The 72,089-nt window shown below is 42.9% G+C and overlaps 1 long non-coding RNA gene and 1 other non-coding gene across 2 annotated transcripts; one reads left to right on the forward strand and one right to left on the reverse strand.

Moving 5' to 3' along the window:
• Positions 1-21,429: 21,429 nt before the first annotated feature.
• Positions 21,430-51,934, reverse strand: LOC126183639 (uncharacterized). Its single transcript, XR_007536784.1, has 4 exons — positions 51,854-51,934; positions 51,567-51,778; positions 51,187-51,432; positions 21,430-21,598 (listed from the first exon to the last, which is right to left on the reverse strand). It is a non-coding gene; the product is annotated as an uncharacterized LOC126183639 (long non-coding RNA).
• On the forward strand, positions 33,735-33,808 carry Trnat-ugu (transfer RNA threonine (anticodon UGU)). Its single transcript has one exon. It is a non-coding gene; the product is annotated as a tRNA-Thr (tRNA).
• Positions 51,935-72,089: the final 20,155 nt, after the last annotated feature.

A 72,089-nucleotide genomic window follows, 5' to 3' on the forward strand; every position in this document is an offset into this window, starting at 1 on the left:
TTCACCTTTTTGCCAGACAGTAAACTTTGGAGTAAGAATGTGTATAGAAATCGAATGAAACGACTATATACGTTCAGTTGTTGGTACAGGAAATTGCAGCCTACGGTTCATGGTAGGACAGTGGGAAACTGCAGTTTGTCTAAAAAGTAGACTGCATGCGCTACCCTTATAGAGCCAATACGTGAATACTGTTCAAGTGTATGGAACCCATACCAGGGCGGACTAACAGGAAGCATCTGGTGTATACAAAGACGGACGCACTTCCAATGGTCACAGGCTTGTTTAACTGGGAGAGTATATATAATTTTTCTCGGCTAGCAGACGCTCGTAGAAAAACGCTGGACATATCTCGAGAATCTGTTTAGAAAACGTCAGGAATCGCCTCTCAAGATAGAAACTGCGAATATTTTTCTGCCTTTTACGTACCTAGCTGGCAGGTAAAACCAGCAAAACGGCAGCTCACAATGTGGTGTACAACCAGTAATTTTTCCCACATTCCATCCGCAAATGGAACGGGAACAAAGCTTAATACACGTTAAAATTAAAGTCCCCCATCTACTTTAGCATAATTCGCGGAGTATAGACGCACTTTGTGCTGTAAACGTAAAATGGCTAGCATATACAAGAGATGGTCACGAAGTGTTAAATATCACCTCGAAAAAATAAAATTAAAAACAATTTTTGCTTGCTTGCAGGAATTTGTCTGTAGTCTTAGTACACACTGAAATTTCAGCGCCACGGACGGTAGCACACCGCTAAACGAGCCGAAACACAATGGCGCAGAATACTGGTGTAGTCAAGTAGCGAGTGGTTTGCATTTGAAGGAGAATAACGCTCCAAAAATCCACGCTGAGTTGGAAATGTACGGCAGTGACGCAGCATTATCATGACACTGTAGTTTGGTGGCACAGACGATTCCGATGTGGTCAGACAAGTGTCACTGACTACGAACGAAGTGGCAAACCATCTCTGTGAAAAACCGGGAGTGGCAAGAGCAATGGAAGCTTTGGTGCTCTAATTCCGGCGCATTAAGCGGGGCGATTCTGGAAAAAGTGAAAGTCGTGGATCAGTTTTCAATTTCAGCATCTTGCACGATATTTTGAACACCATAAAGTTTGTCGTCTGGCCACCTGCATTCACGAAGCCCGCCGAACGGGGCAGCAGCGGAAATGTTGCAGCTGTCAGGGCAACACACATCTACACTGCAAGCCATCTTACGATGTGTGGTGTAGGGTACTTTATGTACCACTGTCAACTTTCCACTTTTTCTGCTCCTGTTCCGGTCGCGAACGGTTTGCGGGAAGAAAGATTGCTGGAAAGCTTTCGTGTGGGCTACAATTTCAATTTCACTAATTTTACCTTCAAGGTCTTTTCGCGAGGCATACGTAGGAGGAAGCGATGTACTGAACTAAGAGTAAACCACACCTTGATGCACGACACCTCCCTTGCAGTATCTGCCACTGTAGTTGGCTGAGCGTCTCTGTGTCGCTTTCGTGCTTACTAAACGAACCTGTAAAGAAACGTGCTGCTCTTCTTTGGATCATCTCTATTTTCTCTATCAACCATATCTGGTACGAATGCCAGACAGACAAGCAATTTTCAAGTATTGGTCGAACGAGGGTTTTTTATGCTGCTTCATTTGTGGGTGGACTGTATTTCCTGAGAGTGGGTGGACTCCGTTTCCTGAGGATTCTTCCACTGAATCTCATATGAATTACTTGTGATTAGTTTTATGTGGTCATTCCACTTTAAATCGATATATACGCAAACCCGTAACTATTTTATGGAAGCGACTGCTTCCAATAACTGTTTTGCAATTTTGTAAGTACACAAAAATGGGTCTTCCTGACTAGTTATGCGCAATACGTTAGATTTCTTTATGGAGAGCGTTTTCCATTATCTGCACCAATCGTAGACACTTTGCACGCCTTCCTGCATTTCGCTACTACACTCCTGGAAATGGAAAAAAGAACACATTGACACCGGTGTGTCAGACCCACCATACTTGCTCCGGACACTGCAAGAGGGCTGTACAAGCAATGATCACACGCACGGCACAGCGGACACACCAGGAACCGCGGTGTTGGCCGTCGAATGGCGCTAGCTGCGCAGCATTTGTGCACCGCCGCCGTCAGTGTCAGCCAGTTTGCCGTGGCATACGGAGCTCCATCGCAGTCTTTAACACTGGTAGCATGCCGCGACAGCGAGGACGTGAACCGTATGTGCAGTTGACGGACTTTGAGCGAGGGCGTATAGTGGGCATGCGGGAGGCCGGGTGGACGTACCGTCTTCCGCTCACGCCCCAACATCGTGCAGCCCGCCTCCAGTGGTGTCGCGACAGGCGTGAATGGAGGGACGAATGGAGACGTGTCGTCTTCAGCGATGAGAGTCGCTTCTGCCTTGGTGCCAATGATGGTCGTATGCGTGTTTGGCACCGTGCAGGTGAGCGCCACAATCAGGACTGCATACGACCGAGGCACACAGGGCCAACACCCGGCATCATGGTGTGGGGAGCGATCTCCTACACTGGCCGTACACCACTGGTGATCGTCGACGGGAACACTGAATAGTGCACGGTACATCCAAACCGTCATCGAACCCATCGTTCTACCATTCCTAGACCGGCAAGGGAACTTGCTGTTCCAACAGGACAATGCACGTCCGCATGTATCCCGTGCCACCCAACGTGCTCTAGAAGGTGTAAGTCAACTACCCTGGCCAGCAAGATCTACGGACCTGTCCCCCATTGAGCATGTTTGGGACTGGATGAAGCGTCGTCTCACGCGGTCTGCACGTCCAGCACGAACGCTGGTCCAACTGAGGCGCCAGGTGGAAATGGCATGGCAAGCCGTTCCACAGGACTACATCCAGCATCTCTACGATCGTCTCCATGGGAGAATAGCAGCCTGCATTGCTGCGAAAGGTGGATATACACTGTACTAGTGCCGACATTGTGCATGCTCTGTTGCCTGTGTCTATGTGCCTGTGGTTCTGTCAGTGTGATCATGTGATGTATCTGACCTCAGGAATGTGTCAATAAAGTTTCCCTTCCTGGGACAATGAATTCATGGTGTTCTTATTTCAATTTCCAGGAGTGTATTTTCTTGTGTTGCAGCTTCTCTGTATACAGTAGCATCGTCTGCAAAAAGCTCTTCGAACTTCCGAGGTTATACACTGCTCACACCGACGTTCGATGCTGCTTAGTGGCGTTGCGGACACGTGATGCGGTAAGAAAAGTATATAAGCGTAGCATAGACAGACGGGGACTCACTCTGGCTTATTATTATTATTATTATTATTACGCACAGCCTGTGAACGAGTATCTCGAAAATGGCGAAGCTGGTCGAATGTTCGCGTGCTACTGTCGTGAGCATCTATGGAAAGAGGTAGAAGGACGCAAACTACCACTAGGCAGTAAATGGTTGGACGTCCACGACGCTTCACAGAACGTGGGGTTCCGATGCTTGTCTGCTCTGTAAAGTTGGGTAGGTAGTGATCTGTGGCATCCCTGCCGAAAGATCACAATGCTGGTGCACGCACAAGTGTTTCGGAGCACACCGATCATCGTACATTGTTGAACATCGAGCTGTGCAGCAGACCACTCCTACGTGATCACACGTTGACCCAACGACATCGTTAATTACGACTGCAGCTGCCACGGGACCATCGGGTTCGATCGTCAGTCAATGGAAACGTGTCGGCTCTTCGGGTGAATCACGAGCACTTTTATGCTATGGGAGACATTCTCCTGCACTTGCGTGGGACCTGTGGCAGTAATCGAAGACAGGCTGACAGCTGCAAACCATCTGCATCCCTCCATGCTTGATGTCTTCCCCGACGGCGGTCTCGTCTTTTAGCAGTACAATTGTCCGTGTCTCGACGCCAGAAGCGTACTACGATGGTTTGAGGAGCATTACAGTGAACTCACGTTGATGTCCCGGCGACCAAATTAACCTGATGTAAATAATATGGACCCCATCTGGGTCGCTATCGGGCGCCGTCACCGCGTACGCCCGTTATTTACACAGATTACATGACTGTGCGTAGATATCTAATTCCACGTACCTCCACAAGCCTACCACCGAACTGTCGGATCCCTAATACTCAGAATCAGTATGGTAATTCGATCCAAAGACGGATAGACAAGCTATTAACCAGGTGGTCATAATTTTTTGGCTTATCGGTGTATATTTCCTTAGGGAACGCCGTAAGTTCCTTTTACATCCGAAGATTTTCCTCCGTTGACACCATATTGTATTCTGTTTGCGAGAAACTCTTCATCCCAGTTACACTGCTGGTTTGATATTCCGTACGACCGTATTTTACTCATTAGGCGGCTGTGTGGAGTTGTATCGAACACCTTCGGGGTGACTAAGTCAGCCGCTTAATTATTTCGAATGAGTGTCGGGTGTATCACTTTGAACGCGAGACGAAGTTCCACACTAAGCAGTGGAAATGTGTGGATTCACAACCGCCGAATATAGCGAAGACCCAACCCTCATTGGACAAGCTGATGCTGACTTATTATGGAAATCCATGGTGTGGTGTTAACACAATATGCTCGCAAGAGGTAAGCAGTCACAGGAGCATTCTGTCGAAATCTCCAGACGAAGAGTTAAGGGAAGGCTGCCACGAGTAAGCGTCGCTGTGTGCTGTCCAAGTGGTGTGTTTTTATCCACAAGGCCTCAGCTTATTCTGCAAAGGACAGTAACACACGCTTTTGTCTATCAAATTTTGGCTCCCCACCTATCTACATTCTCCTGATATGGCAACCAGTGACTTTCTCCTATTTCCCCAGACGATGAAAGCATTGAGTTGCAGGCATTCCCAGAAAGACGACGAAGTGTGTTTCAAGTTGAACGTTTCCTGGAGAGCCAAAAATGCAGCTTTCTACAACCAAAATCTCAGTCAATTGTGTTTCCTCGAACGGTGGACATGTACAGATTGCCTAAAACCATCATCAAGTTTCACAGTTGCAGTCTGATTTTATTTTCTTTCTATTTAATAATTAAAATTCTACAACACGAACCACAAAACGCCACGTCGCGTTCATTCCCGTGTCTGTTGCAAGCGACGTACCGATGTCGGCTCATTCGTCTGCGTGAAAAGAAACTAGTGCAGCGATACTATGGAGAAAGAAGCGGCAGCGGCAGCAGGAATGCAGCTGGCGCGCAGATGGCCGCCCCCCGCGCAGCGGCAGCTGGCGCAGTTCTTTGTGTCTCGCCACCCTTCCCTCCAATCTCGGCCCCTGCCGCATTCCCCCGTTCTCCACGCCTTCCCTCAACACTCCTCAAACATCTGCACTGCAATAGTTGCGCGGCTGTCCCTAATTAATACCTTCTCCAAGTATGCTAATTCCTTAACCCTGCAATACTATTGTGGGTCACTATTTTCACTAATTTTCCTTTTAAATATATCTAAGAGATGTTACTCGAGATTCCAGCTAATCTATGGGTTAGGAAGAGAGAGTCAGTTTTACGTTTACACCTCCAGAATGAATTTTCACTTTGCAGCGGAGTGTGCGGTGATTTGAAACTTCACCGTACATTAAACTACGTATGTGCCGGAACGGTAATCGAACCCGGGATCTTTGCCTTTCGAGGGCAAGTGCTCTAGCAACTGAGCTAACCCAGATCGAGTCACAACCTGGGTTGTGAGAAGTTCCGTTTTTCTTTTTCTTTTTTTACCGAACTGTTCGTTAGCGAAGTATGAATGGTTCTGTACTTTTAGAATGTCATTGATATCACTAATTTGTTTATTGATATGTAAAATCATGTCAAACTGTTGATTTTCAGTATCTATTAGTGCTTTCAATAAAGGCAATACAAAATTTTTCTCATTTGTAGTAACTTTCTTTGATGACGAACATGGAGAAGTAAACTATCTACTAGATTTTTATGAAGAACCCGATGAGACAGAGTCTACTATGAATACAATTATCGTCAAAGCATTAGAAAAACTTCGTTTGGAGCTTATAATAATGTTGCATATTGTGCTGACAATGTTTTGGTCAAATATGGTCGCACCTGCTCGACGTTTCAGAGGTTACAAAATCTGAACCCAAATATTCCTAAAACTAACAGCAACTGCCATGTGGTGCATAATACAGCAAAACACTGCATGAAATTATCATCTTTCGACGTGGAAAGTTTCGTGCTAAAGGTTTTTGGTGAAGCTCCTATCAGTGCTAAGAGAGTGAATGTGCTTAAAGAATGGTTTACTTTTGTTAATCAAGATTATCAAGTCGTGTTTCGCCATACAACAGTTAGGCGGGCAACTTTACTGCCAACTGCATAAAGGCTTTTGCTTGATTGGAAAGCGATAAAAATGTATTTCCGCCAAGAGGGTAAGAATGAGTGTGACGGGCTTATTTGGTCTTTCGCCGCTAACGAAGTGGATTGTCAGAGCTACTTTTGTTTTGAACATCATGTATTAAATTTATTTCAGAAACATATTAAGGTTTTGGAATCGGAATACATAAATCCTGTAGAATTATACAATATTATGGTCATATTAAGCCCGCCCGGTTGGCCGTGCGGTCTAACGCACGGCTTTCCGGGCGGGAAGGAGCGCCTGGTCCCCGACACGAATCCGCCCGGCGGATTTGTGTCGAGGTCCGGTGAACCGGCCAGTCTATGGATGGTTTTGAGGCGGTTTTCCATATGCCTCGGCGAATGCGGGCTGGTTCCCCTTATTCCGCCTCAGTTACACTATGTCGGCGATTGCTGCGCAAAACAAGTTCTCCACGTACGCGTACACCACCATTACTCTATCACGCAAACATAGGGGTTACACTCGTCTGGTGTGAGACGTTCCCTGGGGGGTCTACCGGGGCCGAACCGCACAATAACCCTGGGTTCGGTGTGGGGCGGCGGAGGAGTGAAGTGGACTACGGTAGTCGTCGTAGGGTTGTGGACCACTGAGGCTGCGGCGGGGACGGAGTCTCCGTCGTTTCTAGGTCTCCGGTTAACATACAATACAATACAAATGGTCATATTAAAAGAGGGTACTGAATCACGTAAGAATGATTGTTTCTTCGGAAGAAAAGCTATCAAAGAAATGTTAAAACCAAATGAGGTTGAGCGAAATAAATTCAAGAGTGAAGCTCTCGTAGCCTACTAAAGAGCCGACGGGTATCTTAGAAAGTGGTTTGACAACGAAAACTCTACTTTTAAGATTTTCAGTTACATGACTGTCTTAAAGATACGCCTATATATGAAAAATACGTAAAAGCATCAAGAGGTGGAGGGTACTGATGAAGACATCAATAAAGATGGTTTTTACAAAGATATCCGTATACTAAATAAAGCTTTGGAACAATTACAATGTCAATCTTCTACCTCCATAACGTCGTTTTCGTAGAAAATATTTTTAAATGGAGAAGAAACTCACAATAAAAATAAATCATCAAAAGACAATTGCAGTTCCCTGGAGCATTACCTATGTAGTCTTCGGTCGCATGAATCAGTTATACTCTGACGCTAGAAACAAATTTAATGTGGTATAGTGAAAGCAGGATTATACATTCGTTGTAACTGGAAGATCTACTTTTCCCAAAAAATTAAAGGTAACAAAAATCCGTTGAATGCTGTAACAAGTAACAATAAATATGATTTATGATGTTCACGAAGTGTTTGTGTTCGCCCTCAGCGCAGCAAATCCTTTCGACATGCAATGTTCGATAATTCTGTCAGTTTAATCTAGCAACCGTACTCACGACCCGTCCTCGCAGATTTACTTCCGCCAGCACTCCAACTACCACCCTCCAAACTGGCGGAAGAAAAGCTGTGAGGACCAATAGTGAGTCGTGCTTGGGTAGCTCAGTTGGTAGAGCACTTGTCCTTTGAAGGCAAAGATGCCAGTTTGAGTCCTGGTCCTGCACACAGTCTTAATCTGCCAGGAAGGTCCAAACTTGTTTGTAGCGGATGTGTTTCTCACAAGCAGCATTCTGTGATACGAACCGCGTTTCCGTTTTTATGAAGGATTTTAAAGTGGTACACAACTGTGCTGGTATTCCAATAATAATATAGATCTAATGATTATAAATTATACAGGGCCAAGCAATGAGTAATAGATTTTTATTTCTTCAATCAATGGCGAGGAGATTCTCAGAATACTTTACTGTGAAGATGATTGTGATGCTGAACGAGGAGTCTAACATGGAGGCAGTGATGTATACGAAATGCAGTGATGACGATCACGTTAAAGACAATGTGAAAGTAGATGATATGAAACGAGGGTTGCCCAGAAAGTAACAGACGTTTTGAAATTTAAAAAATTAACAATTTGGATAAACCAAATTTTATTATATACGTTTTGAAGGTACACTCTTGAGCTATTTTTCTACACAATCGCCATTCAAATTGAGGCACAAGTTTTCAATATGTCTCTGTAGAAATCTGCCACCTACAATTGCAGCCGCTAGTTTATACCGGCATGTAGTTCAACGTCGTTATCAAAACGTGGTGTAGAGAGCCGTCTTCAATCTGGGGAAGGGATGGTAGCCGCTAGGTGACAAATATGGGCAGTATGGTGGATGATCGAAAACCTTCAATCCAAAACCTCGTAGCAGCTCTCGGGTACGATTAGCCGTGTGTGGACGTAGGACTTACGTTGTCGTGAAAAAAAAAAAAAAAACTTTTGCGCTATGTTTTCCCCGATATTTGTTTTGCAGCATCCACCATAACTTTTTCAGTGTTTGACAATACCTATCTGAGTTAATTGCTGTGCCACGTTCAAGGAAATCAACAAGAATCTCAAAACACAGTAGCCATGAACTTTCCTGCTGACAGCGTTTCCAGACACTTCCTTGGGAAAATTTGCCCCCTCCCCCCCATTCCATCAACTGCCATTTTGTTTCACAACTGACATGCTTTACCCTAAGTCTCGTCCTCCCCACTTACGATACGATCGGTAACTTCTTATCATTTTTCTCGGAATCTCCGAGGAAGACCAGCACTGCAGCCAGTCTGTTTTTTACGGTCTTCCTTTTGGATTTTGGGATCCCACCTAGCACAAAACGGTGGTAACCAAGCTTCTCCGCCACAATATCATGCACCAAAGTCCATGAAATTTGGAGAAAATACAGCGAAAGTCCCGAAATCGTGAAACGATGATTTTCACGAATTTTGTCGATTTTCCTCACCAGTTCGTCAATCACAAGGCTAGGCCAACCACTGCAGTTCTCATCGTGAACACTGGTACGGTCATTTTTAAAATCAATGCGCCGTTGCCTCACTCGGCTGTCATTCGTTATCTTTTCTGCAAACATCATCACAAAGGTCACGATAAGTTGCAACTGGTTCGCAATTTTCTGCGAATAAAAACGTAATCACAGAACACACCTCACAAGCGACTGGATTTTCTATTGCAGCGCACATTTTAACACCTCGTAGAAAGCGAAGTATACCAGTATCACTGACCACACGTTCCTGCCACGGGGTGCGTACTGAGTGTAGGAACTTTATGACATCTGGCACCAAGATGGCGGCTGTAGCCCTGGCTCACCGGCGCGATAGACCAAAACGTCTGTTACTTCCTCGATAGTTCTCTTAATTTGGGAAAATAACCTGAAGTTACAATCCTACAGATCATCCCACGAGAGAATACTGTTGGAGCAGGATGCTGTTGTGTTTGTCACAGGAAGAACAAAAAAACACAACGTTTAAGTTTGAAAAATGTAACAGATTATTTGCAGAATACATGAAGTGTGTCTACGCCCCGATTTTATGTAAATTATCATGTGGAAATTGATTTCACTATGCGTTGAATTGTGAACAATAGTTTCAAAGTAATAAAAATGAATTTTCACTTAGAACAGTGATTTTAATTATTTTTGGTAACTGGGCTATAGTTCCCCAGTCCACGATTGATGCACATAGGTACACTACTGCCAGTTTAAGAATGGATTTTTTCAAGATAAGAATTAAACTTTCACAATCACATTATTGTATGCTTTAAGTGTGGTGGGCCAGACGAGGCATGAACTTATCTCCCTTGTTGTTCAAGCTTTATACTGAGAAGAATGGAAATAACTGGTAGAAACCGACCTTGGGGAAGATCAGTTAGGGTTATGGAGCGATGTGTTTACAGCATTTGTAGATTTAGAGAACTTCTGCCAATGTTGAGTGGAATACAACCTGAAATTCTGAAGGTAAGAGGGGTAAAACACAGGGATAGAAAGGTTATCTATAACTTGTACAGAAACCAGACAGCAGTTATAAGAGTCTAAGGCCATGAAAGGAAAGCAATGGTTGAGAAGAGAGGGGGGGGGGTGCTAGACAGGTTTGTAGCCTATCCCCTATGTTATTCAATCGGTACACTGATCAAGCTGTGAAGAAAAGCAAGGAGAAATTTGGAAAGGGAATTGAAATTGAGCGAGAAGAAATAAAAAACTGAGGTTTGCCGATGACATAATTCCGTCAGAGACGGCAAAGGATTTGGCAGAGCAGTTGAACAGAATAGATGTCTTGAAAAGGAGTCATAAGACGAACATCAATAAAAGTAGGAAAAGGGGAACGAAATGTTGTTGAATAAAATCAGGTGATGCTAGCAGAATGAGATTAGAAAACGAAAACTAAAAAATATGTGACAATGGCTGACAAAGTTTACATAAAATGCAGACTGGCATGAGCGAGAAAAGCTTTTCCGGAACAAAGTGTAATCAAGTCTTTTCTGAAACTATTTGTGTCGAGTTAAGCCTCGTGTGGAAGTGAAACGTGGACGATAAACAGTCAAGATAAGAAGACATCAGAAACTTGTGAAACATGGAGTTAAAGACGAATGCAGAGGATCAGATCGATAGATCGTTTTACTCTTGAAGTGGAACTGAATGCAATCGGGGAGGAACGAAATTTATAGTACAACTTGAAAAAGAAGGCATCGGTTAATGGAACACATCGAGACCTACCGAGTCGTCAAGTTGGCAAAAGGAGGGTAATGTGGTACGTGAAAGAAGTGGAGGACTACTATATTGTAAGCACGTTCGTAGAAGTTGTGGTTATCCACTGCTGAAGATACTTGCACGGAACAGACGACCGCGGAAAAGTGCATCAAACCAGTATTCGGAATGAAGACGACGACTACCGCATTTATTGCTTACTAAAACTTGTCGCTAGGAGTTCCAAGCCTCAATCCATATGCAAGTGACCATTTTGAAAACTTATTAAATTACTGTCTAAGTGTAACCTGAATTCCACAACGTTAGCTATGTATACACACACTAAGGTGACAGAAGTCATGGGACAGCGATATGCACATACATAGAGGGCGGTAGTATCGCGTATACAAGGTATAAAACGGCAGTGCATTGGTGGAGCTGTCTTTTATACTTAAGTGATTCAGGAAAGGTTTCCGGCGTGATTATGGCGGCACGACGGGAATTAACAGACTTTGAATGCGGAATGGTAGTTGAGTTAAGCGCATGGGGCATTCCATTTCGAAAATCGTTAGGGAATTCAGTATCTCGAGATCCACAGTGTCAAGAGTGTGCCAAGAATACGAAATTTCAGGCATTACCTCTCACCATGGACAACGCAGTGGCCGACGGCCTTCACTTAACGATCGAGAGCAGGGGCGTTTGTGTACAGTTGCCAGAGTAAACAAACAAGCAACACTGAAATAACGACAGAAATCAATATGAGCTTACGAAGAACGTACCCCTCAGGACAGTGCGGCAAAATTTGGCGTTAATATGCCATTGCGGTAGACGACCGACGCGAGTGCCTTTGCTAATAGCACGACATCGCTTGCAGCGCCTCCTAGGATTAAAAATAATTAAATATCAAGATCTGGTCACACGATCGAAAACGCTCTGTTATTGGCTGATAGTCTGGTGACGTCACAGGCTAGGAGTACGACGAAACGATACGTGTATTGATGGAGCGTTAGCAGAAGTTATGAGGTCATTACTTACTTTTTCCGCAAACAGTTTAGCTATTTCGTGATGGAAAACGCAGTTACAACTTTTAAGTAAAAATAGGATGGAATTTTGTGAACGGTGATAACAAAAGCGTTGCGAAAGATGAAGCGTTATGCTCCACCCACTTACAGCGGCGATATGTGCAACGACGGCCATTCTTTCCCCTGTTCCCTGCAACATCATAAAACTCGCTCAAAACTAAAGAATTGCAGCACTTTTTGCAAATGGGTCCGTATATTATAGCTAGATTGTCGACTGTCAGTCACGAGCTGCGACCCAAAACACACAATTATTCTTGGCCAAACTTACTGCTGATTTCCTTTCTAGAAGACACTCAACGAAGACCATTTGATCACTATGCGTTCGGTGGCGCAACGGATGGCGTAATCATTAAAGAGTAAGGGGTCACATGTTCGAATCCTCTGTGTGTGTGTGTGTGTGTGTGTGTGTGTGTGTGTGTGTGTGTGTGTGTGTGTTGGGGGGGGGGGCGGCTTACGGGCACTCAACGATGAGGTTATCAGCACCTTTACACACATTAAAAAACACGATGGTGGAAAAAATATTAAAATGTGATCATACACGCTGAGAAAACGGGAAGGATAAAAGATGCTACACAGGAAACTAAAACACAAGTAAAATGACAAAGGAGCTAAAAGGAAGGCACAGGAATGTCACTTACGTAAAATATGGGCGAGCTAGTCACCCTGTGAACATATTCAAACCTCCCTAAAATCTTAGTAAACGTGTTGGACAATTCACAAAACTTTATATAACTCTAACCACATTCGTTTTATCATTACGTAAAACAGATTGTAGGTCCATCGGCAACTCAGCCGCGGCCCGTTGGTCGGAAAATAAAAGGCAGTCAAATAAAATGTGTCGCACAGTGATCTGTGCGCCACACACAGGAGAGTCCTCTCGCCAGAGTAAGAAAGTAAGAAGCCATGCGTCATACAGCTGTGGCCTATGCGAAGACGAATGAGGAGCACATCGACCCGTCGACGACACTGGAAGGAGGTACGCCATGACCGAGTTGTGGGCTTTACTACACGGAGTTTATAGTCGGTCACTTCAAATCACTCATCCTCCCATTGACGCAAGAATCTGGGCTTCAACAGTGAGGTCATAGCACGCAGGGAGATGGCACAATGAAGCACCTCCGGATCAAGACACGCCTCCTTGGCTGCTAGATCCGCCCTTTCATTCCCGGCAATTCCCATGTGCCCTGGTACCCAGCAGAAACACACCTCCTTCCCCAGTCGTTGTAGTTGGAGGGTATCCTGGATATTCTGTACTACTATATCTGCTGGGTACAAACGTTCCAGCGAGTGAAGGACACTCAGAGAATCGGGACAAGAAAGTTAACATTGAAAGAACGTTTCATCTGCTCCAGTGTCCGCAAGATCGCATGTAACTCTGCATCAACGACAGTAAAGGCCTGAGGCAGTCGGATCTTGAGGATACGACCCGGGAAAACAACAGAGCAACCAACAGAATCACCCTGTTTCGAACCATCCGTAAAAAAAAAAAAAAACTAGATAGTTGTGCTCAGAGAATATATCAGAAAACATCGCAGTAAAAACGGAAGCAGGAGTGCAATCTCTACTGTACTGCACCACATCTAAAATCGCTCTGGGCCTCTTAAAGTAACCAGGGCGGCAGACGGTCCAAACCGTGGATTTGGGGTTGTACTTGCTCCACACACTGTCTCCAGCGCACGCTGCACGCGGACACCAAACGGCATTGTGGCCCGTCGACAGTTGGAGAAGAAGCGTTCCAAAGGTGGATGAGCATCAGTACGGTGTGCGGGTGAAGTCTGAGCTGTGAGGATGTTACACGCCTGATGCTCCATGAAGAGCTGCCGCCGGACGGTAAGTGGCAGTTCCCCGGCCTCAGCACAGAGGCTGGCTATGGGACTGGCCCTATAAGCACCCGTGGCCAGCCGTACCTCTCATGGTGAACAGCATCAATGATCTTCAAATAAGATGGCCTCGCTGATTCATACACCATGTACCCATAGACCAGTCACAAACGCACGAAAGCCCTATAAAACTGGAGGAGACGCACGCTGTCTACTCCTCACGACCTGTGGCTAAAGCACTTTAAGATATTCAGTGCGTTCAGGGTTCCGGTTTTCAGGTGTCTCAAGTGTGGAAACCACGAAAATTTCAGAGTAAAAAACGAGGCACAGAAATCGAACCGTCTCTAAAATGTAAGATGGTGTACCCCACATGCAAGACAGGCAAATTAAAAATAAGGCGAGAACTATTACACAATTTCTCTAATGCATCTAGAGGGCGCCTTGGCTGTTATTTTCATATAGACAAGAAACATCAGTATAACATTGAGAGCATTTAATTGCGCTTGCAATGGTGTGTAACTACACGAGCATTTCACGGTGATGTGTCAGCCAAACTTGGCTGGTAAACATGTGCATGTTAGATTCAGCTCGCATGTCCCGTTAGGATCGCTAGGAATAATGAAGCCTGTGCTATTCTGGGAAGCAATGGAATGGATTTCTACAACATCTGTGAGGGTGAGTCGTTCGGCAGTTAGGTCTTCGCTGGACCGCAGGTAGAGAGGGATCGCGCCAACAACGGTGAACACGTGCGCATGGTCCAGAGGGTGACTTCCCTCTTATTTACATAGACATGTGACAGTATAATACTGTAAAAACTGTAACTGTAGACATGATTTTCACCTGCCGTCGGCAGTGGCACGATTGCAGTGGCACGATTGCAATGAGATTGCAATGGATCACGCTCCAGCGCTGGCTTGCGTGCGGCTGGCCCTACAAAGTGCATGTGCGCATTGGAACAGTTCACTGATACATTGCGTTTTTTACGTGCACTGAATGTTTGTGCACATTATTTTCTGGTCTTTAAGTGTTGTGAGCATGTTTCAGTAGTGTTACACATGCGTTATTTTTTGACAATTTACGGGTTGATTTCGTATCTGTTGCTTTATTTTGTGAACAGGTGTGCAGGCTGTGCAATGCACGATTTCGACAGTTGATGAGCAGTAAGCATGTTTGGAGAGCCTTTTACATGTATTGTTTTGACAATTTGGGAGTTGTTTGCGGCTCTGCACATCACTGTACTGCATTATTTCGGTGATTTACGAGTAGTTCGCTGGTCTCTAGACTATTTACTGGAAGCTCAAGCATGCTAGGGTGAGTGTTTTGTACCAGTGTAATAAATAAACTACGCGAAATAAATTGTTCCAAAATAAATACAGTACACTCCTTCCTCTCTCCAGCAGACCAGTGCAGGCTGAGTCCTTTTCCTGCCATTTTTCCCCTCCAGACCATCATCTTGGATTACGTCACTGGAGGGAAGATGGCGCCCTCTAGTGGCAGTACTGTGTACTAGGTCAGTTGGACTCCGGACGTCATGGTGAAGATACTGGATGGAGGTACTGCCTCAAATTGTTTAAATAAACACTGCATGCAAAATGAAGACTTACGTCCATCCTCTCCAGCACAGGCTGAGTCCTTTTCCTACCAATTCATAGGAAGAGGAGGCGACAGATGACTAAGGTTAGTGGAGGTAGCCCAAGTGACCTATTTTTCCCTCCAAAATTTGAACTTTCTGCCATGACATCATTATGACGTTGCCATATCTATCGCCGCCATATTGGATCCGCGATTTTGAATAGATTTGGCAACAATAGAGAGTGGGGTGGCGCCCCTGTTGTCCCACTAGTATCTATATCTCCCAGTAGCTACAGATGTGTTTCCCAATAGTTGTAGAAGTATCGCCTTAACGAGGTGTTAGGAAAGACCCTGGAGCGAATGATAAACCACCATCTGCTCACATTGTTAGAGACCAGGCAACTCCTTAGCCACTCTGTGTGAATTTCTCTCCTATGTAACTATCACTGTATCTACATATTCTTTGATATCAGTGAGGTGTACGATATTACTTGGAAACACTATTCTTTCACAATTGCATCAGTTGGGCTTACATGGCAACCTTCCCATCTTCATGCGATCATTCCAGTCTCAACGGTTTTGTGACACCCGAGTTCGTATGTCGCTGTCAGATCGTTTTGAGCTGGTGAATGGTATCCCTCAGGGCAGTGTTTTAAGTGTTACTCTCTTTGCCATAGGCGTAAGCAGTATTACGTCTATGGAGTCCTGTACAGTGCTCCTTATTTGTGGACGATTTTGCAGTTTCGTGTTCCTCCAACATTGTGTAATAGTTCTCGCCTTATTTTTAATTTGCCTGTCTTGCATGTGGGTACACCATCTTACATTTTAGAGACGGTTCGATTTCTGTGCCTCGTTTTTTTCTCTGAAATTTTCGTGGTTTCAGTAACTGTTAACAAAAATAGCCCAGAACAACATTGAATGTTTTCTCTCTCGCGATCCAAATGGGACAGCTTGTCCATTACTTATCAGTCCCTTCTAGGAATTGGTAAACTTTCACAGAAGTAGTTAACCCTCACTTTTGTTGTAGTTTTCATGACATCTCAGCTTGTCTGAATGGAAATTCCTGTCCTAACAGGACCTGTTCACAAAAATAGCCCACAATAACACCAATTGCTTTCTTCCTGATGGTCCTATCGAGGCACCCCATCCAAGTGTTATCCTTCCTGGAAATCGTTAAGTCCTGCTTTCAAGAAACATCTCTGAAACACAATCGTTCTCACCACTATGTAGACGCTCCTACATCCTGGCACAAAGGATGTCTTGTAAATGAATGGAGCATTATGATTGGCTCCTATTGAATTTACGCGCCGAATTACTGATGCTGCCAGTGTGAAAGCACTGACCACTTTCTTTTTTCTTGCTGCAGACGAGACTTTCAGTGGCAAAAAACTATTTTGTACAGATCACCATATTGCACCAAGAATTAAACCCTGCAAAGTGGCCTACAGATCGTCAATTACCGAAAGTCTCTTACTCAATTACACCGCTCTGCCACTGAGGGCTGGAGCTTGAATATTAGAGCGTGAAACCAATCTCCAACCGGCAATATATCACCGCATACTGTGTCGATGTAGTAAACATACAATTCGTATCCTGCACCATACAAAATCGCGCCTTTTACATCATTTGTATAGCTATCGAACACCAGACACTCGTATATATACTGTGAAGACGGACAGCAAAAGCACATGCACTGTAGATATACTCCTCGCTGCACAAGATATTTCCCGCGAGGTCGGGCAGTCATTCACCCCCGACACATGACCAGAGCGCCCTCAGTGGACTGAAGTCACTCTCATAACTGTTCTACAAATTCAGGGTCGGCTCCTCTTGGCACCAACGTGTTCCTGTTTCTGGTCCTGACCTGCTTGCTTTTCTACACCCATCTTCGGACTCTGGGATTACAAGAACATGTGTAATTTCACATGGTTAGCCAGAATATCATACCATTTTCACAATACATCTTGATATCAAGCACATAGCAATATCACTTGCATAGTAGTATCACTCACACAACATAATTCTGAAGATATACACTGGAAATTATTTCTCTAGAAACCCGAAACTTGGTAGCGAGGTGGAGTGTGCTGTAAACCACTGAGCAACTAGAAACTTATCCCACCTTTACATCAAAACTAAAAAAAAAACCTGATATTTCCACTCATGAATACTGATGTCAGTGATGTAACAGATTCCAAATCATTATTATAATCTACAAAGTCAACTAAGGTGTTTCTCATACCTAGAGGACCAGCAAACGTGTCTTCCACCTGCTAGATGCACACACCACAATCGATGTCCCCTCATCTAAATAAAAGTGCAAAATGTGCAGAAGCAGTCTACCGGACAGTTTGCATGGGAGGGAATAATGGTCCAACACAAACACATGTCCATACTGAATCTTCTCAAATTTCCACACGATCATGAAAGCTGTCCAGCACATACTAAGTATTAGTTTGCTATTCAACTGCCTAGAGGACACCATGGTTAAGTCAGCTACATTCCTACACCTCAACAGACCTCTCCATTCAGACAGATCCTACTGTTAGCTGGAAATGTGAATCATACCCACCACGGGTCACCAGCGCTGCGCGCCAAGCACGCATAGGCAGAATCATCACCCTAGAAAGCCAGCAACATATATACATGGTGTTTCGGGAGGAAAGGTCAATATTTTAAACAGTGATAGTATAAGTAATTCTGAACAAAAAAGTTATATGAACATAAGTCCGCAAATGTTTCATTAGGGAGGTATAGGTATTGAAAGGAACTTTAATCTGCAAAACTGATGTGCACAACGTGAATGTATATGCAATACAACAGGACCGTAACATTATCTTCTTAACAAGGCACAGGTTTACACTATGCAACCTACCATGTATTATTGTCATGTGATGTACATAGTACTATCACCATTGTTTGCATAGTTGTGCCATGTAAGCTGCATTGTGTAGTCTACTGACAATGAATTGGTAAGCTGTGTAGTGTATTGTGTTAGCTGTGTTCATTCAAGTGCTGCTAACAATGCCACACGTCTACAGTACGAGGACTACGCAGAAATGGTGTATGTATATGGTTTCTGCGAAGGTAGTGCTACCGCTGCAAGAGAAGAATACCACAGGCACTTTCCAACTCGACTACATGATCAGAGAGTGTTTACCAAAGTGTTCATCACTTTGCGTGCAACAGGCTTTCTTCCAAGTAGAAATTTCTCATCCGAGTGTGCATGTCAACAAACTTTGCAAGAACAGGAAGAAATTAGCTCAAGTGTTGAGCGAAGTCCCGGTACGAGCATATGAACAATGTCCCTGCGTATGAATTTACCACAGACACGTGTATGGGCAACATTACATGGAGAAAACCTGTAGCCATTTCACATAGAGCGTGTCCAAAATCTCCACATTGGCAACAATGCCCAATGACTACAGTTCTGTCACTGGGTAATTGAGACTAGTCATTTGCTTCCCTACATAATATTCACTGACGAAGCCTGGTTTTCATGACATGGAATAAACAACACACTCAATAATCATCATCGATGGTCACGGGAATATACACACGCTTCAGTGGATAGCAATTTTTAAGTCCATTTTGCCACAAACGTTTGGTGCGGCATGATCGGTAACTTTTGGTATGTCCATTTATTATCAATCAGCAACTGATTTGTTGGAAAATTCATTTGTGGAACTATTGGAAGACGTTGCTTTAGCCAAGTGAACTGGAATGTGCTTTCAGCATGACAGTGCCCGTCCACATGTTACCTTAAGTGTGAGGGAGCATCTCAACCGCACCTATCCTCATCGGTGGATTGGCTGTGGTGGTGCTGTTAACTGTCCCCGAAGATCACCTGACCTTACACCTTTAGATTTCTGTTTATGGGGTTGGATGAAATCAGAGGTGCACAAAGTGAAGGTAGAGAAACAAGATAAACTGCTTCATTGAATCCTGGGCACTGCTGAATTCATTAGCAACCAACCACTGGCAATTGAACAAGCATCACAACATGTTATCGCTAGAGCGCAAAACTGCATTGACATTCATGGTGGGATATTTGAACCTGTTCTGTTAACTGTACAACACCTGTACGGTAAGTGTTAAAGCCATTTGAGAAAGACGTAGTACGTCTTTTCAACTGAATACATGTAAAATGGATGTTGTAATGCATTATGTACTAAATGCAAAGGAAATAAACATTATGTATAAATGTCTAACATAACTGTACTTCTCTGTAACATTGTCTTCAAGAAAATCACCTAACAGTCCAGTTGTGTTGTGTATACGTTCACACTGTGCACATCAATTGTGTAGAATTAAAGTTTCTTTCAATACCCATATCTCCCTAACAAAGCATTTGCGGACCTATGTTCATACAACATTTTATGTTCAGAATTACTTATACTATCACTGTGTAAAATATTGACCTTTCCCCCAAAACATCCTGTAAATATTACTATCGCGCTCTCAACTGAAGGACATTCGACAATGAGCAAAATATCGGAAATACTCCCTGCTGATGGCTGTAGTTCTGGAAATAGAAATATCTGTACCATTCTTATGACTTGACATACTTTCCCCCCCCCTCGCTGTCACAATATTCCACGTCAAATCCATTCCTTCCTTATGACTGGACATAGTGTTCAGACATGTGCAAAGAAAATGACTAACACATACTTCATAAGCCTGATGCTCAAGGCGAACCTATCATGCATCCCCTACTACTAAGTATAATACTTCGCCAATAAATGATTGCCAGTGATACAAAATAATACTGACTGAGGATCAAGGATGGGTGGACATATCTCATAAGCCTTTCTTGTGAGTGGCACCACTGTGTCTTAGAAAGAGAGACGGTAACTGTCTTACAAACCGCTGTATGTTAAAAAACACGGTCATATTACTATCACAACCGGTCTTGGTTCTGCAGGTGCACACAAGTATTCATGTTAAAACCTATACTCGCTTTATAAGTCAACTTATGGCATTACCTTTGAATGAATTGGTTTTTTCCAGGCAAATACTGTGACACTGAATATAGACGGTGATCACTCGAGTGTATATTATCAGACCAGCAGTGCGGTTACACGTATACCACAATGCAACCTCGTGATAAAATCACGGAATTTTGAAAGTGATTCAGCTAAGGAACATGCTATGAAACCAGTATTTGCAACTCCCTCATGCCACTGCTAGATATTTCTCCAGTATTTGTAATGTATTCTGTCTCAATGACATGTCAGAGGTTCTGCAGTATATCCATTGGGTTACAGGTGAAGGTAGGTTGAGAAGGATCACGAACTGTAAATGGTGTGCTGATTGAGGTGGTAAGAAATGTACACATGGCTTTCAGATCTCTAGTATTACACTCTCTGGTAGAAATGCTGCCTGGGATTAGGAATCAAATCTTTCCATTCAACCACATACCTGCATTGGGTGCTATGGAGAAATCCTTTAATGATTACTGTCACTAGAGAATCTTATTTCTAGCACTGTCATATCTCGAAACGAGTCACCTTTTTCGAACGTATCAGCTTCAGTAAAATTTTAGACAGCCATTATACATCTTCCAAAGTGTCCCCCCCAACTCCCAAACTCTGCACACCCACCCTGCAGCTTTGCACATGTGATCGTTCCAATTCAAGTCAGAACTGAGTAGAAGTCAGAGACATCTATATCTACCACCTCCTGCAACCTTTGCAGAAACAGGCTAAACTGAGTTAGAGCTATAGGACTGTGTTCTCACCATTTGGTGGAAATGGGGGGGAGGGGGCATGTTGTCGTAACTCCACCAACAGTGTGCGATGTGCAAAGTCAGCGCCAAACGAAGCACACTCCTGCAAAGTTAGAGACTGACTGTCTGTGACCGACCCTCCATGCAACACAGTCACCAATATAGTCTGCAGCTGACCATAAGCTGAATTAACATCTATATAGGAATCATATGGCGTATTTATAAAGCATCAAACAAACACACATCTGTTGCAGTGGTATACTCTGATGTAAGAGATCCACCTTGTAGATGATGTTGGATATTAGGTGAGAGGCTTTTTCCTTTTTGTTTGTAGATAAAGAAATATAGTCCTCTTCATCGGTATTTATTAATTTGTATAAGAAAATTACACCCTCATTATCATCACCTTCATCATCTTTATATTCTTCGGGTAACATATACCACCGTGGTGGTGGTGGTGGTGGTGGTGGTGGTGGGTTCTGCGGTGACAGTGACACCGTACTATCTGGTAGAGCCCCTGAAACAAAAATAAATAAATAAATAAGATGAAATACAATCAACTTAGTTCTATGCATCACATACACACAGCATCAGTTATGAACTGAAATCCGCCACGAATTTTCTGTGTATTAGCAGACCCTGTCATAGAACCCAGGTCACACCCCGTACTGCAGAGATCACTGAACAATACCATATGTATACAGTATATTTATGAATCGAGTACCGTCGACATAAATGGAAAAACGAGAATGATGGATAATTTGACTTATATTAGATGACTAGCAACTCAAGTCTTATGTAAAATCAGTAAGCGAATCTAAGGGTTCCATTCAGCGCCTTGTTGACCAGTTCACTGCAGTGCAGCAGTTTAAGGCAGCAAAACCAAAGCGCAATTTATAAATTTCACATTTAAGACATCGTTCTCGCATGAAGAACAGTGCAAACATGCCGTCTTTTGGGTTTCAAACAGACCCCCTCATATGGATGACATATAATTAAGTATGCATGACATAGAGAAGCAACTTAAAGATTGAAAAACATAAACAAATCATCTGGTTCGGAAGGCATCCCATTCGATTTTTACTAAGAGTACTCTAAGGCATTGGTCCATTACCCTGTCTGCATTTATCATGAATCTCCCTCTCTCTCGTCCAACACAAAGGCCCAAATGACTGGGAAAAAAAGAGTGGATGACTCCAGTATATAAGGAAGGCGAAGTAACAGACAAGCAAAATTGCATACCAATATCCCTAACTTCAGCTTGTGGCAGAATCCTTGTAGATATTCTCAGTTCGAACATAATAAACTTTCTTGAGGCTAAGCTGTTTATGTTCATGAATCAGCATGGTTTTAGAAAACATCACTCGTGAGAAACTCGGCATGCCTTTATTTCACACAATATATCGAGAACTATGAATGAAGGGTAACAGGTAGATTACAGATTTCTAGATTTCAGGAAGGTATATGACACTATGTCCCATCGAAGCCTGTTAAAGCCACAAGCATATGCAATAGGATCACTGCTGTTCTCTTTATACATAAATGACTTGGCGGACAGTAGTCTGCTGACGATGCTGCGGCATACGATAAGACATCAAAGTTCAGTGACTGTAAGAGGACAAAAGACAACTTAGACAAAATTCCCAGTTGGTGTGATGAATGGCCACTAGCCTTAAATCCGGAAAAATGCAAGTTAATGCTGATGAATAGAAGGAACAAACCCGTAACATTCGGATGCAGTATTATTGGCATCCTGCTTACTTCACTGGTGTCTTTGATCTGTACCAGGTCAGAGTGAAGAAACGCAGGAAATTTAGAGAATGTCATTTGAAGCTAACTAGCAAATGATTCTACCGCCGCCAACATACATTGCGCATAAGGACCGTGAAGACATATGGAAGATTACAGACAGTCGTTCTACCATCACTCTATTATCGATTAAGTGTACATGGCGTCCACTGAACTTGAAGAATTCGAAACATGCTTTGCCATAGACATATACAAGTGCCGCTGAAAGTATCGTTTGCAGAAAAAAAACAGGACTTAACGATTTCCAGGAAGGTTAAGACCTAATGGATGGGGTGCCATGTCAGGACCATCATGGTGAATGCATTCGGCATTATTCTGTGTTATTTTCGTAAACAGGTTCTGTTAGGCCAAGAATTGTCCATGCAGACAAGCTGAGACATCACGAAAGCTCCTACAAAAGTGACCGGTAGCTATCTCATGGAAACTATACAAGTACCGAGAGGTCGACTTGGCTCGTATTTTACACAGCCATGTGACACCAGGATAAACTGAGAACCTTTTAGATGCACTTGTGATAGCGTGTAGGTAGGCAACCATGTCGCGGCGATGCGTCAGTCACGCTTGGCTGGTCAACATGTGCACGGCTAGACACAGCTCGCATGTCCCGTTAGAATCGCTAGAAACTATGCAGCCTGTGCTATTCTGGGACGGATTTGTGCAGTGAGGGTGAGTCGCTCGGCAATTAGGTCATCGATGGACTGCAGGTAGAGAGAGGAATTGTGTCAGCAATGTTAAACACTTGCGCATGGTCCAGGAGGTGACGTCCCTCTAATTTATACAGGCATGTGCCGACAGTGTAACACTCGAAAAACTAACTGTAGACGTGACTTTCACCTGCCGTAGGCAGCGGTGTCATAGCAATGGCTCGCGCTCTGGTGCTGACTTGCGTCTGGGTGGTCCTGCAAAGCACGTGTGTGCGTTGGAACAGTTCACTGATACATTGCGTTTTTTACGTGCACTGAGTGTTTGCACTCTACATTATTTTCGGGTGTTTAAGCATTGCTAGTGTGTTTCCATACCGTTACACATGCATTATTTTTTTACAATTTACGAGTTGTTTTCGTGTGTTACATTATTTTGTGAACAGGTATGCAGTGCACGATTTCGACAGCTGACGGACTAGCAAGTGTGTTTGGAGAGCGTTTTACATTCATTATTTTTACAATTTAAGAGTTATTTGCGTCTCTGCAAGTCAGTGTACTGCATTATTTCGGTGGTCTGTAGACTAATTACTGTGACCTTAAGCATGCAAGGGTGAGTGTTTTGTACCAGTGTATTACATAAACTACGTGAAATCTATCTCTAAATAAACTGTATGCAATATTTCGACAGTTTATAATTAGTGAGCGTGTCTGCACATCAGTGTACCGCATTATTTCGGTGATTTACAAGTAGTTTGCAGGTCTGCAAACTGTGTATTGTGACCCCAATCACGTCAGAGCGAGTGTTTTGTATCAGTGTAATACACTCCTGGAAATGGAAAAAAGAACACATTGACACCGGTGTGTCAGACCCACCATACTTGCTCCGGACACTGCGAGAGGGCTGTACAAGCAATGATCACACGCACGGCACAGCGGACACACCAGGAACCGCGGTGTTGGCCGTCGAATGGCGCTAGCTGCGCAGCATTTGTGCACCGCCGCCGTCAGTGTCAGCCAGTTTGCCGTGGCATACGGAGCTCCATCGCAGTCTTTAACACTGGTAGCATGCCGCGACAGCGTGGACGTGAACCGTATGTGCAGTTGACGGACTTCGAGCGAGGGCGTATAGTGGGCATGCGGGAGGCCGGGTGGACGTACCGCCGAATTGCTCAACACGTGGGGCGTGAGGTCTCCACAGTACATCGATGTTGTCGCCAGTGGTCGGCGGAAGGTGCGCGTGCCCGTCGACCTGGGACCGGACCGCAGCGACGCACGGATGCACGCCAAGACCGTAGGATCCTACGCAGTGCCGTAGGGGACCGCACCGCCACTTCCCAGCAAATTAGGGACACTGTTGCTCCTGGGGTATCGGCGAGGACCATTCGCAACCGTCTCCATGAAGCTGGGCTACGGTCCCGCACACCGTTAGGCCGTCTTCCGCTCACGCCCCAACATCGTGCAGCCCGCCTCCAGTGGTGTCGCGACAGGCGTGAATGGAGGGACGAATGGAGACGTGTCGTCTTCAGCGATGAGAGTCGCTTCTGCCTTGGTGCCAATGATGGTCGTATGCGTGTTTGGCGCCGTGCAGGTGAGCGCCACAATCAGGACTGCATACGACCGAGGCACACAGGGCCGACACCCGGCATCATGGTGTGGGGAGCGATCTCCTACACTGGGCGTACACCACTGGTGATCGTCGAGGGGACACTGAATAGTGCACGGTACATCCAAACCGTCATCGAACCCATCGTTCTACCATTCCTAGACCGGCAAGGGAACTTGCTGTTCCAACAGGACAATGCACGTCCGCATGTATCCCGTGCCACCCAACGTGCTCTAGAAGGTGTAAGTCAACTACCCTGGCCAGCAAGATCTCCGGATCTGTCCCCCATTGAGCATGTTTGGGACTGGATGAAGCGTCGTCTCACGCGGTCTGCACGTCCAGCACGAACGCTGGTCCAACTGAGGCGCCAGGTGGAAATGGCATGGCAAGCCGTTCCACAGGACTACATCCAGCATCTCCACGATCGTCTTCATGGGAGAATAGCAGCCTGCATTGCTGCGAAAGGTGGATATACACTGTACTAGTGCCGACATTGTGCATGCTCTGTTGCCTGTGTCTATGTGCCTGTGGTTCTGTCAGTGTGATCATGTGATGTATCTGACCGCAGGAATGTGTCAATAAAGTTTCCCCTTCCTGGGACAATGAATTCACGGTGTTCTTATTTCAATTTCCAGGAGTGTAAATGAATCACGCAAAATCCATCGCTAAATAAAATATTTCAAAATAAATAAAGTACACTACTTCCTCTCTCCAGCAGACCAGCACAGGCTGAGTCCCGCCATTTTTCCCCTCCAGACCACCATCTTGGATTACATCACTGGAGGGACGATGGCGCCCTATAGTGGCACCACTGTGCACTAGGTCAGTTGGACTTCTGACATAGTGAAGACAGTGGTTGGAGCTACTGCCTCAAATTGTTTATTTAAACAATGCATGCAAAATAAAGACTTATGTACATGCTATGTAGCACAGGCTGAGTCCTTTTCCCACCAATTCCTAGGAAGAGATGGCGGCGGATGTCTTAGGTTAGTGGAGGTAGCCCAAGTGACCTATTTTCCTGCCATTTTCTTAAGTTAGTGGAGGTAGCCATGGCGTGTTGCATTGTCTTGCTGGAATTTGAACTTGTCGTCATTTTCTGGGGGAGGGGACACGAAGGGGTTAGGTTAGTGGAGGTAGCCCAATTGACCTACCTTCCCTCCAAAATTTGAACTTCCCGACATGACATCATTGCGACATTGTCATATCTATCGCCGCCATCTTGCATCTGCCATTTTGAATAAATTTGGCAACAATGGAGAGTGGGGTGGCGTCCCTGTTGTCCCACTACTATAGATACTTTTATGGTTTTAGGAGAGGTATCAGAAACGTCTCCCCCCACGAGTTGGGGAAATCGCCTGTATACCATATTAGATTACAATATTTGAGGAGGATCCTTTGACACTGGCAGCAAATGTCGAAGCATGCAATACCAGATTTGATCGTGACCAGGTGCATCATCAGGCTGATTCGAGCTCCCACAGGGAGAGAGAGAGGCTTGTAGGTTTCAGAACAGTTGGATCTGAAGTCCAACTTTCCCCTCTCTACAGTTCGAATCCTGGCAGGGTCATATTTTTATAAGCTTTACACGAAATACGAACATAGTGTCAGCAAGAACTGATTGTAGCAGTTGTTTTGATTTTGGGAAGTATTATACAGGGTGAGTCACCTAACATTACCGCTGGATATATTTCGTAAACCATATCAAATACTGACGAATCGATTCCACAGACCGAACGTGAGGAGAGGGGCTAGTGTAACTGGTTAATACAAACCATAAAAAAAATGCGCGGAAGTATGTTTATCACAAACCTACGTTTTTTTTAAATGGAACCCCGTTAGTTTTGTTAGCACATCTGAACATATAAACAAATACGTAATCAGTGCCGTTTGTTGCATTGTAAAATGTTAATTACATCCGGAGATATTGTAACCTAAAGTTGACGCTTGAGTACTACTCCTCCGTTGTTCGATCGTGTGTATCGGAGAGCACCGAATTACGTAGGGATCCAAAGGGAACGGTGATGGACCTTAGGTACAGAAGAGACTGGAACAGCACATTACGCCCACATGCTAACACCTTTTTATTGGTCTTTTTCACTGACGCACATGTACATTACCATGAGGGGTGAGGTACACGTACACACGTGGTTTCCGCTTTCAATTACGGAGTGGAATAGGGTGTGTCCCGACATGTCAGGCCAACAGATGTTCAATGTGGTGGGCATCATTTGCTGCACACAATTGCAATCTCTGGTGTAATGAATGTCGTACACGCCGCAGTACATCTGGTGTAATGTCATCACGGTACACATTCTCCTTTAACGTACCCCACAGAAAGAAGTCCAGAGGTGTAAGATCAGGAGAACGGGCTGGCCAATTTATGCGTCATCCACGTCCTATGAAACGCCCGTCGAACATCCTGTCAAGGGTCAGCCTAGTGTTAATTGCGGAATGTGCAGGTGCACCATCATGCTGGTACCACATGTCGACGCGTTTCCAGTGGGACATTTTCGAGCAAAGTTGGCAGATCATTCTGTAGAAACGCGATGTATGTTGCAGCTGTTTGGGCCCCTGCAATGAAGTGAGGAACAATGAGGTGGTCGCCAATGATTCCGCATCATTCATTTACAGCCCACGATCGCTGTCGCTCTACCTGTCTGAGCCAGCGAGGATTGTCCACGGACCAGTAATGCATGTTCCGTAGATTCACTGCCCCGTGGTTTGTGAAACCCGCTTCATCGGTAAACGGGTAGAACTGCAACGCATTCTCTGTTAATGCCCATTGACAGAATTGCACTCGATGATTAGTGTCATCACCATCTAATTGCTGATGTAGCGACACATGAAACGGGTGAAAGCGGTGACGATGCAGTATGCGCATGACACTACTTTGACTCAGTCCACCGGCTCTCGCAATGTCCCGTGTCCTCATGTGTGGGTTCATGGCAACAGCAGCTAACACACCAACTGCACCCGCTTCTCCTGTGACGGGCCTGTTACGGACCCGTTTTCGTGCTACGACCATACCTGTTGCATACAGTTGGCGGTAGATGTTTTGCGATGTGCGGCACGTTGGATGCTCTCTGTCCGGGTACCGTTCTGCATACACTCTGCCGGCTTCAGCTGCATTTCGTCGACACTCGCCATAGATGAGTATCATCTCCGCCTTTACAGAGTTCGAATACACCATGGTCACAGTTCCTACAACACTACACTATCACAGACGTCTGGTAACACGGTGTACGACAGTTGGTCTGCGTGCGGAGACGAAAGCAGAATAACAATAGCAGCAAGCGCTACATGCGGACACTGCAACAGCTAGACCAAACCACAACAGTGCACTACAGCCATACTCGTAAACACGGCCGTCATCGTAAACGTGTCCCTGCAGATGCTGCTCGCCGACCGTGGCCCGTGTTTGTTACAACACGCAACTGAACGTCGGAGGTTCCAAGCGTCAAATTTAGGTTACAATATCTCCGGATGTAATTAACATTTTACAATGCAACAAACGGCACTGATTACGTTTTTGTTTATATGTTCAGATGTGGTAACAAAACTAACGGAGTTCCATGTAAAAAAACGTAGGTTTGTGTTAAAAAACATACTTCCGTGCGTTTTTGTATAGTTTGTATTAAACAATTACACTAGCCCCTCTCCTCACGTTCGGTCTGTGGAATCGGTTTGTCAGTATTTGATGTGGTTTACGAAATATATCCAGCGGTAACGTTAGGTGACTCACCCTGTATATAGCTTCACATTACTCTTAGTCTGAGAAATGGACAACAGAGGATAAATGCATTTGCTCTGTGAGCAAACAATTCACTTTTTTGGAAAGCATTGCTAGTAGTGAAGATGTCACTATACGCCCACAGTACAATGAGGTGTAGGACGACGAGGATATACAGAGAGAGGTGAAACGTGTACAACATGCAGGTGACACGAACAAAAGGACTGTGATGTTTGTGAGTGTGAACGAACGTTGGCGTCTGACGCAGACTTACTTCATCTTCATGTAAGATAATGAAACTGCAAAAGTTTAGACAACAAGGATCCTAGCTGAAAATTACAATGATAAAAAGCATTGTTTCTACGTGTGGTCACATTAACTAGAAAATATCTTTTTGAACATGATGTGTGAACAGCGATTGCAAATGTACGTGCATGTAAGCAGCAAGGAAAACACAATACTATTCTGTTTCTGATTGGTGTGGTGAAGTTTTGTGATTGTGATCTGATTTTCACACGAGGGACTGTCCAGTCGTTTTATAAATAAGTCAAAATATTATTTCAGGTTAGATTTGAACCAGCAATCTATGGACATAATCTTATAAAATTTGACATCTACCACTCTAATAACTGAGCTACCGAATAACTGAGTTGTGGCTGGATAAAACGCAAATTTTCACTAGAAGTTAAATTTCGTTGAAAGACGCCATCCTTCGTTGTAACAGAGGGACAGAATATCTTGCAGTTAATGTTAACGTTAACTTTACAGTACAACACATTGTTAATTAAGTTACTGAAATCGCCTGTCCACACTTTGCTGGTATAGTGCAACCACGTTTTATGCATCTTCTCATTCTCTGAACACTCAAAAACAACTTTTCAGTAATTTTTATACATGTATTTGTACAGTATGGTACTACACACCATTTGCACCCAAATTCCAAAAAAAGACATCAATGTGAATTAACTTTATAACAGTGGGAGCAGCAAGGTAGCCAGTGACGTCACAGGCATAACGTGATTCAAATTGAGCGTTTTAGTGGCCTTAAAATTATTAGAATTTCATTTCCTTCTTTACAAAAGAATACTGAAATTTAAAACTGCTCATTCTAAGTCTTCAAATGCAGCAAGGGCACCTGCCCCAACTATGCCACATTCTGAGAATATAATTCTTCAAACACAAGCAGATAATACCTCTTCTAATGAAGAAATTAACCGTCAAGAGATCACAGACGAACTCTACGAGATTTTGCTTCTGGATAATATTGCAAATGACGAACAATGAATAAAATCTAACTTACAGGGTGTATGCGCACACAGGGAAAAAAATTCCCTGATTTCCATGCTAAAAATACATTTTTACTGGGTGAAAAAACAGTATACCACTGGCGTAAACACGTGTTTTCTGTGTTAAATGACAATATACCTCCCCTTGGAGCAGTAAAACTTATCAATCCTTTGAATGGTAAAGGTTTTATACACCGGCATGGAACTTCCCAACATTTTAGGAACGAAACCCAACAAAAACAACGCATTTTGGCAAAATCTTTGGTGTGCAACAACATTTACAATGCTTACTTTAGTATTACGAATATATAAACATGAATTCCACCAAACGTGGCACGATAGCTTCCGAAACACTGAAATCGAGACTGCGCCGCGCTTTTGTCAGCCACTAATGGCTAATGCCATGTGATCTCGCCAGTCAATGACTTCAGATATTCACGGACACTTGATGCAGTCACCCAATAGCAACACCATTCCGCTCGAACACACAAATAGGATAAAATAATGATTCAAATTAATATGCGTAAGTAAAGCTACGAAAAAAGCTGAGCTTTCACATCTAATATTGGTCGTTAAAATTTTTTTGCCGTTGTTTTTCGAGGGTGTTGTTACACAGTATCCTAAACGCACAACGTAAATTGCAGCAGCTCAATATTTCTCACAAAACGATTATAAATTTCACTGCTGTGCAACCAACATTTCATGGGTTACCTGGCTGAATATACTTTCTGTAAGAAATCACTTCGCATTTTTTTTGAAAGGCTTATTATTCTTTTGTCATCGTTATTGCATAATTTGTGTTCTATGAAAGAACTAAAATAACTATGAAAAACTAACATTGAAGCTTGGTCTTTTTTAGCTTATGTTACCCTTTGAGAGATACCAAACACAAAAGTACAAGTAAAATTTTAAATATCATATAAATGGCTGGTCTTCTGGGCTAGAATTTTTCTAAGTGGCTAGTCCTCAAAGTGTTACGTTCTGAATAAGAATCTTACATTCCGCATTTAAATACTTCATCGTATATTCTCACACGTAACATAATTCATCTCGTGTACAAGGAATTTACTTTGAAAGTAGTGGTTCTCAAATTACCATTCGTAATACTTTCCTGCGACCTGTTCGAAATGTGAACAGTTGTGACGTCGCGCTCACACGAGGCCCACGAGAAAGACGTGTCAAAAGCAGTTTGTTGTTACGAAGTATTGCATAACCTTTCACACACTTTGTTGTCGGCAGACACTGGTGTGTGAGCTGTATTTTGTTGTTATAAATGGGGCAATTTCTTTGCAAATGAAGTTTTATTTTGGTGTTATTCTCTCGTTTATGTTTTATTGCAGCAGTATTATTCTGCACTAGCGGGCAAACTAAAGTTCTTCGTTAGAGTATCAGTTCTTACCAGTGAAAATTACAAAAATGTAACTGAAAAATTTCTCCCCGATGAAGAAATGCCCGGATTTTTCCTGGATTTCCCGTGACGTATACACCCTGAATTTTATATTTTTTTGCAAGATGCTTTGAATAAATCTATTTTTAATGCCATGCAGTGGCATTTTTTAAATATAATTTTAGAATATTGTGATTTGCACACGAAGTCATCTATTAATATTGTGCTAATGCAGGATGCTGAAAGTTTCACGCAGACCCAAGATAAATATAACATTGAATATTTTGATGAATTGATAATTACAGGGCTATTACAACAAATGATTGAAGCGATTTCATAAATTCACTGTAGCTCCATTCATTGACATATGGTGACGACACACTACAGATACGTAGAAAAACTCTTAAAGTTTTGTTCGACTGAAGCCGCACTTCAGGTTTCTGCCGCCAGATCGCTCGAGAGCGCAGTGAGACAAAATGGCGACAGGAGCCGAGAAAGCGTGTGTCGTGCTTGAAATGCACTCATATCAGTCAGTCATAACAGTGCAACGACACTTCAGGACGAAGTTCAACAAAGATCCACCAACTGCTAACTCCATTCGGCGATGGTATGCTCAGGTTAAAGCTTCTGGATGCCTCTGTAAGGGGAAATCAACGGATCTGCCTGCAGTGAGCGGAGGAACGGTTGAACGCTTGCGGGCAAGTTTCACGCGTAGCTCGCGGAAGTCGACGAATAAAGCAAGCAGGGAGCTAAACGTACCACAGGATGGTGCTCCACCGCACTTCCATCATGATGTTCGACATTTCTTAAACAGGAGATTGGAAAACCGATGGATCGGTCGTGATGGAGATCATGATCAGCAATTCATGCCATGGACTCCACGCCGACTTAACCCCATGCGATTTCTTTCTGTGGGGTTATGTGAAAGATTCTGCGTTTAAACCTCCTCTACCAAGAAACGTGCCAGAACTGAGAGCTCGCATCAACGATGCTTTCGAACTCATTGTTGGGGACATGCTGCGCCGAGTGTGGGAGGAACTTGATTATCGGCTTGATGTCTGCCGAATCACTAAAGGGGCACATATCGAACATTTGTGAATGCCCAAAAAAACTTTGAGTTTTTTTATGTGTGTGCAAAGCATTGTGAAAATATCTCAAATAATAAAGTTATTGTAGAGCTGTGAAATCGCTTCAATCATTTGTAATAACCCTGTATATGGTTTGAATTACACATACTGATTTGTATTAAATTTCATTAGATTACTATGAAAAATGGTCACATTTAAACCACAGAGGACCACTGATTTATTCTCAATGTTTAACAATATTTATGCTGTTAGGCTATGACTTGTTAGCAGAGTATTCGCTGTTTTGAGAACTTTGTGGCGCAACTGTAACATTTTACCTCATCTTGGGTTACAGCCATTTCTCAATCACAATTTCTCCTTGACGTGCTATTCCTGAATGGTATCGCAAAAATGAAATTGGAAATTGTTAGCAAGTCAACCCACGAAACGCATGGGTCCGGGTTTGAGTCCTAGTCTAACACACTATTCTATCGTACTACAACTGTCTCACTACAAAATTTATATTTCCACCAAAACTTAGATAACTGATAACTAACTGAAACCGTCAGCTGCCGACAGGTGGTGTTATATACCTCGGTGTGGACAGCTGAAAATGTGTGCCCGACCGGGACTCGAGCCCGGGATCTCCTGCTTACATGGCAGACGCTCTATCCATCTGAGCCACCGAGGACACAGATGAATAGCGCGACTGCACGGACTTATCCCTTGCACGCTTCCCGCGAGACTCATTCCCAACTGTCCACAATTCTACATATGTAATGTACCTTATAGACATTTGCCCATCCACTCATTACTCGCGCACGCTTTGGCGATTCCCGTAAGAGTTTGGGCAACCTGTGCGCATTCGCACAGACGAAGGTCAATGGCTGGGTAGCCTTTAACTATATATATATATATATATATATATATATATATATATATATATATATATATATAAAGACAGTAACGGTTCTCGAAAGAACAGATACAAGCGTGCGCGAGTAATGAGTGGATGGACAAATGTCTATCAGGTACATTACATATGTAGAATTGTGGACAGTTGGGAATGAGAGTCTCACGGGAAGCGTGCAAGGGATAAGTGACTGCAGTCGCGCTATTCATCTGTGTCCTCGGTGGCTCATATGGATAGAGCGTCTGCCATGTAAGCAGGAGATCCCGGGTTCGAGTCCCGGTCGGGGCACACATTTTCAGCTTTCCACATCGAGGTATATCAACGACACCTGTCGGCAGCTGAGGGTTTCAGTTAGTTATCATTTATTCCAGGGAAAAGCTGCACGGTCATCAACAGTATCTATTATTTCGAGAACAGTTACTGTCTTCATATATACTTAGATAACCTTTCCTTACTTCCCAATTCCACAGAAAGGAGGTGTGAAAATTACTGAACTATCAGTTTATTAAGTCACGGCTGCAAAATATTAACACGAGTCCTTTACAGAAGAAAGGAAAAACTCGTAGAAGCCGACCTCTAGGACGATCAGTCTGGATAGCGGAGAAATGTAGGAACACGCGAGGCAATACTGACCCTTCGACTTCTCACAGAAAAGGCAAACGTACGTTTATAGCAACTGTAGACTTCGAGAAAGCTTTTGACAATGTTGACTGGAATACTTTCTTTCAAATTTTAAAAGTTCCAGAGGTAAAATTCAGGGAGCAAAAGACTATTTACAATTTGTGCAGAGGGCAGTTATAAGTGTTGAGGGGCGTGAAAGGGAAGCAGTGGTTCAGAAGGCAGTGAGCGGAGTGAGCCAAGGTTGTAGCCTATCCCCAATGTTATTCAATCTGTGTACTGAGTGAGCAGGACAGGAAAAAAAGAAAAATATGGAGTACGAATTAAAGTCCATGGAGAAGAAATAAAACTTTGAGGTTTGCCGATGACATTGTAATTCCGTCAGAGAAAGCAAAGGACTACAAGGGCAGTTGAACAGAATGGACAGTATCTTGAAAGGAGGATATAAGATAAACATCGACAAAAGCAAAACAAGGCTAATGGAATGTAGTCGAATTAAATCAGGTGATGCTGAGGGAATTAGATTAGGAAATGAGACAAAGTAGTAAAGGAGTTTAGCTATTTGGGGAGCAAAATAACCGATGATGGTCGGAGTAGACAAGATATAAAATGCTGGCTGGCAATGACATGAGAAGAATTTCTGAAGAAGAGAAATTTGTTAACACTGAGTATTGATCTAAGTGTCAGGAAGTCCTTTCAGAAAGTATTTGTATGGACTGTAACCATGTGTGGAAGTGAAACATGGACGATAAACAATTTACACAAAAAAAAGAATAGAAGCTTTTGAAATGTGGTGCTATAGAAGAATGCTGAAGATCAGATTACGTTACTAATGAGGAGGTACTGAATAGATTTGGGGAGAAATTTGTGATACAACCTGACTAAAAGAAGGGATCAGTTGGTAGGACACGTTCTGTGGCATCAAATGATCACCAATTCAGTACTGGAGGGGGAGAGAGAGAGAGAGAGAGAGAGAGAGAGAGAGAGAGAGAGTGAGAGTGTGTGTGTGTGTGTGGGGGGGGGGGGGGGGTAAAAATTGTAGAGGGAGACCGAGAGATGAATACAGTACGCAGATCAAGAGGGATGTAGGTTGCCGTAGTTACTTGGAGATGAAGAGGCTTGCAAAGGATAGAGTAGGATGGACAGTTGCATCAAACCAGTCTTTGGACGATGACAACATTTCCATTTCTTATGATCTGTAAGTATAGTACTTTCACCACTATGATATGTTACAAAGCACAAATCTAAGTGATAATGGTTAGCAAGTTCACATTAATGCAAATTTATTTCAATCCTGGTGTGCTTATCTTTAAGAGATCTTTTTGGAGCAGATCAAAAATAGCTGTGCATGTTTCTGGCACAGTCCTGAGTGTTCGAGCTGATATAGCACAACTGAGCTTCAGCTGCTCTTAGCTCCTTCCAGTGGCTAAATACTGAAGTGTGGCAACAAGCCATTCTTTAGGCGAAATAGATTCCTTCCTCCTAGTATCTTACTTTTGAATAAGATTGGAAACTCGTGCAAGGAGGTCTCCTCGTTCATTCATAAACAGTTTTTATAACCTTGTGGCTCGTTGACAGCTAGTTGTGACAATAGAGACATATGATTAAATTTATTTTGCTCTAATAGGTATTTATTTGCCGACAAGCAAGGTGGTTTTCCTTTTTCCTCATCACATACAGCTACAACCAATACAAAATCTACTGCACACATGGCACTGTACCAACACTAGGTCTGAAGCTCGACAATGTATGAAGTACACCCAACCTGTTGGGTTTGCTGCTGGGTTGGATGTCAGGTGCTTGTCAGCCAACACATTCAACTGTCTATGGGTGTCATAAAACCTGTTGTTCTGTGAGGTAGGCATGCAGAGGCAGCACACAAGCACTGACAGGGCATGGATGCTGAAGGAAATCAGGCATGTCATTTGCCTTTAAGTTGTTTATAGGAAACATAGAAAACCTAAATCTGGATGACTGGAAAGGGATTTTAACTGCCAGTCTCCTGATTCAGACCACTACACCACCTCACTCAGCATAAACAGTATTTTTTCCATACATCTTCCAACATGCAGTAACTTGTCAAAAGATAAGTCGCAAATGCATTTAAGTCTTAAACAGTGCTGGATGCTATGTATAAAAATGCTACTCTTCAGTTTCTGATTCCAACCCACCAACTTTCTAAGAAGATAGAAATAGACTGGTGCTCATGTTAGTAAGCCAAGCTGCTTATGCAAATCTGTACACTTGGTTTCAGAGCGGCCGCAAATTGGCAGATGCAAGTAGGTGTACTGGGCAGGTTGTGGCACAAAGTAGAATACTGATAACGTTATCGTAATGATCTTGACCTTTGACCCCAATAACAACTTCGTTACTTGGGCTCTGACATTCTCTCCTGGAGCCAGTCCCCCCCCCCCCCCACCCCTCGCTCTCTCTCGAATACCCCACCCCACCCCTATAAAGTGCTTGGTGGCCATTGTACTTTTTCAGTCAATGGGCATAGAGCTCATGGGCTCCCCTATCCACGCTGTCAATTGTGCAGACAGTGCCACAACCAGTCATCCACCAGCAGCAGGAGCACCAGTAGCCAAAGCAAGCAGCCAGTAAGTATTAACAAATAATAGTATTCATCAAACTATTGATAGTATCATAATCTTGCTATTATAACTGTTTTAATGTTGCTTTTTCAGCAGCACTATGTTACAGGTGCATCATGTGTTCAATTGACAAGACACTTGAGAAGAATTTCACAAGTGTCTTTTTTGTAAAAATCTAGCAAAGAAATATGCTCAGTTTTCTACATCAAGACTGGAGGGGCATGATAAGTGAGGAGGAGCCCATGACCGTAGACAGGTGGAATGTTGTTCAGCAAATAATGGCAATGCAGCAGAATTGCAAGAAAATGCATTACATGACAAATACACCACACTGCACGTGTTGGACTTCTAAACCTGTCCTAAAATGCTGATCCAGTCTCCCACCATGCAAGAAGCAATGGTAATTCATCTATAATTATGTTTTTATGTTTGTACGACATTATACTTAGGGCTTTATTTTTTGTTCTTACTATTACATTGGTAGCAGAAGTGTTTACAGCAGTCTGTAAATAGTGTGTGAAGCAGTGATGTGGTGTTGAAAATAAAAATAAAAAAGAACAACAAATATCCGTGCATAGTGCTCTCTCACTACATTTGAGCCCTGGCAGTGACGATGGAAGATGTCAACTGCAAGTATTTGAAAAAGCATACCAGTATCACGTCACAATGCTAAGCATTCATTGCTTTTTATTACATTTTTTCCATGGCATCTGATGATGATGATGACGATGACGATGACAATGATGTAGTGCAGGTGAGTTCCATTTGCAGTGTTGCAGAAGCGATCAGAGCAACTTGCTGGTGTTACAATTTTCTAGAAATTGTAATGTCAACATTCTTGGCAGCTATACAGGGTGAAGCAAAATTCGCGCACTTGGGCTTCGCAGTGTGAATCCTCACATGCCACTGATAAAAAATGTCTTTTACAAAATTTTGTACGGCAAGTAAATCTGACAGAAAAAGGACATTAAAGAGTGGCAATCTGGCAACACTGTAGCCACATGTATGGTAACTATCTGTATCAGCACATGTTAGTCGTACTGTACTGTTGGTGCGGTACGTAGACTTTTGGGTTAGCATGCAGGAGGTTGAGGGTTCCATCCTGGTTTGAGGCCTATGTTTTTTATTAAGTAAATGTAGTCCAGGTGGTACAGTATCTGGCATCTTAATCACCAGCAGCGATTACAGTGGGCCCTCCTGAAAACATCTGCACTTATACTACAATCGTAGAAATGGAAGACTGGTCAGCTTTGAAAGATGCCCTTTCCATATCGTGGATGAGAATTTATTTGCCCACTTCACTATTAGTGTGAAACCGATTTTCTTTGTACCCTCCTCCAATGGTCCCACAGATTAGGACCAACTATTATTCTTGCCTCGTTCAGGTCCATTACATTTCGTTAGGGCCTTACATCACCAGTAGGACTAGCAACGTGGTTTGCAAATAATGTCCAAACTCGGTTACTATTTGTATGTGTTATCTCCATGGTCCCACTAATTATGCTTTTCAACAGTGAGTCTGGTAACTGCATGCTTTTTAGTATGTATCTCAATGCATTATTATTATTATTATTATTATTATTATTATTATTATTTCTCTATCCTGTCTCAGACATTATGTCCGGTTAAAAATGGAAAGTGACGTGGACCTTGATCAAGCGTGACTTCCATTTAACTGTACGGTATATGTTATATTGCATTTAGGAACTTTCGGGCAATTGAACATGTATCAATAATTACAGATTTCTGTAGTTGTATATACAAGTTTGGATGTAGCTGTACTGCATTGATGTACTGGTGGATATTGTGTGGTATGACTCCTGTAGATGATAGTAAAATTGGTATAATGTCAACTTTATCCTGATGCCACATGTCCTTGACTTCCTCAGCCAGTTGGATGTATTTTTCAATTTTTTCTCCTGTTTTCTTTTGTATATTTGTTGTATTGGGTATGGATATTTCGATTAGTTGTGTTAATTTCTTCTTTTTATTGGTGAGTATGATGTCAGGTTTGTTATGTGGTGGTGTTTTATCTGTTATAATGGTTCTGTTCCAGTATAATTTGTATTTATCATTCTCCAGTACATTTTGTGGTGCATACTTGTATCTGGGAATGTGTTGTTTTATAAGTTTATGTTGTAAGGCAAGCTGTTGGTGTATTATTTTTGCTACATTGTCATGTCTTCTGGGGTATTCTGTATTTGTTAGTATTTTACATCCGCTTGTGATGTGATCTACTGTTTCTATTTGTTGTTTGCAAAGTCTGCATTTATCTGTTGTGGTATTGGGATCTTTAATAATATGCTTGCTGTAATATCTGGTGTTTATTGTTTGATCCTGTATTGCAATCATGAATCCTTCCGTCTCACTGTATATATTGCCTTTTCTTAGCCATGTGTTGGATGCGTCTTGATCGATGTGTGGCTGTGTTAGATGATACGGGTGCTTGCCATGTAGTGTTTTCTTTTTCCAATTTACTTTCTTCGTATCTGTTGACGTTATGTGATCTAGAGTGTATTGAGTGCTTCTAGGTCTGTGTTACTCCATTTCACTACTCCAAATGAGTAGGTCAATATTGGTATAGCATAAGTATTTATAGCTTTTGTCTTGTTTCTTGCTGTCAATTCTGTTTTTAGTATTTTTGTTAGTCTTTGTCTATATTTTTCTTTTAGTTATTCTTTAATATTTGTATTACCTATTCCTATTTTGTGTCTGTATCCTAGATATTTATAGGCATCTGTTTTTTCCATCGCTTCTATGCAGTCGCTGTGGTTATCCAATATGTAATCTTCCTGTTTAGTTTGTTTTACCTTGACTATGCTATTTTTCTTACATTTGTCTGTTTCAAAAGCCATATTTATATCATTGCTGAATACTTCTGTTATCTTTAGTAATTGGTTGAGTTGTTGATTGGTTGCTGCCAGTAGTTTTAGATCATCCATGTATAGCAAATGTGTGATTTTGTGCGGGTATGTTCCAGTAATATTATACCCGTATTTTGTATTATTTAGCATGTTGGATAGTGGGTTCAGAGCAAGACAGAACCAGAAAGGACTTAATGAGTCTCCTTGGTATATTCCACGCTTAATCTGTATTGGCTGTGATGTGATATTATTAGAATTTGTTTGGATATTAAGTGTGGTTTTCCAGTTTTTCATTACTATGTTTAGGAACTGTATCAATTTAGGATCTACCTTGTATATTTCCAATATTTGTAGTAACCATGAGTGGGGTACACTATCAAAAGTTTTTTGGTAATCAATGTATGCGTACTGTAGTGACCTTTGTTTAGTTTTAGCTTGATATATCAGCTCTGCATCTATTATCAGTTGCTCTTTACATCGTCGTGCTCCTTTGCAACAGCCTTTTTGTTCTTCATTTATAATTTTGTTCTGTGTTGTATGTGTCATTAATTTCTGTGTAATGACTGAAGTTAATATTTTGTAGATTGTTGGTAGGCATGTTATGGGGCGATATTTAGCTGGGTTTGCTGTGTCTGCTTGATCTTTAGGTTTCAGATAAGTTATTCCATGTGTAAGTGTATCAGGGAATGAGTATGGGTCTGCAATGTAACTGTTAAATAATTTAGTTAGATGTGAATGTGTTGAGGTGAACTTCTTTAGCCAGAAATTTGCTATTTTATCTTTACCAGGGGCTTTCCAATTGTGAGTAGAATTAATTGCTTGGGTGACTTCATGTTGCAAAATTATCACTTCAGGCATTTGTGGTATCATCTTGTATGTATCTGTTTCTGCTTGTATCCACCGTGCATGCCTGTTATGCTGTACCGGGTTTGACCATATGTTGCTCCAGAAGTGTTCCATGTCTGTTATGTTTGGTGGATTGTCCATTTTAATGTGTGTGTTATCTATTGTCTGGTAAAATTTCTTTTGGTTTGTGTTGAATGTTTGGTTTTGTTTCCTTCTATTTTCACTTTTTTTGTATCCTCTAAGTCGTTTGGCCAATGCTTGTAATTTCTGTTTCTTTTCATCTAATTGCTCTATTGCTTCTTGTTGTGAGATTTTACCTAACCTTTTTCGTTTTTTTCTGACATTTCATTTCCTATAAATTGTGTTAGCTGTCCGATGTCTTTTCTCAGTTTTTCTATTCTGATCTGTAGCCTGTGTTGCCATGCTGGTTTTGTGGGTTTCTTCTGCATGTTGGTTGGTTCTGATCTCTGCCTAGTGTGTATATTTAGTTTAGTGAGTGTTCCTATATAAACCAGTAGTTGTAACTCTTCCATAGTTGTGTTTTCATTTATTTTGTTGTGTATGATTGTGTTTATAGTTTTTATTGTCATTTTGACTTGTGGGTTATTTGGTGGTCCATGCAAGAATGGTCTAATGTCTGTATTTGTGTCTTTGTATTCTATATATGTCAGCTGAAATTTTTCTTCTATATCTAACATGTGTGTTACTTTGAGTTCTATTTGTGCTTGTTCTGGTGGCTGTCTGAAGATTTCGTTTTCCTCTGATTGTTTAATTGATGCGTGTTTTACTTTGTTTGTTTGCTCTGGGATGTTTGAGTCCATTACTGTATTTTATTCTTCTTCTGATTGCACATTATTTTGTTCCGGTATTTGTTGTACTTGTTGTTTGATATTTTTTAATTCTGACTGGGGTATCCTGTTATTTTTGTTTATTACTCTAATCTGATCAGCTAGCCGTTGTTATGCAAAAATTTTAATTCTGGGTATCTGGTAATAAATGTTGTGTATACTTGTGATCTGTATCCAGTTGTGTTGGTTCCTAGGTTTGTTGCTTGGTAATAACAGAACATGAGGTGTCGATTAACTTCATCTGACCATCTCATCCTCTGTCTTTGTTTTCCTTCTAGGGTGGCTGCAGGAAGCATATCCTGCAAAACACCTCTATTTGGATTTAAATCATTTTCCAGTTGGCTAGCAGTGTCGTTACCATTGTGGGCGGGCATAGGGTTCAAACGTCGTCCCCGACCATGACGGCGCTTGTCCGAGGCTTCTTTAGTTCTGTCCTGAACCAACAAATCACACTAAAAGGGGGGTTAGCCCTCTTAGTGGTCCGTTCTTTTCGACGATTTTTACGACTGGCAGAACATACCGGAGGCCTATTCTTTTCCCGGGCCTCCACGGGGTTTATTATTATTATTATTATTATTATTATTATTCTATTGATGAGATTGTGGAAACATCACGTCTATTACTGTTAGGGAAACAGTGCAATTCGAAACTGAACATTTCACAATTAGCGGTGTCGGGATTAATCATGCAGAATAATATCTGTCAGAGGGGTAATGTATGTTAGGTGAAATAGCGCGCAGGACTGACAGCGTGTTTATACTGTGTGTGCTGTCCACCAGACAAGAACTAGTTGCGAGTGGAGTAACATGCCTGTGACAGACTCCAATGTACATGCATACACATATCAAATCTTCTCATTGCAAACCTCTAAACCAGTGTGGCAGATATATGGCAAACACAGACGATGAAGTTGTGGATATACTTCTGGTCCTTGGCGCATCTGATAACTGGGCTGGTGTTGCCGTTCATGAATATGCTGCTAGATATCCTCATCAATGCTATCCAGATAAAAATGTGTTTCGTCATCTGGAGCTGCACCTTTGGGAGTCAGGTTCTCTCCTTCCACCATCGCATGACATAGATCATCCACTGACTCGCTGTACTCCAGCTACTGAGGAAGTTATTCTGGAGGTTATACACCAAGAACCTTAGCGAAGTACACGTAGCGTAGCAAGGCATCTTCGTGTCTCACAACGCACGGTCACTAACTTGTTGCTCGAGCGTGCACTGCACTCTCATGAGTATACTTTCATGCAACACCTACATCCTGCAAATCGCCATCAGCGCATGCAGTTCTGTGAATGGTCCCAACAACAACAACAACAACAGGATGCCAACAATGACTTTGTGAACACCATAATATAGTTGGATGAAGCATCAGTCCCTCGTGAGGATGTCTTCAATATGCACAATGCCCACATGTCACCCATGACCGTGGACACAAGTTCGTTTTTGGCATCAACATCTGGGCCAGCTTATTGGGCAACAGGTGTTTGGGAACATACATGTTGCCTGACTGGTTGACTGCATGAAGGTATCATACATTCCTCTCAAAGTATCTGCCTGATGCACTGGAAGATGTTCCACATGTTCGGTAGAGGATATGGTTCCAACATGATGGTGCACCTCAACACTTGGTGTGCGACAGTTTATGGACAGAACATTTCCAGGGAAATGGCTCGGATGTGGAGGTCCAGTCATATGGCTATCGCATTCACCTAATCTAAATCCCCTGGATTTCTTCCTGTGAGGCCACTCGAAGGAACCCGTATGATTCAGCGATTTGTGCAATGTCTGGACATTTTGAGCATCTGTTGTTGTGAGGACAATGTATTCAGTTGTGATGTTCATGCAGTCATTAATATGGACATTATTATGGTCACTGGTTGCTAATGTGCGACATCTGAGCACTCATATTACAGGCAGTATAAATGACAAGTAGATGATGTGTTATCGTACTGTGCTATCATCTTTACCATCTCGAAATTGATACTGTTTTTGTAGTTATTCTTTCCTATGACAGGTCATTTGTTTGAACTGTCTATTTCTTGTTTGTCTAACCACATATTTGTTACGTTCATTACAAAATGTTGTAAATTTAGGATACATGTGATCTAAGAAACAGTGTATATTACAGTATGAAATGCCAGAATGAAATTAGCAAGTAAACAAACGCACCCCAACCCAGGATCGAACCCTTGGCCTCGTGCATGCTAACCCAAAAGTCTACCCACTGCACCAACAGTACAGTACGACTAACATGTACTGATACAGATAGTTACCATACATGTGGCTACAGTGTTGCCAGATTGTCACTCTTTAACGCCCTTTTTCTGCCTGAAGTACTTGCCAGACAAAATTTTGTGACAGACATTTTTTTATCGCTGGAATGTGAGGTGTCGCACTGCAAAGGCGGAGTGCGCGAATTTTGCTTCACCCTGCATAATGAACTAATTGAAGAAGAAGAAGAAATGAATCACAATGTAATTTTCAATTTGAAAATCCATTCTGTACATATCAGTGCAGCTGATGCCACAAAGACATGTAAGCATACTTTGTCTTTTATGAGAGTGAGAGTATGCTTCCATTATAGGATCTCTGATTTCAAGAGAGTGATTAAGGGCAGCACTCTGCAGACACCAACAAATGCTTATATAATTGGGTTTAACATGAGCCCCAGATGAGCTTTATCATCTGAATGGCTAACACATTGAAAAATCCCCCCCAAGATAAATCATGCATTATATTGTATGCATTAAAATTATATGTGAATATCATGTGAGATCATTAAAGCTCAGTCGGTATAATACTAGATTTATATGTAGCATCAGCAGTACTATTCACATGACAGACTAATTTTACCTATGCTCATCACATACATTTTATGAACAGAAAAACCACTTGTAATAAGGACTTTTTATTGCTTTTTTTCTCTATATTCTACAAAATGCATTTTAATGGACGGTGGTCCATCAATCTGACACTGCCCATTCACATAAGTGTGCTTACAGTAGGCTCCACATTTAGAAATAACAGTATTATTTTTGAACATTTGAAGTAACAAATGAAATCCATGTAGGACATCACACAATCATAGTAAAACTTACACGGGAAATAGATAATCAACAGCATTCGGACACTGCCATTTTTTCCAAGTTTTTCATAAACATCAAAGTGCACCTTACACACATTTTTAGATTTTACACGAAGCACGTATAGAATAGTTACTCCATAAACTTCAAATGGAACCAGTGTGCACCATTCTGCAGTAATAATTTGCTGTAGCACAGTTTACACATTCTGCTAAGGTGATTCTGCCATAAATACTGGGGTCCTTCCTTCACCATTGTCATCACCCTACAGCAGCAGCAGAGATTTGAATCCACTACGAGATATATCTGCACTCACATCAGTAATACATTCACCACATTCACAAAAGTTAATGGTGAGAGCGAATATCCTACAGTGTGACATTCAAGCATCAAGAAACACAACAACATTGCTACTGTGACTTTAAACTGACTGCTGTGCTCATTGCACACTTACATTTATATGCTTCAAATGCTGCAACACTGCTAGTGAAAAATCTACATAAGCAGGTAATGATAGTTCAACTGCTGTCATGTGAACAAGTGAACTTCAACAAGTCATGTCCTACATTTCAGCTACTCACTGTGCAGCAAGTATGCAGTCATGTAAGTATTAGTGCTGATACAATTAATGTAGTCAGAAAAATTAACCCCAAATATAGTGACCCCAAAGTAATACTTTCCAGAGATGAATGGAACTGCCTGTTTGTTAACTCAATGCAGATGGAATCAATCTTCTGTGGAATCATACAGTCGCAGTAAGTAGTGTTGGGCAACCATATAGTTACAGGGAGGCATCCGAACAGTAAAACTCTCTAATGAGAGTGAATGTATGTACTTGCAGGAAACTACCTTCAAGAACTTAACGTATGGTAGTTATGCAATCCAGTAGGCACTGGCCACAGATTCAGCTGGCAACCAACCATTAACAGATTTTACTGTAGCCAGCACAGCAAACACCCCCCCCCCCACCCCACCCCACCCCCACTGGAGGAAACAGTTGCTCATTTTCACGATACCTGCAGCTTGTAAATGGATGGAACAATGTATGATGCAGTTGTGCCACATCCTGGCATGAAGTTCCATTTGTTTGCATACCCAGCAACATGTACGAGTTTATAAAAATAAAAAAGCATGAAGTAAGTCACATTTGTATTATTTACACTGATTAACCAGGACCTTATGACCACCTACCTAACAGCCAGTATGTCCACCTCTGGCACTGATAACAGCAGTGAAGCTTCATAGTACAGAAGCAATGTGGCCTTGTTGGGTTGCTGGCATCACATCTGCACACACAAGTCACCTAATTCACCTAAATTCTGAGTAGGATGATGGCGATGAGCTCTGACGCCACATTCAATCACATCTCAAATGTGTATGATCGTGTTCAAATCCAGCGAGCTGGCAGGGGGGGGAGGGGAGGGGGGAAGGAACAAGCACACAAATTAGAACTCACCACTGAGTTCCTCGATCAACTCCAACATACTTCTGGCCTTGTGACATGGTGTATTATCTTGCTGAAAAATGCCACTGCTGTCAGGAAACATGATTGTCATGGTGTGTACCTGGTCTTCAACCCATGTACGATACTCTCTGGCAGTCATCGTGCCTTGCATGAGCTCCACTGGACCCATGGATGCCCGCATGAATGTTCCCCAGCACGTAATGGAGCTACCACCAGCTTGTCTCTGCCCCACAGCTGTTCCCCTGGAAGATGACGGATTCACATCCTCCCATCAGCATGATGAAGAAGGTATCAGGATTCATCAGACCATGCAGTACTCTACCACTGCACCAGCACCCAGAGTCAACAGTTGTGTGCCCATTTCTGTCACAGTTGCTAATGTTGTGGTGTTAACATTGGCACATGCATGGGCCGTCAGCTGCAAGGGACCATCACTAGGAATTTTTGGTGCACTTTGTGTTCAGACTCACTTGGACTATGCTTACAAGGGAACCTCACCATCGCACCCCCCTCAGATTTAGTTATAAGCTGACACAGTGGATAGGCCTTGAAAAACGGAACACAGATCAATCGAGAAAACAGGAAGAAGTTGTGTGGAAATATGAAAAAAATAAGCAAAATATACAAACTGAGTAGTCCATGCGCAAGATAGGCAACATCAAGGATAATGTGAGCTCAGGAGCGCCGTGGTCCCGTGGTTAGCATGAGCAGCTGCGGAAAGAGAGGTCCTTGGTTTAAGTCTACCCTCGAGTGAAAAGTTCAATTTTTTATTTTCAGACAATTATTATCTGTCCGTCCGTTATGTTTTCATCACTTTTTTCGGAGTGATTATCACATTCACAAGAAAACCTAAATCGGGCAATGTAGAAGAATCTTTTTACTCATTCGCCAAGTGTACAAGTTAGGTGGGTCGACAACATATTCCTGTCATGTGACGCACATGCCGTCACCAGTGTCGTATAGAATATATCAGACGTGTCTTCCTGTGGAGGAATCGGTTGACCTATGACCTTGCAATCAAATGTTTTCGGTTCCCATTGGAGAGGCACATCCTTTCACAGACACTAAACATATTAAGTGAACAGAGACGTCAATGAACGAACGGACAGATCATAACTTCGCGAAAATAAAGAAAGTAAAATTTTCACTTTTGGGAAAACTTGAACCGAGGACCTCTTGTTCCGCAGCTGCTTGCGCTAACCACGGGACCACGGCGCCTCTTAGCTTACACCATCCTTGATGTTGCCTATCTTGCGCATGCACTACTCAGTTTGTATATTTTGCTTATTTTTTTCATAGTTCCACGCAACTTCTTCCTGTTTTCTCGATTGATCTGTGTTCCGTTTTTCAAGGCCTATCCACTTTGCCAACTTATAACTAAATCTGAGGGGGGTGCGATGGGGAGGTTCCCTTGTTAGCATTAAAGTTTGATATTAGCTCTGCCACAATTCACCACCTGTCCTGTTTTATCAGTCTGCCATAATGGAAAAGCAAATGTATTTTATTTGAGCTAGACATATTCATTGATTCCAAAGCTGTTGATCCATGATAGCACTAACCACAAAATCACTTTCAAACAGCACATTATAAATTTAAAACGCATTTACCGGGTACATGCCAGTACCAACAATACGTTCAAGGAATTTATAAACGTCTGCACAGATCACTGGGGTTATACACAGTACGGGTTTATGTTTGTTGAGAAAAGTAGGAAACTGACAGACATTATAGATGAAACTTCCAGGGGAGTTTTGTTGTCAAAAAACAGTTTCAGTTTATGATACAATATGTAATGGATGTGTTTGTTCATATGTCGAGCATTCAGACTGATAGGAGGGTTATGCATAGACAGGAATAAAACGTTGGTATAAACAAGCCGAGTACATGGCTTTTCCTCCTTTCGTGTCCACGAAGTTCGCCATGACTGTCTCAATGCAGGATTTCACTCTGCTTGTAAAGCTGTATTACAAGAATGATGACTGTGCACATGTCACTCTGCAGAAGTTCCAGACACGGAAGGGTTTGAAAAAAGGCACTTGTCCGATGACTGCCAAAGGTCTGGAGAAAATGATTCAGAAATTTGAAAAGACAGGTTCTTTTGGTGTGCAAGCTGGTAGAGGGAGGAAACGAATTGATTTAACATCAGTGGAAGCAGTGGCCACAGCAATGCAGGAGGAGATGAGTGGTGGTGTGTAAACGTGTTGTGCATGGAGAATTGCCTGAACAATGGAAATACCCGTGAACATGGTGTGTAAAATCGCACCAAATATCCTTCTTTGCTATCCATTCAAAATTACCCATGTGCGCAAGTTGCTTCCTGTTGACCTGCCAGCAAGAGACTCCTCTACTTTAGAATTTCTTGCTCACATGGAAGTGGACAATGATTGGCTGTGGAACATTTTGTGGATAGACGAAGCACACTTCCATCTGACAGGATATGTGAATACACAGAATTGTCAAATTTGGGCAATGGATAATCCACACGCAAATCAACCAGTACCACTGTGTGGTGCGGGTTTACAGCATCATTTATCAAAGGGACATATTTTTTCGAAGAGACAGATGCTTCCGGTCCTGTTACCTGTAGAGTCACTGGTAAGTGCTATGAGTGTCTTCTGTGCAACCCCTCCAAGAGCGTGGATGTGATCATTTTTATGCAAGATGGTGCACCTCCGCACGTTGCAAAACCAGTTAAGCAGCTGCTGAAGTGCTATTTTGGAAATGCTAGAATTATCAGCCATCATTTCCCTACAGTCTGGCCGTCCCAATCACCTGACTTAATCCGTGTGACTTCTGGCTGTGAGGCTATCTGAAAGATGTGTTCAGTGTTCCAACTGCAAACTTAGCTGCACTGGAGGCACACACTATGCAACACATTATGAATGTGACCCCGGAAACACTTCTATCAGTTGTGGAACATGGTGTTTCTCAATTTCAACTTGTTGCAGAAAACAATGGACAGAATATTGAACATGTTTTGCACCAGTCACAGGGAAATTAATAATCTGATTTGATTTTGATTGCTGCTTTTTATGCGGTTTTTGGCCTCATGACAATTAAAAACTAATGTGATTGATGTTTTTTATGCGGGTTGTTGACCTCTGGACAACTGAAAACTGATTTTTCCCATCCGATGTGATATGACCTTGCCATGGTGGATGGGCTAACGTAATTAACAATATCACACCTGTACACCCATGGACACTGAGTAGTACAGTTTGTTTAACATCAAACGTACACCTTAGGCATTGTTGTATGATTAATTTGTCATTTGTAGTTGACCACTATTAAATTATCATGCTTACAGTGCCATCTACAGCTACATTTTGTAAATATTCATTTTTCTTGTGACATACATTTTCTCCCTTCTCTGATAATATTCCGCTGCAATTTGACGTCAGTCAGACCAGTGGTGTTATTCTACAGCAGTTTGAGAGTTTAACTTTAATTACAATCACTGTGTATATTGCTTCAACAAGGCAAGCATTTTTCTCATAATTTCTTTTGCAAGCCAGAAGTGACCACAGAAAGAGATACCAGTTTTTATTTTGGACATTAATAATGGCCTTTTATCAGCTACATCCTTTGGAAGGCAGATATGTAAGGACCCTCATGTATTTAATCATACACATTTACACTGCCCTCCATAAGTTTGAAAAACTATCCCAAGTATCAGAACAGAGCAAGATGAGAGTGATCTATGTAAGTTATTGGTTAGAATACTGAATAGTATGCTCAAAGAACGATTAATAATAATACAGTATTGTATTGTAGAAGCAGTTCCATTAAACACGCCAGGTTGCACTAGTAGATGGCACGATCGTGTAGAGGTACCTTGTTTACAGTTCTGTTCAGTTGTGGCTCAAAAATGGCTCTGAGCACTATGGGACTTAACATCTGAGGTCATCAGTCCCCTAGAACTTAGAACTACTTAAACCTAACTAACCTAAGAACATCACACACATCCATGGCCGAGGCAGGATTCGAACGTGTGACCGTAGCAGTCGTTCAGTTGTAGTTCTGTTTTTATGAAGGTATGTCACACTGCAAAAAAAGGTAGTACATGCAGCAAAAGTGACTGAAAAACATGGCAACAAGTGCTAGATTTCTTATGAATCAGTGGTAAAGATGATTACTTTACACCAAGAAGGCAATAGTGCTTGATAAATATAACAGAAATTGAAGATTTTCATCATCAGCTGTCAAGACCATACACCAGCATCAAGGTACAGACTCCTATTATTACCATCCTCACTCAGGAGCACACAGGAAAATACTGAACAATGGCAAAAGAATTTGATAGTGACTAGTAAATGTCACAGGTTCAAAACTGTCTGTTAATTGACTGCTGAACTAAATACAACTAGGAATGCACCAGCGAATGAGTAAACAGTGAGACAGTGCCTGGCAGAAAATCTCAAGGGTTATGTAGCACCAAGGAAACCACTGTTACACCCTGTTAACTAGAAGGAAAGACTTCAATGGGCTATGACGCACGATCATTAGACAGCATGGGATTGTGAAAGTGTTACTAACTCATGAATCCAAATAAGATGTACTTGGAAGTAAATGCCATTTAGCCTATGAACGCTTGAATCCTTAGTGTGTAATTCCAACTGTGAAACTTGGAGGGGGTTCCGTGATGGTATGGGGGTCTTCCAGAGAGAATAAAGTCAGAGAATTCGTGAAATTAGGTGGAAAAATGGCCCAAATGGATTATCACGCCATTCTACAGTGACAAACCAAGACGACAACCCAAAACATACATCCTGCTTGTGTTGGAATATGGGGCGAGTTAGACACAAGGATACGAAAACAGCTACTCATGAGTGGGACACACTTGTGAGGCCCTGCAGTAAGAACTGGGGGGGTAATTCCAACTGAAATTCTGGCAAAATTGACCCATCGCATGCCGAAAGTATGCAAGCCAGTGATTAAAGCAAAGGGTTGCTATTTTGACGAATCTAAAATTTAATATTTCCTTTTGTCTATGTATTGTTCGAGCTTAATAGACATGTAGAAAATAATAAAACGCAATTTTATAATGTTTTTCCTTTCAATTGTCCATAATCACTAGGCGTTTCCACACTTAAGGAGGGCAGTGTACATGTAAGTCCAAACACAGAACTCTACAGAGAGCGGGCTCTGTATCATCTCAGCTTCAGTGTACAATCACTAACCATTTAGAAACTGAGGTACCCCACATTATCGAACAGGCGGACACCCATTCATAATAAAAATCTGGTCTTGATACCGAGCATGTTACTGATGTGAGTAATCAAGATCCTGTCTCCAAATGCACCTTGAATAAATGTAAATGGTAATTCTGTGAGACATACCTGTACATCCTCATCTTCACTGTCTGAACAGGCGGCTGGGCTGCTGCTGGCAGAGAGCCACTATTACTACATTGACCCCACATCGATGGCCCAGGTTCTGCAGACGGTGTTGCTGCTCATGACGATCCGGCCACTAGTGCAGGTGCAGCCACTACCAACAGTCGGGCTAACCAACTCAAAGGCCAAGGCTGCCAGTGAGGGGGCCACGCCGTGTAGAGGCCATAAGACCGCCATTTCCCAATTACTCTGCTCAGAAGAGAAGAACAAAATTGATTCGTATCTAATGATTCAGAAATAAATAATAGCAACAACAACAACAATAATAATAATGGTAATAGTAGACAGTATGCCATTATTGAAGATAATGTTTGGGTACTTACATATAAAATGTTTGTTGTGCTCATTGCCAAAATATACATCCAGCAGCCCATAATCAACATGCATTAGAAGAGTATTCAGCATGAGTGACAGAGGTGTGTGGCACTGGCTGGGGAAAGTGTCTGACACAATTCACTCCCAAATTACAATACAAACGCCGATGCACCAGCGGGTGATAGTGGTGTCTTAAAACTGATATTCTCATCATGCACACCTACGAACAAAAGCATCTCATAAGTAAAAACAAAAAATATTATTACTGTAGAATAAAGAAAGAATTATTACTCACGTATCTGCTTCTGAGCAGTCATTCGCCAGGGATCACCTTCAGCAGCCACTGGGTTGAGACTTCATAGTGATTCGATATCTAGAAATGAAGATATAGAACACATGAGAGAATTTCTCCCACATATGTGATATTATCATTCTGTTCAAATGTTCAACAATACTTGGTTCCAAATGTGAAAATACGAAGTAGTGTCATATTCCATACCAATTGACTACAGTCTTGATATACTTATTTTAGAATTCATCACCACAATTGGTTCACAGATTATGTAAGCATATGTTCATTTCTGTCTGCACCAGATGTTCACACATATGTGCAACATAACCAATCTTTGCTTTAACAGGCAGACCCAATGTGAATTTGGAATATGTATCTATAACCATTAATATAAGAGGTATTCAGAATACAAGTGGTGCAAGTCCAGAAAAATGTTACTGAGATATTGATGGATAAAGATACATGGATATAAAAAAAACAGCATTCACTTTACAAACATAAATTCACTTTATTTTGAAACAGACAACTGTACTTTACTTGTTAGATACAAAATGGAGTACAAAGAAGAAGCATTGGAGACTGTAACAATATTTGGAATGTAAAATATGGACTTGCTTACTAGTCTCCCGAAAATTATAGAAAAAAAAACAGTACACAATATAACAATCCAATGTCTAATATTTCCATATCCCTTCTTGTTTTGTTTCCATTTATGTACGTATCAACACACAGAACAATTCAATTCATCATTGCCATAAGACTCAGCATCAGTTTCATCAAAACTTTTGTGACTTGTGTTTGCAACGCATTGAATATGTCTGAAGAATTGGTGCTGAATGGGAGGAATAAAAGGCAGTAAACACAACATATCCTTCTTTGTGTCCGTAACTGTATGTTTCTGCTGGTAGAGAATGTCTTGTTCTGGTAGCTGACGTACCCGTCTTCCTTTATCTTTCTTTGACAAACTAAGTTCATGGAACTGAATGTCAGCATCAAGGTTGTTTTTGTATTTTAGTGAATATGTACATCCCTTTTCGTTCCTCAACCACTGCATGTCTAGCCAATTCACTTTGTGACTATCATCAACTGCTTTGTTCACGTTTACAATTACTGTTCCCTATTTCTTCATGGACAAAAAGTCAGTACGCATCATGTGAACTGTTTTAAACGAATTTTTCCTTCTTGGATTCTTTCATAATTGTTATCTAGTCATTTAGCAAATAAATATTAATTGCTTTTCTACCCTTTGCTCTTACTAATCCAAAGTTGGCATTATTTGGTAGGTATGAATTTCTGCTTCTGAGCAGTCATTCGTCAGAGATCATCTTCAGCACCCACTGGGCATTCCTGGACTAACACGCTGTACATTTTGGAAATAGAAAAATCTGCGTTCAAGTAATTTCTTTAAGAATTTTTGTTTCTTGTGTAATGACCTTTATAGGTTGGAAATGATTTTTTATGTACCATACATCCATGTCATAACTTTTATTGTCTGGGGTCAACTACTGCAGAAACGTCCAGCTTTGATATGCAATGGTAAAGTAGCCCATTGGATATCTGAAATGTGTTCAGAAATAATGCTTTACAAACCTGGACGCTTTGGTTTTCCACCCCTAGCAAATACTTAAATGACGTTGATTTCTAATTTCCAGAATTATTTCGTGGCAGTCTCCTTTGCACACTGAATGACTGCACTGTTGCCCGAAGATAAATAGTTTGTTGTGAATAGCCACCCAGGTTCCAAAAAGAATCAAACACTGTCCTAGATTGATCTCTGTTACTCCTGTGGAGTATTTCAATCGGTGCGCAGAGATTCTGTTGGTAAAACATTTCCTGAAACCAATTTTCCTTTTCTTTTTAGTAGGCCTACTCTTGTCTTGTATTTCGGAGAGTTTCCCTTTAGTTGGTCTTCCAGGTCTCCACATTTCATGTACTTTTTCTTCCTCTCTCCCCTTTAATGGTGACCGACTATTCTCTACAATTCCTCTCTCTCAGCCGTATAACAAAAACTATAATAAAAATAGCTATTACAAACACCAAAGAAAATTCTAGAGAAATTATATTCCATTAGAGGCTTCAAAAACGGGTATGTTGTTGTCAGACCTAGTATACAAATAGTATAAGTGATAAAAATGTGGCCTCTGTTTCTCAGTACGTTCTTAATTACATTTCTTTACCTTCATTTTCTTCTGAAAAGTCCCCTTTGTCCATAGTAACGATTCTTTGATGTAACGCAACTGGAAAACTTTGAAAGTGTTGACCTGCTTCACTTGGCGTTCGAAACAATAAACAGCTGTTTCAGTTGCCAAGTAAAGTGCTGCCATCTGGCACCACAAAGCTCAACTAGGGGCTTAATTTACTAACAAGGGAACCTCCCCATCGCACCCCCCCCCCCTCAGATTTAGTTATAAGTTGGCACAGTGGATAGGCCTTGAGAAACTGAACACAGATCAATCGAGAAAACAGGAAGACGTTGTGTGGAACTATGAAAAAATAAGCAAAATATACAAACTGAGTAGTCCATGCGCAAGATGGCAACATCAAGGATACTGTGAGCTGAGGAGCGCCGTGGTCCCGTGGTTAGCGTGAGCTGCTGAGGAACGACAGGTCCTTGGTTCAAGTCGTTAACCTTCTTCATTTTCATGTTTACTTTCTTTATTTTCGCAAAGTTATGATCTGTCCGTTCGTTCATTGACGTCTCTGTTCACTGTAATAAGTTTAGTGTCTGTGTTTTGCGACCGCACCCCAATACCGTGCGATTAGTAGACGAAAGGACGTGCCTCTACAATGGGAACCGAAAACATTTGATCGCAAGGTCATAAGTCAACCGATTCCTCCACAGGAAAACACGTCTGATATATTTTGTTCGACACTGGCGACGGCATGTGCATCACATGACAGGAATATGTTGTCGACCCACCTAACTTGTACACTTGGCGAATGGGTAAAAAGATTCTTCTACCTTGCCCGATTTAGGTTTTCTTGTGGATGTAATAATCACTCCCAAAAACAAGAGTTTGTCACATAAACTGCAACAAATGAATGTAATAGTTTCATAGTAGCATAGTTTTCCCTCTGTCAAAACATGTTTTAACGTTTTCAATTTTTTCCGTGTGTAGACCGTCAAATCCTGCATATGTCCAAGCAAATCTGAACATGTCCTGGAATTTTGGAGAATGAAGTTGATTATCTGTGAGTGCCTGTACTTTGACAATTGTCTGAAAATAAAAAATTAAACTTTTCACTCGAGGGAAGACTTAACCAAGGACCTCTCATTCCGCAGCTGCTCACGCTAACCACAGAACCACGGCGCTCTTCAGTTCACACTCTCCTTGGTGTTGCCTATCTTGCGCATGGACTACTCAGTTTGTATATTTTGCTTATTTTTTTCATAGTTCCACACAATTTCTTCCTGTTTTCTCGATTGATCTGTGTTCAGTTTTTCAAGGCCTATCCACTGTGCCAACTTATAACTAAATCTGAGTGGGGGTGAGATGGGGAGGCTCCCTTGTAAATAGTCTCCGGGAAAGATAATGTAATCCATAGTGTACAAAGCCTCTGTTCTCAAAACACGAATTTTTTGGATTTACGCCACTTGTACTCTGATCGCCTCATATATCTGAAACCTCTATTCACCCATGAATACTGTATTATACTGACAAGATCTGCCAGCTATGAATTATCCAAACTTCTTGTTTTAATGCTTCTATGTGGGAATATTTGGTGTTCTGTATTGTTACTCGATGTGTCTTTTCCATTAGCTCTGAAATTATTGATATAATTTCATTCGATTGTTTTGTTTTATGGCACAAAAACAACTAAGGTCATCCGCGGCCATGTCAGACCCGTAGAACACGACTACAACAAAGGAGTTAAAAGCGACTACAAGTTAAGCCCAATCGATGGAAGGAAAGACGAATGAAAACAAGGCCTTTCTAATGGAGAAATGTCCATAAAATATGCCATAGAGACAAAGGAGGTCCTGAAATAAAGATTAAATGTCCTTCGCCATATTGCTACGACGGAGAAAAACTAAAACGCCCGTGCGTCGGTCGCTAAAACGGCCGGTAATTCAGACGACAAACATAAATTAGAACGTACGTTGTTAAAAAAGGCATTCTGCCAGGAAATGGCCAACCGAAAAGGTTGATGACAATGAGCAAAAAGTGGAGGGGATCACCACTTAAATGACGATGGCTGAAACGACAGTGCCCAACACGCAACCTAGCTCTCGCGGCGAGTGAGCCGAGAGGTCCGCGAAGCTGCTAGGGGAGGTTTAATTCCCCGGGGCTTGTTCCCATGAAAGAAAGACCAGTGGTGATGCCAAAGTGACACCACCTGTTGACAGACGGCAAAGACAGATTATTGGAGGGAATGGAGGAACTAGCAGGACAAGGTACGACGACTGCAGCCTTGGCAGCAGGTTAAGCGCCCTCGTTTCCCATTAGACTGACGTGATCATGGGACTCTCATAAACATCACATGGCTTCATCAAGAGTGAACAAGTGAAAGCTTTCCTGGACGCCGTGATCTAAGGAATTGATGGTATTCTGCATACAGTGGCTCTGAAGGGCACAGAGTGTCGGAGCAAACGACACAATTGAATAGCCTGTATCGCCAAATGTACTGGGCGGCCTGACACAGGGCGAAGAGCTGCGCAGTAAATACTAAGCAGTGTTCTAGAAGCCGATACCGAAAATCGTCGGTGCCAATGACGAAGGCACACCTGAAACCACCAGTGCAAGAGCCACCAGCGTACACAAAGGTACTATCGCGAAGTTCCGTATGAAGGTCGAGAAAACTACAGCGATAGAGCGAGTGGATAGTGTCCTTAGGAAACAAATGAAGTCCAAGGTGAACAAGGGCCGCCATACGAAGCCAACGTTGTTAAGGGTTCATACCCATTGAAAAAGTGGCACGTAGCATGAGGTTAAACTGCCAGACTAATAGCTGAAAGCTAACTCCAGGAGATAACTGAGAAGAAGGCTGCGTCCCATACTGCTATCAAAGGAGTCATCTAAGAAGGAGACATAGGATAGGTGGCCAGGCATGGCAGACAAACTTCTTGTGTATACGTTGAGGAGAAAATCATGGAGGTATGACAGCAGTAGTTCAGCGGCTTCTGCATACACTCAACTGCGCTAGTGTGAAAGGCGCCAGTGGCCAAACAGATGCCACGATGGTGGATTGAACTGAGACGACATTAAGATGGACGGATGTGCAGATGAATAAAGGAGACACCCACAGTCTACTTTCGAACGGACAAGGGACCGTTACAAATGGAGTGTGGTGGCCCGATCTGCTCCCCAGAAAGTACTGCTGAGGACACGGAGGGCATTGACGGACTGGGCACAGCAAGAGGCCAAATAAACCTCGGTAGGACCAGGAAAGTATCCTGTCGAGCATGAGCCCCAGGAATTTTGTAGTTTCAGCGAATGGAAGAGCAACAGCCCAAGACGTAAAGATGGTGGAAGAAACCCACTGCGCCGCCAGAAACTCATACAAATGGTTTTGTCAGTGGAAAAGCGAAAGCCATTCTCGGTGCTCAACTAGTAAAGACGATCGAAACAACGCTGAAGACGTCGCTCGTGGAAACAAGTCCATGGAGAATGGCAGTAGATGGCAAAATCGTCAACGAAAAGGGAGCCGGAGATGCCAGACGGGAAACGGGCCATAATAGGGTTAATGACAATAGCAAAGAGGACGACACTCCGGACGGAACCCTGAGGCACACAGATTTCCTGCATAAATGTGTCCACAAGGCAGAACTCACACATACCTCGAAAACTCTGTCTTTTAAAAATTCCTGAAGGTGGTCTCGGAAGCCGTACATGTAGACAGTATGGAGGATACCAGTCCTGCAGCAGGTGGCACAGACTTTCTCCAAATCAAATAACATGGCCACAGTCTGGTATTTACGCAAAAAACCACTTGTGGCGGGTTGACAAAGTGACGAGATAGCCAACTGCAGAACAGCACACTCGAAACCCACACTGTGCAGCGGTTAGTAAATTGCGAGCCACCATAACAGCTGGGCAGGAATCATATTTTCCATCATCTTGCAAAAAACAGCTGGTGAGAGAAATGGGGCGGTAGCTAGAAGGAGGGTGTCTGTCCTTACCAAGTTTAGTATCGGTATGACAGTGGCTTTTCACCAGCATATGGAAAATGAGCCCTCTGTCCAGATGCGATTGTATATATAAAGGAGAATGTGCTTGCACCCAAGAGAAAGGTGCTGCACCATCTGAATGTGAACATCGTCCGGTCCTGGGGTGGAGGATCAGGATGAAATGAGAGCATGATCTGTCTCCCTCATAGTAAAAGTAGCATTATAGCACTTATGATTCTGAGAAGAGAAGGGTATCGCTCGAGCCTCCTCCAGTCGTTTCCAATGGAGGAAGGCAGGGTGAAAGTGGGTAGAGCTAGAAATCTCCGCAAAATAGCGGTCCAAGGTGTTGGAGATAGCAATGGGATCCATAACGATATCATCTGCTATGGTCAAGCCGGAAATTGAGGAATGGACCTTGGTTCCAGAGAGCCATAGGACGTTGGACCACATGATGGAAGAGGGACTGGAACTGTTAAAAGAACTGGTAAATGACATCCAGCTAGCTTTTTTGCTTTCTCTAAGAATGCGACAACACTGTACAAACAACTGTTTCTAACGAATACAGTTTGTCATCGTAGGATGATGGTAAAATCGTGGAGAGCACGTCTCTGCGAGCGAATTGCGTCGCGGCACGACACCAAGGGACAGGGACACGGCGTGGGAAAGATGAAGTGCGGGGAATTGAATGCTCTGTGGTGGTAAGGATAACGTTTGTAAAGTATTCTAACCTGGTATCACAACTGGGGAACAGTTGTTCATCGAAGGTCGCCAGAGAGCAGTAAAGCCTCCAATCGGCCATAGAAAGCTGCCAATTCGCTTTGGAGGCAGCAAACAGACAGCACACGGAAAATGGTAACTCTAGTATGTGACAGAGAGAACAGATCACTCAAGACGACAGGCAAGATGGGCAGAATGAGAGATCCAAATGGGAATAGGAATGTGTGGAGTCTGAAGAGAACGTGGGTGCTCCAGTGTTACGGCAGATGAGGTTGAATTGAATTGATTGAGAAGAGAAGCTCTCTGACAGTTTCTGGGAGAGCCCCAAAAGGGATGGCGTGCGTTAAAGTCACCGAGCAGCAAGATGGGTTGAGCACAATAAGCTGGAGGAAGTCTGCGCTGGTGACACTGAATGACGGAGGCATGTAAACAGTACAAAGGAAAATGGTAAAGCAAGGAAGGAAAATGCGGGTTGAAACAGCTTAAAGCTGGGTGTTCATGGAGATGGTATGACTATGAATGTCATCCCAAATGAGCAGCGTGACTCCCCCAAGACATGTAATGCCATAGCCAAGGGGGGGGGGGGGGAGAGGGGGGGGGGGGGGACGGCAAGGTCAAAGCAGACCACAGACCAGAAAGAAATGCGCCATGTCAAAGCGGTTGTGAGGATGCAACTTTGTTTCCTGCAGGCAGAGAACAAGTGGAAGATGTGATTCCAAGAGCAGCCATAATTCCTCCTTGTTGGATCTAGGACTGCGTATGGTCCACCGGAGGAGAGTCATGATAGGGAAAAGGGAAGGAGAGAAAAAATGAAGAGGTGTCACCTCAGCAGCTACTGCATGCCAGCCTTCGAAGACACACTGCTAGACTGTGCAGAGACTAGAGGATCCTGCTCCATGAGATATAAAGAGGCATATATGGCGTCCAGGGCGGAAGAACTGTTGACGGTGCACACCGGCGACACAGAGGTTGGCCGCGTGAGAGTGTCGTGCGGCGACACCACTGAAGAGGATCTCCGAGTCAGAGATGGAGAAGACCGTTTGCCTTTTTTTAATATCTTTGAGCCTATGTGGTTGGCAGATGACGATTCAGATGTTTGTTGGCTGGAGGGACGCAAAAAAATCTTCGGTGCAGTACTTCTTTTGTCCTTTCTGGCTGCCCTGTTGTGAAGCACGTGATTTCGCCACTGGGGGCAAAAGTTTGGTGGTTTGTTGCACAGCTGGAGGAGAAGGAGACGGGGATGCTACCGTGATACTGGGTGACTTTACAACTGCAGTGCTGTATTAAAGATCGCAACTCAGCGTGACCATGTCCTTTAGGGGGCGAGGCATAGCAAGAACAGTACTGTAAGTGCCAAATGGTAAAACACTGGGTTTTGACTGCCAAACAACTTGTGAGTGACAGTAATTTTCCTTTCAGCTGGAGCTCTGTAATGGGCTGCTCATCGATATACACGGGAGCACCCTACCACCACATTTGGCCGCAAATGACTGGACATGCTAGAGCTGTAGTAACGTCGACACTGGTATCAAAGCATCGGTATAGTCTGGCCATTCTAAATTCATAGCCTGCTTTGATCTTTGATGGAAGCACTAAATGTGAGAGAAAAACAGTGTGTGTAGGCACTAAGGTTGCATCATCAACCTTTTTCATTACCTGATACGACTGCAGTGATGTCCCTGACCAGAGAGATAAGTTTGACTTTCTGTCTCGGTCAGACCATTGAGCAGCCAAGTGTACATAACACCACGCGAAGAATTCAGCGTTCGATGGGCCTTGACACGAACAGAATAGCCATGGAGGAGTGAAGCTGCTAGCAGTTTTTGCACTTGAGAATCAGAAGTAGCCTCCAAAAGCAAAGTGCCATTGAATAAACAAGAGCTGGATTTCACAGAGCGGGCTACTGCATCAACAACTTTCTGACTAATAAATGGATTAACTGTAGTAAAGGACTGACTTATCTTCAGTACGTGAAACCACAAAGAACCGAGGCGCAACTGGGTGATTCTTTCAACCTTTAGCCTCAAAAAATGGCTCTGAGCACTATGGGACTCAACTGCTGTGGTCATCAGTCCTTTAGCCTCATTCCGTTTACGTTTAGTAGACGTATACTGTGAAGACGTCGTTTGTCTCATTGTGAGAAAATCCCCATGATTGCCAGTGTCTGCAATGGCGTGCTCCTTCCAACTGGGTGGACTTAGGTGATTGTTCACATCTCAGGCCACACCTCCCTAACACCTGACAGAGGAACCAATTGGCAAACTGAGAGGTAACAGCTCAGGCAGTCACTCCACACTGGGCCTGGCCTGTACCAGGAGGTTCGTGTGAACCCTACCTGTCAACTAGGGCTGGGAATTACGCATTACCCAGTCACCTGTTAGGTGTCAGACGGGTGAGTCGGCCTTCAGGAGCACACAGGGAGGAAGAAGAAAGAGAGGAATCTGAAACACCAAAGCAGAGGAAGGATAGAAATGGAACAAAGAAAAAAAGACCGAAAAAACAGTGGAGGGACTGTTCTGATGTTAGGCTACTGAAAATGCAGAGCACATTCCCAGACATACAGCACGGAAGGGTAAAGATGTTGCAAAGGCTGGGACCCATGGTGGTCGAGCATGAACTCGCCAAAGAGTGGCGAGCCCCCTGGGGAATTTCAATCTAGAGAGCTGTATTCCTGTGCTGGCTCAAGCTGTAAGCAGATGTAACCATTCTTCATCTACATATATACTCCGCTAGTCACCAAGCGGTGTGTGGCGGAGCGCACTCTTCGTGCCAAAGTCATATCCCCCCCCCCCCCGCCCCCCTCTGTTCCACTCCCGGATCGCGCGAGGGAAAAACGACTGTCTGAACGCCTCAGTACGAGCTCTTATTTCCGTTATCTTTGAACAGTTATCATTGGGCTATATGGAAGTTAGTGGAAATAATATATGCTCTACATCCTCGGCGAAGATGGGATTTTGGAATTTAATGAGCAGCCCCTTCCGTTTATCGCGTCTTCTATCTGCAAGTGTGTCCCACTTCAAACTTTCTCTGATATATGTAACACTCTCGCGATGGATAAATGTACCAGTCACGAATCTTGCCGCTCTTCTTTGGACATTCTCAATCTCTTGAATCAGACCCAACTGGCCGGGGCCCCATACAGACGAACAACACTCGAAGAGTGGACGAACTAAAGTACTGTAAGCAATTTCCTTTGTTGAGGAACTGCACTGTTTCAGGATTCTACCAATAAACCGCAATCTAGAGTTCGCCTTAGCCGTTGCTTGTGTAATCTGATCGTTCCATTTGAGATCATTTCGAATAGTCACACCCATATACTTGAAGGATGTTACCGCTCCCAAAGACTGGGCATTTATTTTGTACTCGTACATTAATGGGGATTTTCGCTTTTTATAGGCAGTAGGTTACACTTACTAATATTGAGAGATAGCTGCCAGTCATTACACCACGCATTTATTTTCTGAAAATCCTCATTGATTTGTTCACAACTTTTGTGTGATACTACTATCCTGTAGACTACAGCATCATCGGCAAACAGTCTAATGCCGCTGTCAATACGATCAACCAGATCGTTTATATAAATCGTAAAAAGCAGCGGACCTATTACGCTGCCCTGGTGCACACCTGAAATTACGCTTGTTTTTGTTGAAGTCACCCTGTTCAGGACGACATACTACTCTCTGTCTGTTAGAAAACTTCCTATCCAACCGCATATGTCATCGGATAGACCGTAACCGCGCACTTTTTGGAGCAAGCGACAATGCGGAACTGAGTCGAACGCCTTTCGAAAGTCGAGATATGTGGCATCAACCTGGGAGCCGGTATCTAGAGCCTGTTGTGTATCATGCACAAAGAGGGCCAGCTGTGTCTCGCATGACCGCTGTTTCCTAAAACCGTGCTAGTTTCTGCAGATGAGCTTCTCAGAGTCTACAAACGTCATTATATCTGAACACAAAATATGTTCCATGGTTCTACAACAAATCGATGTCAGTGAAATTGGCCGGTAATTATGTGCATTCGATTTTCTACCCTTTTTATAGATAGGTATGACCTGGGTCTTCTTTCAGTCCCGTGGAACTTTCCGCTGTTCCAATGATTTCTGATAGATGATGGATAAGAATGGTACTATATTTGCAGCATAGTTAACATAAAATCTTACGGGGTACCGCCTGGGCCAGATGTCTCACTGGCGTCTAAGGATCTTAACTGTTTTACAATCCCACATACACTAAACACCATGTCAACCATCCTTGCGTTTGTTCGATAGTTGAAAGGGGGAATGGTGCTGCAGTCATCTACCGTAAACGAGGCTTTGAAAGCTAGATTTAGAATTTCGGCCTTCTGGTTATCATTAAAAAAATGGCTCTCAGCACTATGGGACTTAACTTCTGAGGTCATCAGTCCCCCAAAAACTTAGAACTACTTAAACCTAACTAACCTAAGGACATCACACACATCCATGCCCGAGGCAGGATTCGAACCTGCGACCGTAGCGGTCACGCGGTTCCAGACTGTAGCGCCTAGAACCGCTCGGTCAATCCGGCCGGCTGGTTATCATCATACGTTACATTACGCGTACTGTCAGCAAGAGAAGGTATTGAAGTATTATTCATAGATTTTACGTACGACCAAAATTTTTGGGGTTATTTTTAGAATCTGCAGATAAAATATTGCTTTCAAATCCGTTAAAAGAATCTCTCATTGACCTTTTAACAGCTGCTTTCATTTCGTATAATTTCTGTTTGTCAGCGGGATAGTGACTACGTTTAAAACGACTGTGCAAAATTCTTTGCTTTCTCAGCAACTTCCTAGTATGTTTGTTGAAGGAAGGTGGATCCTTTCCTTCCCCTATATTTTTGCTAGACACATATTTCTCTAGCACATGGTGGACAATACCTTTAAATTCCGACCAAAGATGCTCAATATCTTTGTGTCCCGTGGTGAATGCTTGGAGCTGACTACGAAGATATTGATTAATGACACATTTATTTGCTCTCCCAAACATGCTGTTTCTTTGGTGCTTTTGCAACTTGTAGAATGAAGGCTTTCACGACCGGTTGACATGGCTGTTGGTATACTTTCCGGGATGTGAGGTCGTGGTCCAAGAACTTTTCTGCTCCTTACGTTTCGTCCAGGACTGCGCTGGACTTCCTCAGAGGCGCTGCTCCGCTGAGCAGCGCCTCTGAGGAAGTCCAGCGCAGTCCTGGACGAAACGTAAGGACCAGAAAAGTTCTTGGACCACGACCTCACATCCCGGAAAGTATATCAACAGCTTTTGCAACTACCACTGACATAGAAGCCACAACGACATTATGGTCGCTAATACCTTCTTCTAGATTAACTTCCTCAAAAAGATCAGGTTTGTTTGTCGCCAAGGTATCTAATGTGTTCCCATCTCGAGTTGGTTTTCTAACCAATTGCTCAAGGTTGTATGTTGAAAGCTCTTCTAGAATAACTTCACAGGAGTCTTTTCTTCTGCCTCCTGTGATAAACTAATAATTTTCCCAGTCAACGGACGCCAGATTGAAGTCTCCACCTATAACTAATGGATAATTTGGATATTTACTTCCTGTGTACTCAAGACTTTCCCTGAAACGTTCTGCGACGTTTGTTGTGGATGCTGGTGGTCTATAAAAACGTCCTAATACAATCGTCACTCCTTGTCTGATTGACACCTTTATCCAGACTATTTCACAGCCCGACCCAGTATCGATGTCAACTGCGTTTAAACAACTTTTAACTGCAATGAACCCATGAACGCACCACGTCCCATAGCATCAGTCCTATCCTTCCTAAACATTGTTCAACCCTAGTTCAAAATTTCACTGCTATTTATGTCTGGTTCCAACCAGCTTTCGGTACCTAATACAATATTGGCACTGCTACTATTTATTTCGGAGAGTAACTCGGGGATATTGCTACAGCCACTTCGACAATTTAGTAATATGAGATTTAGCATAGTAAATCCTTTGGAATGAACTGTTTAGGCGAACTAACAATTTTTCCAATTGGCACATCAACATCAGTGTCATGAACTGGTAATTTTTCAAGCCAACGGTTTGTTTCCCACTGGCTGGAACCTAATCTAAAAGAACCCCCATGTGCACGCCCCAAGTACTGTGCTATCCATGTAACTGCTTCCTGTGTGTAGTGCACCCCTGATCTATCGAGGGGCGTCCTACAACCTTCCATCCCACAGCGTGGGTCGAGGAATCTACAACCATTTTCGTCACGTCGACGTAGCCTCTGGTTTAGATTTTCCACTCGACTCCAAACCAGATGACCCCGGTCAACCCTGGATACGATGCTGCAAATCGTCAGCTTGGCTTCCACTCCTCTAGAGATGGAGGCCGCCTTCGCCAATATAGCCAGCCGTCGAAAGGACCCGAGGCTTTCCTCGCAACCCCGATGACTGGCATCGTTGGTGCCGACATGTGCAACAATCTGCAGCTGGCTGCACCCCGCACGCTCGATAGCCGCCGGAAGAGCCTCTTTCACATCCCGGACAAGGCCCCCAGCAAGCACACCGATTGAGCGTTGAACTTCTTCCCTGCCCTAGCCGCTATGTTCCTGAGGGGCTCCATGACCCGCCGACCCGCCGAACATTGGAGCTCCCAATAACTAACAAACCTCTATCCCCAAGTGCCTGTCAGGACCTTGCTGAAGGAGCGACCACTATCCTGGCAGAAGGTGCATTCTGATCTGGCTCAGCCTCTCCTCCCCCCCCCCCCCCAATCATCAGATAGCACACTGAATCTATTAGCAAAGTGCATGGGATTTGTCAGGAGCCTGCGTTCCCCATGCAGCCTTCGTCTTGAGACCTCGACACAGTCTGCCACGCACACTGAGGTGAGAGTGGGCCTGCCGGCTCAGTCGCACCTGAGGTCGGCTCAGTGACAGAGAGCTGTGACATCCCCCCCTGCACATCTAGTACAGCAGAGGCTGCCCCAGGCACCCCATCCCCACCGCACCTCAAAGTGGCACTCTGGAGCATGTTGACTGTGGCCAACAAAGCTTCCAGCTGCGTTTGGACTGTGGCCAACTCCTCCTACATCTGCACACGACAGACACAGTCCCTATCGATCTAGCTAATATGTGGTTTACTATAAGAAACTTAAGGAAACCTACCGCCACCCAAGGTTAACAGCTACACTCTAGTTGGCAGAAAGGACACTCAACAACGAAAAACAATAAAAATGTATGGTAGAAGCTAGATCTGGTCCTTTTTCCTGCTAGGGGCTATATAGTGAATATTATTAAAGAATTAAACAGTAACCTAAGGTAAGTTACGCCTACTGATTATCCCTCGTATTTACAATGTAAACAAACGTTTACGTACACGCGAAAATGACCTAATAAACCTATAAAAACTGCTACCGTCAATGTATCGAGTCTAAATGACACTGATAAACGTAAATACTGAGTATTGTACACTGACTTAATTGATAATCCCGCATATTAACGTCAGTTAAGAATATAAACAAACGTTCTATTAATTCGTTCCAGTAGTCGTAGCGTCGTAGCATATACATTGCTTTCAAGGTGCTACGTCCGCCTGCTAAAGCTGGTTTAATAATATTCCGGTATTCCACACTTGTGCTTATGAGCACCTGTCAAATACGGTTTCTCACCGTCCTTTCGTAGATCTTTCTGTAAATAAGATAACTGCTCTTAGGAATATTAGATTCAGTAAACTGGGCATGCTTTCTCGTATTCTACAACCAAACCGTACTGTCTGCTCTGTTATAGGCCGCGTGCCTAGAATATACGGTTTTACCCTGCAGACGCCATATACGAGGGTTGAGACTTTAATAGTGGCAACTATTTATTTACAGCTCGTACAAAATAGATACGTGTTTCGAAGTTTTACTGACCTTCAGAGTAGTCACAAGAATTGTGTATAACCCGTTGCCAGCGATGTGGAAGTCGTAGGATACTCTTAGCAGCGCCAGTTGTGTTGACAGTTCGAGCGGCGCGATCTACTGCCCGACGAATTTGTAGCAGTTCTGAAGCGAATGCCGTGAAATGTTTCCTTCAATTTAGAAATGGAGCTGAACTTACGAGGGCTTAAGTCAAGGGAGTGCAGCAGGTGGTATAGCACTTAGCAGACCCATCAGTCAAACAAATCAGTAACAGCTTGCACTGTACGTGCTTGAGCATTGTCCTGCAAAATGATGGTCAGGTCCTGCAGAAAGTGTCATCACTTCTGTCTCTATGCTGTTTATTTTTGGAACACAGTATCACGAGAGGCAGACTCATCAGTATACTGTATTGTCAACAGAGAAGCAATAACAGATGAATGGACGAGTCTTAAATAGCTCAGTGGCATCGAACATGGACAAGCAATTTGATGTTACCTGAGTAACAAATACATCAGGAACATATTCTTCTTCTTTCTTTTGAGTCATTAGTTTTCTGACTGGTTTCATGCAATCTCCCACAAATTCCTGCCTTGTGCAAACCTCTTTATCTCACATGGTGACTGCGCCTACTCATCATCATTGCTTTCCTTCAAATTTACGATATACGCCGGTGGTTGGGCAGAAATCGAAGTGACAGAACTGGGAGTTCCAGATGGCCAAGCGTTTAAAAAAATTGGAACTTCGGCAGGGATCCGGTGAGGCATGAGCCACTTATGTCAGTACTCAGTCCAGATGGGAGCTGGCGCAGAGGAGATACTTCAGACCTGTAATCCGAGGACTGCGGGGTCCAGTCCCTATATGGAAACCTATTTTTTACTATTTTCAGTTTTTAAGTTATTTAAAGGCAAACAAACTGAATAAATGTTGAATGCATTCCATTTATTAATACCTTCATAAAAGGCATGACAAGGGAATGCAACATAAAAATTGGGATTGCAAGTAATTTCCAAGGATTGTACTTACATCACCCATGAGGACTCTGCAAATAACATTCCAAGAAAGGATTCTAACTGATATGTAAAAGTCTTTGTAATCCACGAGTTTCATTTCGGCTTTCGAGAAGCTCTCAGCAGCTGCATGCGAACAGTAGGTTCCCTGCTCTTACGACGAATATCACCCCAGCATGTGTAAATCGTCAGCTGCAAAATGACTAAATAATTTTATATACGATGTTTTCATGTAGACCTTACAGTTCATACTTGGAAATTTATTTTCAATCCCAAATTATTCTTGGCCTTTGCTTTTCATGCCTTTAATGAAAATTGTAATAAATCCAAAATATCTAGCATTCTTCCCATTGATTTCCAGAGAAAAAAAACGTAAAAGGTGAAAAAGTTTTTGCATACATTCGGTTTACTGGTCTGAAGCCTTTCCGCTGTGCCAACTGCTTTCTGGAAATTATGCAAATACGAGTAGCTCAACGTCGAATCTATACCCCTCTTACGACAGGACATAATCATTTTCTTTGCACATGTTGGAACATGAACGCAGTAACCTTACACCCCAACACAACATTTTTAATTCTACCAATCACGGCGTATCTATCACACATCCCCTACTAAGAATAATACTTCGCCACAAAAGGAATACTGCTGGCACCAAAAAACATGGATTCAGTGAAAATCCGCAATAGATGGACATGCCTCATTTGTTTCTCTTGCTAATGGTACCAGTGTGTCTTAGGAACAGAGATGTAGCTGTCTTATAAGCGATCAGATGTTAAGAACACGATCGCAACGGCCACGTTACTGTCACCCTGCATAAAAAGAGAAAAAAGCGCCCATAGGGAAGCATATAGGTACTATTTTTCCCTCTGTCTGTGAGTGCAACAAGAAAGGGAATGACTAGCAGTGGTACAGGGTACTCTCCGCCACACACCGTAGAGTGGCTTGCGAAATAAGCACAAAGATGTAAATGTAAATTTAGTCTAGCTATTAAGATGTCAGTCCACTCATTTATATGCACACAAAACTCGTGGAATAGTGTTGTCACTTATTTATTTTTGCTGCTGATTGTCTCTCTGTAGAAAACCATCATATTAACCCCTAATTTTCTCATTGCAGTCACTTAGTGAGACATATGTGGGAGATTGTACAATGTTTGACCACAATACTTAGAAGAAACGGTACAGAGCTCACCTCTCAACTCCACTTTCGTCAGAGTATCACCCACATTCTCCACCCTTCAATATATAGCAATTGAATCAACCTGATTCCAACGAGTAAGAGATGTCTGCCACCAAGTTACAGACCCCTGCTAAATATCCCTAAATCCCATCACGTTCCAACAGCACTGTTCCGTTAGTTCGAAGGCTGACAGATGGAGAGCTAAAAAAAAGGTTGAAATGGTTCTTAGCACTATGGGACTTTACATCCGCTGTCATCAGTCCCCTAGACTTAGAACTACTTAACCTAACTAACCTAAGGACATCACACACATCCATGCCCGAGGCAGGATTCGAACCTACGACCGTAGCGGCCGCGCGGTTCCTGACTGAAGCGCCTTGTGCCGCTCGGCCACAGCGGCCAGCGATGGAGAGCTATCACAACGAGAAAAATTGTATTCTAACATAAAAGAGGAAATTCACAACCAAGCAGAGTATCCACGGACTCTGCACAGAAATTCAGTAGCATAACACCTACAATTCATTGATATCGAATGACGGTATATAAATATCACTCTGTACATATTCTAATCTCCTTTATTGTGTTCCTATGATAACCACACTAGAAATACGACACAGCAATGGTCATAGTCTTCGTTGAGAGCACATTCTCTCTCTCTCTCTCTCTCTCTCTCTCTCTCTCTCTGTGTCTGTCTGTCTGTCTGTCTGTCTGTGCATGTTGACGTTGACCATATGTTGTGACCCCATTAAATATACATGCGTTGTTCCAATTGAGTAACTGACCAGTGGTTGAAGTCGCTTCCATGGACCTGTGTAAAGTTTTGTTGCCTGTACTGGAAGAAGACCGTATCGACTATCAGTCTCAAGGAGGCGGATTGATACATTGCTTTTTGCTGTAACACAACTAAGCTGTGTGCGACTACAGATCTGTAAAGAGCCACACATTTTTTTTCTACGATGACTTCGGGGGCTGTACCAGGTACTAAACAGACCGTAACAAGCTTCAATCAATTAACTCCGAAAGAAGGCTGGAAATAGCATGGTGTAAACTATGCTGCTGCTCACACAACACACAGGATGGTTGAAATAAAAGATAGAGGTGGTGTTTCCTATTGACCAAAATGTGGAAGACATCACAACATAAGGAAACTGGAATGCATTTCTGAACAGTTGTCCGAAAGTGATGACCTTTACATTTAATCTCATCTTCCACAGTGATGGGGTAGCAGATTGATTCCACATATTGCAGTTATGCATGCAATCACTGTGTTGGCGCTGATCATCCCTAGACTCTCTCCATCTCAAACTGTGATGTCAGTGAGTCATTATGTAGTAATCAACAACGTACCAGCAGACAGATCAAATGGAAAAGACACCAATGATATGGGACAATGTGCTCTAATAAGTACCACAAATTATAGTGTGGTCACTTTTAGTCATTTTACCAGGGTTTCTGCAATTTCAATGTCAATCAAAAACACGGCCGGATGGTTTTCAATTTCTGTATCATCACTAAACCACCCCTCCCGTACTTTGTGAATACCATATACTAGACTGCGAATGTAGATAGATTGATGTGCGGTACGCCCATTCACTGTTAATTCTTGCACATATACACCAAAGTATACAGACAGTGTCCTGTACCAATGCAGTTAGGTAATATACATATTCCTAGCACTTCCATCATAGTGCTGAATTTACGATTACGACTGGCCATCTTTCCCTATGTGCGTGCGATTCACCAAGTGTTCTCGCACTCATACGATAAAGTTGGATATTGAAAGTTCTCCCCTGCATAGTCTTTGACCAACCCTCCAAGTAACACTGTCTTCGATTTAATTTGCAACTGACCAGACCGCTACAATCCACATATCATGAAGGAACACAGCGAGATAAGTCTCCAACTGCTCTTCAGTAAAGACTGTTCCGCACCAATCTTACTAATGGCACCCATCCAACAGCACAAGATCTCTCCAGATGCATGCATGTTGAGGTGGTTGGTTAGCACTGCTTATCGTTGTACAGTAGATATGGGAGTGTTGTGGTGATATAACAAACAGTTATGAAGAAACGTGTGGTTTATGCATGATTGAGCTACGGACAGACGGAGGTTGAAGCATTTTGCATAAATTAACTGTGCTATCAGTTCTGAAGTATTGTTCTGGTGCCTGGGGTCAGTAGTAAGGAGGTGTTGGCAAGTATAGCCACGATGTCTGACTTGCAGAATTGCATACCATGCTATACTTGTTGAACAGAACACAGTCTCTTCCACACACAACTGCTGTCATGCATATGTGTACACAGAGTTTGCAGTATCTCACAATTCCCTGTCACGACATAGAATCACTACAGTTTGAATACTTGATTTATGGACTGAGCACTTTATAAATCGATACATTCTGTTGTCATGGTTGAATGTCGCAGACCATAGATATCACGGAAACACATCCGTAGGTCAATAGGACACTCACACCCAACCTGACTGGTTTGGGACAGCCCAGCAGCAGCCCGTGCAGTAATCCGGAAATGCCCATTCATTCCGGTCATGCCACACTGCTAGCTGTGACCAATGAGCAGGACAATGTCACATAAGATTACGGTTCAGGGAAATTATGCTATGCCTGCATCAGTACTGTAAAATCATGATCAATGGTAAATGCATGACAACTAGGAAATAGACAAATATATAACCACTGCAATTTATGTGTGAAATTACGCGCCATGCTAGTCATTCCATTTCCTGTTGCACTCACAAACAGAGAGAAGGAAGAAAGAGTACCTATTTGCTTCCCTATGAGAGCTAATTTCTCTTTTTATCTAGGGTGACAGTAAAATGGTCGTTGTGATCGTGTTTTTAACATACGAGCACTTATCAGACAACTACATCTCTGTTCCTGAGACACACTGGTACCACTAGTTAAGAGAAACAAATGAGGCATGTCCATCCATTGCGGATTTTCGCTCAATATTGTTTGGTGCCAGCAGCATTCAGTTATTGGCGAAGTATGATACTTAGTAGGGGATGTGTGAGGGATTCGCTGTGATCAGCAGACTTACAAAGTTTGTGTTGGGTGTAAAGTTACTGCGGTTATTGCTCTGACATGTGCAAAGAAAATGGCTTTGTCCATTCATAAGGCGGTATGGATGTGATGTGGGAGGTAGCGATATCAATGCAGTGATAATCGTAAGGGGAGTGAAGGATTCTGTGTGGAAAATTATGTCGAGTCATAGGAGGGATATAGATACTGATATTTCCAGAGCCACACGTAACAGGAGAAGGTATTTCCGATACTTCCTTCTTTTTTGAATATCATGAGATTGGGACTGCAATCGTAATATTTAATTGTAATTACAGTGACAAATATG

The sequence above is a fragment of the Schistocerca cancellata genome, chromosome 4, assembly GCF_023864275.1.
Source record: "Schistocerca cancellata isolate TAMUIC-IGC-003103 chromosome 4, iqSchCanc2.1, whole genome shotgun sequence".
Classification (NCBI taxonomy): Eukaryota; Metazoa; Arthropoda; class Insecta; order Orthoptera; family Acrididae; genus Schistocerca; species Schistocerca cancellata.